This window comes from Psammomys obesus, unplaced genomic scaffold (genome assembly GCF_907164565.1).
Source record: "Psammomys obesus unplaced genomic scaffold, mPsaObe1.curated_primary_1811, whole genome shotgun sequence".
NCBI lineage: Eukaryota > Metazoa > Chordata > Mammalia > Rodentia > Muridae > Psammomys > Psammomys obesus.
The window spans coordinates 30,243,343-30,309,690 of record NW_026596073.1 but is presented as its reverse complement, the minus strand read 5'-3'; the positions used below and the strand labels follow the sequence as shown (position 1 = coordinate 30,309,690).

General features: G+C 38.4%; 3 protein-coding genes and 1 pseudogene across 10 annotated transcripts in view; 1 reads left to right on the top strand and 3 right to left on the bottom strand.

Annotated features, from left to right (window-relative positions):
• Positions 1 to 7,068: 7,068 nt before the first annotated feature.
• Positions 7,069 to 11,672, top strand: Il2 (interleukin 2). The gene is made up of 4 exons (XM_055626171.1): positions 7,069 to 7,215; positions 7,304 to 7,363; positions 9,685 to 9,831; positions 11,559 to 11,672. The coding sequence occupies exons 1-4, from the start codon at positions 7,069 to 7,071 to the stop codon at positions 11,670 to 11,672; spliced, it is 468 nt and encodes a 155-aa protein (XP_055482146.1).
• Positions 11,673 to 14,660: 2,988 nt separating this feature from the next.
• Positions 14,661 to 16,755, bottom strand: LOC129690521 (NADH-ubiquinone oxidoreductase chain 5-like; annotated as a pseudogene).
• A 1,532-nt stretch (positions 16,756 to 18,287) lies between these two features.
• On the bottom strand, positions 18,288 to 51,262 carry Adad1 (adenosine deaminase domain containing 1). 2 transcript variants are annotated; one of them, XM_055626138.1, is made up of 11 exons: positions 51,106 to 51,262; positions 49,964 to 50,152; positions 48,380 to 48,547; positions 46,739 to 46,807; positions 43,105 to 43,230; positions 38,892 to 39,015; positions 36,644 to 36,781; positions 35,296 to 35,525; positions 29,150 to 29,387; positions 23,683 to 23,815; positions 18,288 to 18,401 (listed from the first exon to the last, which is right to left on the bottom strand). In XM_055626138.1, the coding sequence occupies exons 1-11, from the start codon at positions 51,221 to 51,223 to the stop codon at positions 18,288 to 18,290; spliced, it is 1,647 nt and encodes a 548-aa protein (XP_055482113.1). In that variant the 5' UTR covers positions 51,224 to 51,262. The 2 variants fall into 2 exon arrangements, with proteins under 2 accessions (XP_055482113.1, XP_055482112.1); XM_055626137.1 differs by having other exon boundaries at positions 36,644 to 36,814; positions 51,106 to 51,238.
• Positions 51,263 to 60,198: 8,936 nt separating this feature from the next.
• Bltp1 (bridge-like lipid transfer protein family member 1) overlaps positions 60,199 to 66,348 on the bottom strand; it is a 210,274-nt gene continuing 204,124 nt past the window's right edge. For all 7 annotated transcript variants that reach the window (XM_055626230.1, XM_055626234.1, XM_055626233.1 and 4 more), the window contains 2 exons: positions 66,242 to 66,348; positions 60,199 to 60,895 (listed from right to left, as the gene is read on the bottom strand). The exon at positions 66,242 to 66,348 is cut by the window's right edge and continues 59 nt beyond it. In XM_055626230.1, coding sequence (XP_055482205.1) covers positions 60,679 to 60,895; positions 66,242 to 66,348 — 324 coding nt within the window. In that variant the 3' untranslated portion in view covers positions 60,199 to 60,678. The remainder of the gene's footprint in view (positions 60,896 to 66,241) is intronic.

Below are 66,348 nucleotides of genomic sequence, written 5' to 3'. Positions count from 1 at the left end.
TCTATCTATCTATCTATCTATCTATCTATCTATCTATCTATCTATCTTTTTAATTGGATTACTTGATTTGTTGCTGTTTAACTTCTTGGGTTCTTTATATATTCTGGATATTAGCCCTCTGTCAGGTGAGGATCCTTTCCCAGTCTGTAGGCTGTTGTTTTTTTCTGATGACAGTGTCCTTTGCTTTACAGAAGCTTGAAAGACTCTAGCCAGCAGAGTATATCAAAGCAGATGTTGAGACTCATAACCAAACTTTGGGCAGAGTGCAGGGAATCTTATGAAAGAAGGGGAAGATAGAAAGACTTGGAGGGGGCAGGAGCTCCACAATGAGAGCAACAGAACCAAAAAATCTGGGCACAGGGGTCTTTTCTGAGACTGATACTCCAACCAAGGACCATTCATGGATATTACTTAGAACACCTGCTCAGATGTAGCCCATGGCAGCTCAGTGCCCAAGTGGGTTCCGTAGTAATGGGAACAGGGGCTGTCTCTGACATGAACTCAGTGGCTGGCTCTTTGATCACCTCCCCCTGATGGGGAAGCAGCCTTATCAGGCCACAGAGGAAGACAATGCAGCCAGTCCTGATGAGACCTGATAGGCTAGGGTAAGATGGAAAGGGAGGAGGACCTCCCCTATCAGTGGACTAGGGAAGGGGCAAGGGAGGAGAAGAGGGAGGTAGGGTTGGGTTGGGAGGGAACAAAGGAGGGAGCAATAGCTGGGATACAAAGTGAATAAAGTGTAGTTAATTAAAAATTAATAAAAATAAAAAATATTAAAAAATTTGTTTTCTACATAGTAAAAATCTAGAAGTATACTAAAGATCAAAAAATGAGAATAAAATATTGTTATTCTTTAAACATTTATTTCTCTTATAAAAGTACTTACTATATTTGTATTGATAAATAATAATAGTACTTAAAAGAAATTTTAAGTCTAGCCCTTACCTCAACCTGCCTCCATTTGCAAATTCACAAGCCTGGTTCCAGACCCGGAGCTGGAAAGTACTCTGTGTCTAATCCATCTTCCTTGGATGTAGACACTACCCCTCAAAGAAGCACCACAACTGGACACAATGCAGAGATCAGGAGAACATGAAAGCCCACCCACAATGAATTAGTCTACACCACACCCCAGTATCTATGGCTCAGGGAACATCACAGAAGAGGGTCAGAAAGCTGAAAAGCAATAAACCAAGTAATCCACTTAAAAAATGGGGAACAGAGCTAAAGAGAGAATTCTCTGTAGAGGAATATCGAATGGCAGAGAAGCACTTAAAGAAATGTTCAACCTCATTAGCCATTAGGGAAATGCAAATCAAAACAACCCTGAGATTTCACCTTACACCCATCAGAATGGCCAAGATGAAAAACTCAAGGGACAACACATGCTGGAGAGGTTGTGGAGAAAGGGGAACCCTTCTCCATTGCTGGTGGGAATGTAAACTGGTACAACCACTCTGGAAATCAATCTGGCGCTTTCTCAGACAACTAGGAATAGCGCTTCTTCAAGATCCATCCATACCACTCCTAGGCATATACCCAAAAGAGGCACAAGTACACAAAAAGGACATTTGCTCAACCATGTTTGTAGCAGCTTTATTTGTAATAGCTAGAAGCTGGAAACAACCCAGATGCCCCTCAACTGAAGAATAGATGCAGAAACTGTGGTAAATCTATACAATGGAGTATTACTCAGCAATGAAAAATAAGGAAATCATGAAATTTGCAGGTAAATGGTGGGACCTGGAAAGGATCATCCTGAGTGAGTTGTCCCAGAAGCAAAAAGACACACATGGGATATACTCACTCATATAAACATACAATATAGAATAAACCCACTAAAATCTATACATCCAAACAAACTAAGCAAAAGAGAGGACCCTAACTAAAATGTTCAATCCCCATCCTGAAAGGCAAAGAGGATGGACATCAGAAGAAAAAGAAAATAGGAAACAACCTCAGAACCTGCTACAGAGGGCCTCTGAAAGCCAGAAGAAAACAGGAAACAACCTTGAAACCTGCCACAGAGGGCCTCTGAAAGCTTCTCCAGTATAGACTGTCAAAGCATGATGGCCAACTGATGGGCAGAGTGAATGGAATTCTATGTAAGAAGTGGGAAATAGTAAGAGCTGGAGGGGACGGGAACTCCACAAGGAGAGCAACAGAACAAGATAATTTGAACACAGGGAACTTCCCAGAGACTCATACTCCAACCAAGGACTATTCGTGGAGAAGACCTGGAACCCCTGCACAGGTGTAGCCCATGGCAGTTCAGTGTCCAAGTGGGTTACATAGTAATGGGAAGAGGGACTGCCTCTGACATAATCTGATTGGCCTGCTCGTTGATCACTTCCCCCTGAGGGGGGAGCAGCCTTACCAGGCCACAGTAGAGGACAATACAGCCACTTTTGATGAGAACTGATAGACTAAGATCAGAAAGAAGAGGAGAACCTCCCCTATCAGTGGACTTGGGGAGTGGCATGCATGCAGAAAGGGGAGGGAGGGTGGGATCAGGAGGGGAGGAGGGAGGGGCTTATGGGGGATACAAAATGAATAAAGTGTAATTAATAAAAAATTTAAAAAAACTAAAATATAAAAAAATAAATAAATAAATGCAAAAAAAGAAATTTCAAGTTAATTTAACACTAAATTATTAATAATATCAGTCCTTAGATAATGTAATTATTTTCTTATATTACTTTGATTATCATAAAATGAACTATCTTAAAATATTTTTTAAGCTCATTTTATTCTCTAACTTAAATCTAGCAGCAGAGTCAGGGTTTGATCTTATGACCCTATTTATTAGATTCTTCTTTACCTAATGTTGCAGGAAATGTTCCTGATCTGTCAGCTAAGCACCAACTCTTGGTAAAATGTATACTGATTAAAAAAGAAAAGAAAAATGACTAATCTCATTTAATTCCTACTTAGATGGAATTGTATTAGGCACTCTTTATCAGTAGTCAACAAGGAACAGAGCCCTAGCCTCTGAAACTTAAAACTTTAAAGAAGGCATACATTAAATGACTAAGCACAGACAAATATTTTATTTTCAAATTATCAAATGCTCACCTGCAGACTCCTGATCTAGTTATACCTGCAGAATCAATCTGCATATTCGCTCACCTGTGGAATCAGGCTATCAGTAAACTCAAAGGCCCTGCTGGGCAGCCGACAGGTGGTCTGTGGTGCTGGGCTGACGGCAGTATGTATCAGCCTGATTGCCAAGATTGGCTTGTTAGCTGACTGGTCAGGCAGTTTTCCTGGTAACTCTAGTCTCAAAAAAACTTTTTAAATAGTCACTGCATCTTTAAATGTATAGCCATCAAAGTAAGGTTACTATGATCACAAAGAATCTGGGAAACATGTCACCATAAAGGAACAAAATGAAACTGCAACCAACCCAAAAGGAGAGCCATGAACTACCTGAAGGGTTAGAGAAGATAACCCACACAAGTGGTAATCAAAAGGGAGAAGGAGACACTTGCATGCATCATATAAAACTAGCTGTAGCCAAAAGGAGAACAAGGAAGCTATTACATAATAGCTTGTGATCAAGCTAGTGATCAAGCAAAAGGATGTGACAATTACTAATAAATATATGTATCCAATATCAGAACACTTATAAGTACAAAATAAACATTAAGAAAGGAGATAGGAAGACAATGATGGTAGAAATTTATATCCACCTATGATATTGAATAGAATGTCCAGAAAGTGAGGAAAACATAAGAAAATATTAGATTTGAACCACACCAGTCACCAAGTGGATCTATCAAACAAAGAACAGAGGCAGAGCATATGGTCCTCTCACTGACCATGGAGATTTGCATGTATGTGTCTTCTGGAATTTAAAATGCTAGAGCTTGTTGCTCCGTGTGGCACTGAGGTGGTGAAACCTCTCAGTGGGTCGGGTAGAAGGCCGCTGGGCTGTGGGGACTTCACTGAGGGGTGAAGTAGTGGTGTTGCTAGAGTGAGGCAGACCGATAGGACTGGATCAGTTCCTGTGACACATCAGGCCTGGCCCACCTCCTTATCCATTAAATGTGACTTGGTGAGATGATAAATTTGAAAACTTTTAAAAATTACAAGTACCAAGGAAATGAAAAAAAAATCCATACTGAAGGTCATAAACATCATTAAAAATTGCCTGGTGAAGACCAAGTTGGAGCACCAGCCTGAGGAAATGTGGATTTCACAGATGAACAAACGGTATGCCCTACTTTCAAAGGGAAAGGATAGGGTCTGGACTAAAAGCCAAATTTTAAGGAAACCATTACTAGATGAATTTACACTGGCTTCTTGCCAGACCAGACTGAAGCTGAAAACCCATGAGAGACCAGGAAAAAGAAACTCTCGTGGGAGGTGCAGTCCTCAGAAGTAGTTTGCAAGAGTGGACCATGTGTGCAACAGGCTGCGGCCTCCCTGGTCAGCAGCAATGGGGCCTGGGCCTGCCTTTACTTCTAGGAGCAACTGAAACAGCGAATGTCGAGCAGCAGAGCTCTGTGGGTTATGACACATGCTGTAGTCAGGCTGCTACTGATTATATCACCGCTTCAGCCAGAAAACCCAGCTGCTGTGTCAAGCATGTTAAAAATGGAAAGTGTATCACCATTGTAGGTAGCTTTCTCCCCAGGCATTTCAAAAACCTGTGAGGCCAACTTCTGTAATGATGCCTATTATGCAATGGTAGATAGGGGTAAAGTATGGCCCCAGGAACTCAATTGTCTATAGGCTTTTAGAAATGCAGCCATGTAAATTTTTCTAATGGAAACAGCTGGAGAAATAGAGATATTGAGCCCATGAGGACATCAAAGGCCTCATTGTGGGGAAAAGCCCCACACAGGAAAATGTGTGGGCCTCATTCCTTCCATTCTGGAAGGGGGAAGACCTGAGTTGCTTGAGCTGGGATGAGAGACTGAAGATCTGAGAAGTGAGACAAGAGCATTAAAGCTGGCAGGTCATCAGGTAGCTTTCCCTCACAATGACATGCTTTAAGTCTGAAAGGCACAGGAAGACTTCTGAGTTTTTATGTGACAAAGACCAGGAGACCTGTTCCTGTCTTGCCTCCCTTCAATCATGTCACCCATGCATGCCATCATGATGCCAGGAGCTGTTATGCTTACTGCAAGATACATGCAGAGTTTTGCTTTGTTTTCCAGAATATTGCCCAATGCTTGGAGAACTGTCCCAGAACCATTCTCTGTTCTTTGTGAGACTACAAGCCAATCTTCCTTACAATGCTTAATCTTCCTGCCTCCACTATCCCCCAGTGTCAACACTCAGCTTAAGTACTTGTTTGATTTTCAAATGCTTTATATCACTCAACATCCACCATTTACTCAGGATCTCATTTGTCTACATGCAAGCATCGGGTCGACAGGAACACGATGGTAAGAGAGTAGATTTCAGAGTCAGAACATTCTTGTTTCAAATCTTCACCCTACCCTTTACTGGCAATAAGGGCTGAGCAACCTCAAAGACTTTTCTTTTTTTAGAAATAAATTGTATCTGTTATTATTTCCTATGTGTATTCATGGTGTGTGTGTGGGATCATGTATCTAAAGTGTGCATGTAGCAGTCAGAAGATAACTTTGCAGAGTCAGCTCTCTCCTTCCACTTTTATGTGAATTCAGGGATCAGGAAGCAATGTTTGCCCAGTAAGCACCTTGTATGTCTGAGCCATCTCATCAGCCTTGATCCTCAGTTTTCTAATCTACAAAACGGGATCATGTCACGGGTGTGCGGTAAGGCTTAAGTTAATCTGTGTACTTATTTTTTGTCCCTTTCTATGTACCCCAGGGTGGTTTAGATGCTAGATTAATGTCTACATAAAGACTAGACAAGTACGAGGCATTAAAAATGGAGATGTTACAGGCAACCTCTTTGAGAAAGATGATCTCTCTACCAGCTGAACTGGAAGTGTGTTACTATTCCCTCACTCAGCCAGTGTACTGCACGGAGGAATCCAATGAATGCTATTCAGTCTAGCCACTGAGAACTTGTGGTAATATTCCCTAGCTATTACTCTCAGAGTGCCCCAGGTACTTTTTAGGATAAATCCAAATCTATTAAAGAAGAAAAAACAAGGTTGGCTAGATGGCTAAGTGGTAGAGCATTTGCACACAGACCAGATGACTTGAGTTCAGATTCCTGGGTCACACATGGTGACAGGAGAGAACTTACTAGCAACAGTTAGTCTCTGACCTTCACAGGTGCACTGTGACACACACACACACACACACACACACACACACACACACACACGAAAAATTTCAAAGAATGAAAGTGCAACTAGAAACATAAAAATAGCACTAACATCCTTAGATGCTAACCTTCCTGAGAATGTGACATCATACTCTTTCTAAAAAGCTTAATAAACAGTAAGAGATTTGGACACAAAACGTGTTAAATTTAAAACAAAATAAAATAGAATCTCAAACTCTACAAGCATTTGAAGTGTCCTCATCTTACTATTTCTCTGGCTAACTGTAGGAAGCCACCTATCACCTTGTGTGCAATTAGCTCACCGTGTAGATAAGAAGGTAAAACCATCCTGAGACAGGAAACCAATATTCTTCCTGTCTAATCAACAAATCTAAAAGATTTATCCTTTTCATCTCTCTCCTCTTGCGCTTGTCCACCACAGCAGGCTGCTTACAGGCTCAGAATGATTTTGAAAAAAGAGTATTTTCATAAGTTACTTTTGTATCTCCACCCCCTTAAAGAAAGGAGGAAAATTTGTTTCATACAGAAGGCGTTCATTGTATGAATTAAAACTGCCACCTAAGTGTGGGCTAACTCAACCAAGAGGGATTTTACCTACATCCATTCAGTCAGTTTATGGGGGTTTAAAGAAATTCCAGAGAGTCATCAGAAGAGGAAAAACAAAGGTAATGCTTTCTGCCACACAGGTAGAGTCTTTGAAAATATGTGTAATATGTAAAACATTCTGACACCCCCGTATTATTTTCCAGCATTAACAGTATAAATTGCCTCCCGTGCTGGAGAGCTGCCTATCACCCTTAGTAATCACTACTCACAGTGACCTCAAGCCCTGCAGGCATGTACAGCATGCAGCTCGCAGCCTGTGTCGCACTGACGCTAGTACTCCTTGTCAACAGTGCACCCACTTCAAGCCCTACCAAAGAGGCACAGCCGTACCTGGAGCAGTTGCTGCTGGACTTACAGCAGCTTCTGAGAGGGATCAAGGTAAGTGTGCGTCCTTCCCATCTATAAGGATTACCTGTGGTTTTCTTGCCAAAGCCTGTGTTTTAATAATTGTGTTCTGCTTTCTCAGAATTACAAGAATCCGAAACTGCCCATGCTGCTCACGTTTAAATTTTACATGCCGAGGAAGGTGAGTTTCTATGTTCAACCGGTGCTTTAATGAAGTGTGTGTACACTGATCAGATGAATAGTACCTCATCTGAAGAAAAAAGTTACTTCAATATCTCTGTGTAAAAAAAAATCCTATTTGATAATAGCACTTCTTTTAAATGATTTTGTCTAAATTTTTCATATGTATTTGAGGGTTGGAAAAGAGGGAATGAGGAGAAAACATGATAATTGCATTTTGATGCTGGGGTAATTTAAAGACTGTCAATTTCTCTTTTATGCTTACAGACATATTTGAATGAGATGCATTATTTCAGCTTGTAAAATGTCATAATGGACTTCAGATGGGCTCATTTTATAAGTGCTTTGCTGTTTTAAGAAAGATTCCTATAACTCCAGTTTTGAGGGACAGTATAAGCAGTGTTTACAGATTCTAGGGAAGATGATGAGGTGAAGTTCCAGTCCTGTGAGGTTCTAGCTCTTATGGTCTTGGGAAGCTGCCTGTGTTTATTCACCTACTTACATAAACAATAATTGCTCTGCTTATAGGCCTCAGAGCGGTATCTAGCCAACATCACATTAACATGTTTTTAGTGCTAGTGTAGAAAAATTCTGAGACATAGAAAACAATTTTGGATTTACACAGTATTTTTTTTTTTAACCAGTAGAACTAGAGAGCTGTAATATTACTATATGACTATCTCCCAATATGGAAAGTTTTGTTTGGGTTTGGATACAGACTGTTGTATGATAAGCAAAAGCTTACCCAAGTTCCTAGAACTGCAGCAAGGGTAGAAATTTGCTCCAGTCCTGACAGTCGAAAGAGGATGAATAACTTTGGTGCTAGAAAGGGCTTGTCCAAGGATAAATCCAAGCCTGGAGCAGATTGAGATCTAAGGGGCCAAGGAGGTACTGTTGGCCACTTCCATTAGTCAGGGGATTCTGCTTCTAGCTGTTCTACTGAAGATGAAAAGAGGTCCCCTAGTGCTCTTCCAGCTTAATTAGAATCGCATAACTTTCAACTCCAACAATAAAAAACTAGATAGTTCTGTGAGGGCAAAAGCTCCACACTGAACATGCAGAAGTCCTCATAACAAGTGAGAAGGGCGACAGGTAATCTGGAAATATGTGTTGTCTGGCCAGGCCTTTTTTCCTGTATGCATTGTTAGACAACAAAGATCATGTTAATTTAGAGAGTGGTGGAATTCCTAGAAATCTGTTTTTAAATAACTATTGGAAACAAGGGTAATGTTATATATTCTGTCAACTTTTCATTTAACCTCCATTCAGTATGTATGTAAGATTTGAAAAATAGAAGCATGTAATTCAAAGGGTGAAGTTAATAATGAGTGACGCAGGTTTTGAGATTTAGTAAAATAGAGATAAGCCAGTTCACTGCCTGCTTCTTCTAAAAGGATCTGCAGACTTAAAAGTGGCTGACTTTTGTGGAAATCATAGTGTGCTATAGAACTAGATAATATCCTTTCCCTTTGTATATGTGTATAAATATGATGTGTATGTATTTATATGTTCTTTCAGAAATGTATCAGAAAAAGTCTCCAAATGTTCTGTCCAAATATTGTGACTTTGTATTACATTGGGACAAATAGATTTTCAATTAACTAATTAATTAATAAGTGTATTGTGTGGAGGTGCATGTGTACTCCAGTGTACCTGTAGAGGTCAGAGGACAAATGTGAGAGTTGGGTCACTCCTTCCACAATATGGATTACTACAATTGAACTCAGTTCATGAAGTTTGGTAGTGTCTTTACCTGTAGAACCATCTTTCTAGTCTTGACAAATTGGTTTTTAAAAATTTATCTTTAGTACTTGCAGAGAAGTAAAAATTTAAGAAATATTAAATGTGTCTTCCTATATATCTTGACACTCATGATTCAGGCCCATCATAACCTAATCTATAAGATTTGGGTTTGTGACAGCTGGCATCCAAGGACTTCTGTCCCTTATCATTCTGTGATACACAGCCCTGGGATTATTAGATATTGGAGTGTTGAATGTGAACCTTGAAGATTTTTTTGCAGATTGGAAAAATGGACTATAACTGTGACAGACATCATGACAGGAAACAGACTTTTACAAAGACTAATGAAGCTAGAAATAAGGACTCAATAGAGTACCCTAACAGTCAGTGTGAACTATACAGTTTTGAGCTCTTGCTCTTCTAGATTTACGGTATCAACTACTTCAGTCCCTCTTTACACTGAAAACAGGAAGTGAGTAAAAGCTCTGTGCTGTCCACTCTGGATTAAATAAACTGCAGATTAACTTCTGGTTCTTTAGCAAATGGTGAATTGAGCTGATAGGCTTCTTAATTCTCTAGGCCACAGAACTGAAGCATCTTCAGTGCTTGGAAGAAGAACTTGGACCTCTGCATGATGTGCTAAATTTGGTTCAAAGTAAAAACCTTTACTTGGAAGATGCTGGGAATTTCATCAGCAATATCAGAGTAACTGTTATGAAACTAAAGGTAAGATGTTGCTTTACTTGCTAAGCTTGAAGTGAAGTAGAATATTCCATTTTAAGGTTGCATGACATTTCTGGTCTTTGTCAGGTTCCATGCATTTAATCAAATTTTAAAGCATGAATCCTTTCATCTCAGGATGGTGCTTGAGTTCCCACCCACCATCACCTGCAAGGGAATTCCAGGAGCATGAATAGTCTGCTTCCTCTCACACTAACACTGAACTGGAAGTGAGGGAAAGTACTGAGTAGAAGTCCACAAGAATCAGGCAGCCTTCAGATATTTATCAGACCAGGACCAACAATCTGAAAGGCTTTTCCAGAGAAGTTGTGCTGGCATTGGTGGAAAACCATAAGAGATTTGTCTCCAAAAACAGCAGCCATTAAAATGGACAGAGGAGGATGGGAAGAGTCCACTTCAGGGCTTTATTCTTTTGTTTTTCAAGACAGGATTTCTCTATGTAGTCTTGACTGTCCTGGAACTGCTTTGTAGACCAGTTGGACTCAAACTAACAGAGATCTGCCTGCATCTGCCTTCCTGAGTGCTGGGATTAAAGGTGTGCGCTAGGGATTTTAAGTGCACAAGAATCATGGACTCTGGTGAGACAAAGAAGAATCATAGCTCTCTTTTGTCAGTCCATCTGCCAAACAAAATTCCCAAGTTGACAGGTATCCTGAGGAAGAAGCATCATTTTGGTTTCTGCAGTAGCAGCAAGCCTTCAAAAGGTTGTGAGGCTAGTCCTTTCCAAACAAGTCACATTTGCAGTGCATTACTCCTATTTGAGGTTCTTAAAACAGGCTGAGACCCATGTCATCTAGATGTTGAAGGGCTTGGGTCCTTATCTGTGCAAAGAAGTATGCTCTAAAATCTCTGGCCAACACCAGAAAGTTCACCCCAAATGAATGGTATAAAGTTTAGAGGTATGTGAAAACTAGGAAAGCATGTTTCCAGAGCTACATACTTCCAAAAATTAAAAATCCAAGATATTAGAACATTCAAGTAGCTATGTAAAGACGGTATATAAGACCACAGCAGTTTACTTGAAAAGGAACATTTATTTAAAGGAAATACCCTGCTTCATTTGACTTACAAGGAATTAGTCAGATTTGGAAAAGGCACCCCATAAATTTGTCAAAACATTTCCTTCTTAGCTTGTCACCTAGAAACAGAATTGAAATATCTCCTTCAGCAAAAGAGGTTAGCATTAAAGCCAATCCAAAGAACAAATTTGTGATATTTATACCTGTATGTACTGGATGAAATCATCTGCACTGATACCAGAGTAGGTGTACCTATTTATGATGTTCTTCTCCAAATCTTCCCCAATAGATGCTTGTCCTAGCCTACACTGGGTTGCTCCTAGTCTGACTTGGGGAAATAAGAGAAAAGTAAAACCTTAAGGTTTAGATAGGAACATATAACCAGTATTATTTCATTATCCCTAAAACCTAAACTGACGCATACTAAACTGTGCACACTTACCAGAGGAAAAGAGGTCAAACAACTGCATTCTAGAGAAGTTTTCAATTTTTCATTCAGATGTTCCTTTGTGCTCAACTCTAGAAAACTTTATTTTAGGCATCATAATAAAACATAACCAATAATTTTGAGCATTCAAGAAATGTGAATGGTTAATATACTTAAAGATTGTTAAAATAAATGCCTATAGAACTTCAGTGAAGAATACTGTATGTAAAGTTTACCTTAGCCTAAAACTCTATGTTCCTTTTCAGGGCTCAGAAAACACACTCAAGTGCGAATTTGATGATGAAACAGTGACTGTGGTGGAATTCCTGAGCAGATGGATAACCTTCTGTCAAAGTGCCATCTCAACAATGACTCAATAACCACGTGCCTCCTGCTTACAACACACAAGGCTTTCTATTTATTTAAATATTTAACATTATATTTATTTTTGGATGTATTGTTTACTATCTTTTGTTACTACTAGTATTCAGACGATAAATATGGATCTCTAGAGATTCTTTTTTGTAAGCCCCAAGGGCTCTAAAATGTTTTAAATTATTTATCTGAAATTATTTATTATATTGACTTGTTAAATATCATGTCTATATAGATTCATTAATAAAAATATTCAGAACTATAAATAAGCTCAGATGTCTGTCACTTTTAAGATAGCATAGACTAAGCACTAAAATGTTTCTTAGTTAATTCATGAGAACTCTATGATGGTAAGTATGTTTAGAAGAATAACTTTTCTCCTGGAGAAGTATGTAAAATAAGACAAGGACTTCTCAAAAGTATTGATTAGATCTTTAGTTCTGATATAGAAAAGCTTATCAGGCTATAGTATTTTCCCTTCCTTTAAACAGGCTTCTCTTTGTCATAACCTGCTTTGTGTTGTAACAAAACTCCTGCGTCTTGATATTTTATACAGAGAAATTTAGTTCACAGTTTTGGATGTTCAAAACTGTGAGGGTCTCATGGCAAGGTGGCACCACAATAGTGGGTGTACATGCAAGTGATGGGGTGTGTGTGTGAGAGAGAGAGAGATAACAACCCATTCTTGCAGTAAATAGTCCAGTCCCGCACAATCTGACCCATTTTCCTAAAGCAGCATTTATTTACATATGAAATCATCTTTGGGCCAGGTAATATAACTACCTTTCACCAATACTACCATTTCCTACCTCTTTCACACCAGTTTTTCATCTCATGAACCTTTGGGGGACAAATCATAGCACATCTCAGATAATGTGCCCTCTTTGCAATTAAAAGCCTCAGCTGGTTAAGTCAAAAGTCCTCTTCTTTTCCTTGTGTGCTGACAACGGAGAGTATTGGTGGGAGGTCTAAGGTGCAGAGAAAGACCCCCTGCCTTTGACTGTGTCTCTTAGCCAAACAACCCACCTTCGCTCGAGGTGGGTTTATGGGTATATTTTCTTTCTGGGTTTTTAAAAAAATTTTGTAATTTTTTATATATTAATTACAGTTTTTATTCATTTTGTATTCCAGCTGTAGCTCCTTCATTCCTCTCCATCCCACCGTCTGCCCCTCCTATCCTTTCACATATTCTTTCAAGCTGAGGGTACTGTTTTAGTTGTTGCCAGCTCTAGGGTACCTGTGCTATACTCCACGGACTCCTTGTATCTTGACCAAAACTTAATAAATTGTCCCTTTATCCCTTCCTTCTTGGAAATGCCACTGTTTTCTGCTAGGAGTCAAATGTAGTAACTGTATCAGAAATAACACCAGGAAATACACCCTGGAATAGGGCTCTGGAACTGCACTGATCATATATGGAATGAACACAGCAACAGCATCACATGGCATGTCCTGATTTCATGGTATGCAATATATAACTACTCACATGTCTGCTCTTTACTTAAAATACATTAAATAGAAGGGTAGATGCTTGAGTAGGAAATAGCATGTACCACACAAATCTTAGTCCTGAACAGCTACAACGAAGCTGAACATAGACTACAGGTAGCCAGAGCAGACCTTAAAGCAAGAAGAGCAAAGAGAAATGCACAATTGTATGATGATCAGCAAGTTCATTCAACAAAAACACACCATGGTTCTAAGTTTGATCTATCTAATCGGAGCACAGCTTGCAAGTACACAGACAAAGGCTTCTGCATCCAGGCTTGATAGAACATGGTACTAGAGCAGCCCTCTTATGACTACCCATGAAAATGGGACTCTGAACCACAGGCAGGACATGTGACACAAGAAATGACACAGCTGAGCCACCCCCACAACACACACAAAAGCAATGCAGTTTTGCTGACTTAAAGAAACAGAGGTTAGAGTTGAGATTTACTAAAGCAACCTGGTAGGAATGTGTAAACCACAATAACAAAAAGAAGGCAACTATAAAAGGTGGCTACAGAATATTAATAAAATCTGATTTTTATTTTCTGGGCAACAAACATTTGTAGGTATTAGAATTTACAACTCTAAATGAATAACAGTCAGGGAAAGGAGGTGCACTAGAACACAATAACCTCAAAAACTAATGATACTCAAAGAAGACTGGAAAACATCCAGGTTCAATAGATCAGAATGAAGAAACCCTTAGCCACCCTGGGGATGTGCTATAACCAAGAAGAGTATGCCTTAGAAGTAAGAGCAATCTAGCCCTAACAACCTGGAGTGGGCACAGTCTAATCTCTGAGTAGAGACTACTCCAGCAGCCAGCAAGATAGCTCAGCAGGAAAGGCAACTGCTACCAAGCCTAATGACCTGGTGAAAGGAGAGAACAGACTCATGCAGGCTGTCCTATCATGTGCACACATGGGTATCATGTGTAGCGAGACAGTGTCATTATGTAGCTTACCCCGGCTTTATACTCATGTCTCTCCTGCTTCTTGCTCTTGAGTGCTGGGTTACAAGTATGTACCACCACGCTGGTTTCAGCAACATTTTTTTTGCACAGTGGTATAACATGGGTTTAAACAAGAGTGGCGAATAGGAGAAAGACAGGAAAGGATCAAAAGGAATATGTTAAATTGTTACTCACAGATGTATAAAGGAAAGATCTGGCATGAATAATACTAGGATTAGTGGATGAGCTTAATAGATTATTAGTGATATGGTTAATATACATATGGGCTCAATTTTATTTTGTCAGTATCTCAGAGAATGTATTTAAAACAATACTATTTAACATAGAACTGAAAACATTAGCCATTTGGGAAGAATTGTAATAAATATATTCCTGTTAAAATATTTAGACATCCAGAGCTAAATAGAAGGTTATAAATAAATAAATCTGTAATTCTAAAGATTAATTATAAGATTTGATATCTTAAGATGTTAATTCTAAATCTATAAAATTAATGAAATTACACTGTTTTCAGTCAATTTTATTTTTAAGTATATGACAAAGAAAACTGAGGGCTCAGGCATTGGTATTGGATGTTAGTGGCTTCCATGATTAGGTCTTTTGAGTAACACCCAATAAGGAAAGGTATTCCCATTAAAGCAAAGCTATCGATAATTAGACAAGATGACGTAAATAGATTAGATTATTTTCCGAATGTCTTGTTCATCATTAAAGATGTGAATAATCATATACAAATATATAGCACTGAAGAATTAACGCATATAAAAAAACACATAGCTTTGAAGAATGTGTGTGTACAGATGTGAAGGAAAGCTACATAGGGTTGATTTACACCTACAGTTACTATTATAAGGCCTAGTTGGCTGGCTGTACAAAATGCTGCAATTTTAAATACCTTTTTAGTAACTGCATAGAGGGCTGTGAATGGTGTGGTTAATGAACCAAGACATAAGTGTTACAATAGTACAATTATTTGCAGTAGGTAAAATCAGATTAAAAAGATTCCTGCATCAACTATAGCACTTGAGTGAACGGAGTGCTGGGACTGGGGCAGGGCCCTCTATGGCTGAAGGGAGTCAGGGGTGGTGGTCAAATTGTGCTGATTTTCCTGGGGCTGCAATTAGCAGGCCTAGAAGACCATTCCCTCCCCATTCTGTTGACTCATTGCCATAAACCAATTGCCTTCTCTTTATTCCTTATAGGGTTTCTCCTAGGACAACATCTACACAGACTCTGCTTCCCTAAACCAAACTCCTATGTGTAGAAATAGTACCTGGACACATTCAATGACTAGGTTCTGGATAAAAAGTTCTCTGCGGGCTGATAGATGGCTCAGCAGTTATAAGTATAGATGGGTCTTACAGAAGAGAGGAAATTGATCCCCAGAACCCACATCAAGCAGCTAGCTCACAATCACTTGTAACTCCAGCTCCAGGGAGTCTGACACTCTCTTCTAGACTCTATGGGTTCCTGCACTCTCTGTGCACATGGCCCTGCCCTAACAATGAAAATAAAATGTTTAACTTAAAAAATAGTTCTGTCTGTAAAACAACCGGGTTATAATTGTCTTATTTCCCCCTCAAAACTGCAAATTTGAAAAGATCCTATTTTGCTGATTGCCATTGCAGGACAGAATTAGGATCCTTGACTAGGCAGATTTCAGAGACTAATCATCTGCTTTCCCAGATGTTATAAATGTGAGGGGCCAAGAGAAGGTGATGCATTTTGAGTTTCAAAGGCAATTTAACTACTAAGCAGAAAACTTTTTAAAAAAAAGTTAAAATGTTTCATGAAAGAAAGCAGCTTATATGAAAAAGATTAAAAAATATTTACAAATAAAGCTGCTATGAACAAGGCTGAGCAAGTGTCCTTACAGTATGATGGAGCGTCTTTTGTGTGTATGCCCAGGGCTAGTATAGCTGTGTCTTGAGGTATATCTATTCCCAATTTTCTGAGAAACCTCCAGATTGATTTCCATAAAAGTTGTACAAGTTCACATTCCCACCAGCAATGGAGGAGTGTTCCCCTTTCTCCACATCCTCTCCAGCATGTGCTGTCACTTCAGTTTTTGTTTCTTAGCCATTCTGACAGGTATAAGAGTCATTTTTGTTTGCATTTCCCTGATTACTAACATTTCTTTAAGTGCTTCTCTGCCATTTAAAGATGGCTCTATTGAGAATTCTCTGTTTAGCTTTGTACCCCATTTTTAAATTAGGCTATTTGGTTTGTTGGTGTTTAACTTCTTTTTATACCTCCTTAGTCAGGTGGGACTCCCAGTGGAGGGAGGGGAACACCAGCCCACCCGTAAAACCTTCGACCTAAAATTTGCCTTTCCTACAAGAAGTGTAGGGGTAAAGTTGGGGCAGAAATTGAGGGAATGGCAAACCAATGCTGACCCAAAGTGAGACCTACCCCATGGGAAAGAACCAACCCCTGTCACTATTAATGATATTCTGCTATGCTTACAGACAGGAGCCTAGCATAACTGTCTTCTGAGAGGCTTCATCTAGCAGCTTATGGAAACAGATACAGAGACCCATAGCCAAAGAATAGGCCAAGTTCAGAGAGGAGTAGGAGGAACAGAAGGACGCGGAGGGGTCAAAGTCATCACAAGAAGACATACAGAATCAACTAACCTGGGCCCATGGGGGCTCACAGAGGCTGAACCACCAACCAAAGAGCATGCATGGGCTGGCCCTAGACCTCCTACACATATGTAGCAGTTGTGCAGCTTGATCATCATGAGGGTCCCCTAACAATGGGAGCAGGGGCTGTCTCTGACTCTGTTGCTTGCCACTGGATCCCTTTCCCCTAGCTGGACTGCCTTGCCAGGCCCCAGTGAGAGAGGATGCACTTAGTCCTGCTGCAACTTAAAGTGCCAGGGTGGGTTGGTACCCCTTCAGGGCCTTCCCTTTTCTGAGAAGGAAAGTGAGGAATAGGAGGAGGGGAGTGTGAGAGTTGGACTGGGAGGAGAGGAGTGAGGGGGGCTCGGATCAGGCTGTAAAGTGATTAAACAAATAAATAAATTGAGAAAAAAGTGGCTACAATTTCAAAAATAAAAAATAAATATTTATAAGAAAACGTCAACTAGAAAAATAAGCAAAAAATCAATAACTATCATAAAACTGTCTAAGATGTAATTTGCTAATATATTTACATTGATCTATAAGAAACTACCCATAGTTTAATCATTTGTATCCTATAAAAATGCAGTTCCCCATGACTCAACCTAGTAAGTAGAGTCTAAAGCATCCAAAGACATCAGTGTCTTTACAGATTGGTTTCAGCACACATTTAGAGTAGAACAATGTCATCAGAGACAAGAGCTTGTGTAGGGTGAGTAGGACAAGGGGCAAATTTGAGAACCAATAATGCTTGATAAAGCCCTGATGGAAAAATAAAGAAAAATACTAAGTGATTAAGCTGTCTCTTTTATCTAACTACTGTATAAACAAAGATGTATTTCTCTCAACAATACTTTATTTCCCTAATTTATCTACTAATCTAATTATAAAAAAGTAAATTACATATGTTATAAGTCCTAAAGGCTGCTTAAAATGGGAACTCTTTTTAAAGAATATCATTAATCATAATGATTTACCAGACTCTTTCCTTTCGTGATTAAGTCAGTATTTGTATGTGGAGTTTATTCATGAACTCCTGAATCACCAAGCAGGGTGAGTGGTATAAATCATACACTCAGATGCCTGCTAAACTTGTCAGTTAGTATTATTTTTATTCTTGTCTTTCACTTTTAATTATAAAAACCTATAATGGTATACCAGATACAGCGTTGGATATTACATGTGAATAGAGAAATTTAAAGTAAAGAGAAAGGAATATGAATTCTCTTTTATAGCCATTAAAAGGTTAATGGCTGCTTAAACTTTGTAAGGGTTGCAATAGCTTTATGTCTATAAAAATAATGGAAAATGTCTACATGTTTAGTCAGGTAATTCTTTTTATAAAAGGCAAAGGAGCATAATGTTTCAATGCAAGGTGACACGAGTATTTACACATTTTTAGCAATACCTGGACATTGTTGTTGCAAAACTTCCACTGTGAAGGCTAAAGTCCCTATATTTTAAAACATTTTTCCCAGTCAAACACACCAAAAATAAAAGATTTTTAATATGACAACATGTTGTCTAATTCACATACTAAATTGCTCTATACAGGGAGACTTCACAATCCAGGAGCCATAACCGTGCTGCTGCAAGTAGGCCTTCAATAGTGCTTTAGCTTCTTGATAGGGTCCAGACATGCACTAGAGAGAGGAAAAGCTGAATTGTATCAACTCGGCTTACAAAGTAATAACCCCATACTGCTTAACTCTACATTTTAAAAAATGTAATGAAAAAACTCTGAATTTCTGTGCTAACTTAAAGCAATTCTTTCCCAACATGCCTAAACAGGCAATTTTGCTTGTTACTTAATGTTTTAATTGAGGGTAAATAAATTCACGACAGAAAAACTTAAACACCGAAACTAAACTACCATTGCTATTTTCATGTGTTCTCATTTTGTATAAATGAACATGTATATTCCTTTAAAAGGCTTCCTTTACTGAAGTCTGATTTAGTACAAAACTTACCCACTGCAATTTGGTCTTTGTTCAAGTTATTGGGATGTGCAAGTGTCACCAAAATCCAGTGGTAATGCAACTTCACCACCTCTAAACCTTCCACTGCGCCCACCTGCAGTCAGTCTGTACCCCCACCTTTGACCCTAGCCCCAGGCAACTACATTTTTTTTCTCTCTAGATTTCTTTTCCTAGAAGTTTCATATAAGTTGATCACTACAGTAAACATTCTGCTACGTTAGGCTAGCACAATATTTTCCAATTCATGCTATTTCATGTCAGGATTGGTTCTTGTTGTCGATTAACACCATTGTATGAGTCTATCACAGCTTATGATCTTGCAATGTTTCCAGTTTTTAATATTAGGAAAATGGAGTTATAAACATTCGTGTAAGTTTTGTTTCTCATAAATAACAATGGCACTGCTGAATCACATGGCAAATATGTTTTACCTGGGGCAGGGCGGGGCAGGGGCAAATTTGTTTTCCAGTGGCTGTACCATTTTTTTGGTTTCACAGTAATGTGTCAGGCTTCATTTATACAAATCATCGGTAGCACTTGGTGAGGTCCATCTTCTGGACTACAGTTGTTCATGAGGTTTAGGGAAAGAGCCTGACTCCATCAAAGTGCAAGGTGAAACAGTTAAGTGCTGATGAAGAAGCTGAAGCAAATTCCTCAGCTCAGAGAACTAGCCAATGTGACTGTATTACACACTGTTCAGTATAGAGAAATCAGCTCTACCTTGAAGAAGATATCATCTATGACTTAAAGGTAAGTCCATGCCTGGCTTAAAGTTTCAAAGAATAACTTGATTGTTGTTAATCAGACACTTGCTAAAAATGAAAGCCAATATTAATTTACTACCCAGAAATTCTTATAGCCATCAAAAGAATCATATTAAATTTATTTTTGTGATTTAGGAATAAAACAATGCAGTCTGGATGGAAGCACATCTGCTTACAGTATGGTTTACTGAAGATGTATATATCTTTATTATTTTGAGACAAAGTCTTTCTATGTAGCTCAGGCTTGTCTCAAATTCACGACCTTCCTTCCTCAACCTCTTATGTACTTAAGATGGGTTCTATTCTGGTAGAGGCTGTGAACGTTGTTGAAATAACAACAAAGAACTTAGAATACAACTTAAATTTACTTGATGAACAGTGGCAAGGTTTGAAAGAAGCTCTACTTGGCTTAAAATGCTATAAAAACATCCTCCACAGAAATCGTGCAAGAAAAAAAAATGATTACTGTAATAAACCTCACTGCTGTCTTGAGAAACTGTAGCCTTTCCAGCACATGGGGAGAAAGCATGATTGCTGACAGTTAGGCTAGCCTGAGCTATATACTGAGAGGCTCTGTTTCTAAACAGCAGCCATCTATATGAACTATCAGTGGAGAAAAGGAGGAGCACAGGTAGACAAGAGGGGAGAAAGAGCATGACTGGGAGGAGACAAGGAACAGGGCCACAGCTGGCATACAAATTGAATAAATTGTAATAAATGATAATAATCAAGGAGAGCAACAGAACCAGAAAATTTGAACACAGGGGTATTTCCAGAGACTACTATTCCAACCAAGTACCACGCATGGAGATAACCTAGAACCCCTGCACAGATGTAGCCCATGGCAGTTCAGTGTCCAAGTGGGTTCCATAGTAATGGGAAGAGGGACTGCCTCTGACATAAACTCAGTGACCTGCTCTTTGTTCACCTCCCCCTGAGGGGGGAGCAGCCTTACCAGGCCACAGATGACAATGCAGCTACTCCTGATGTGTTCTGATAGACTAAGATCAGAAGGAAGGAGAGGAGGACCTCCCATATCAGTGGACTTGGGGAAGGGCATGCATGAAGAAGGGGGAGGGAAGGTGGGATTAGGAGGGGAAGAGGGAGGGGCTTATGGGGGGATACAAAGTGAATAAAGTATAACTATTAAAGTCAAAAAATTTTTCTGCTTTTTTATTGAAATAATTTTTTATTTTTAATTAATTAATTTATTACAAATTTTCACATTATATCCCGGCTGCAGGCCCCTCCCACATCTCCTTCTAGTCCCACCCACCCTCCCTCTTCTCCCCCTATGCCCTTTCCCTAGTCGCCTGATAGGGGAGGACCTCTTCCCCTTCTAGGTGATCCTAGCCTAACAGGTCTTATCAAAGCTGGCTGCAAAATGATGTTGCCTACACACTTACTAGACTACAGTACTACACAAAGGTAACTGTTATACACATGGTCGTAAAACTGTGTGACTCCCTGTATTAAATGGTTTGGAACCAAACCTGCAATTTCCAAGGTGTGTCTACTTTAAATTGTGAAACAGGCAAGTTTTCCAACTTGTTCTTGCTCAGAATTGCTTTGATTTTCTTTAGCTTCTGGATTTTACTGTAAACTTCACAGTTGCACATTCCTACAGAATGTCAGTAGCAATACAGATTTCTACACTGAGGCAGTAGGCAATTTGGAGATATCTGCCATCCTAACAACACTGAGATTTCCAATTCATGGATTTGGTACATCTTCTCATTATTTACACCTTCTTTAATTTCTTTCAGCAGTATTTTATTACTTCTGGTACAAAAGTGTTAATAGCTCTTTTGTTAAATTTATTATTGTGTGTGTTCGTATATTTGCTGTTGTGTGAAATGGCTTTCTAAAATTGACTTTTGGAGTATTCATTCTCAGGATGTAGGTATATAATTTACTTTTCTATATTGTTTTTATACAGGGGCTGGAGAGATGGCTCAGAGTTAACAGTGCTTGCTGCTTTTTCAATGGACTCACTTTTGGTTCCCAGCACTCACATCAGGTGGCTCACAACCTCCTTTAACTCCAGCTCTAGAGGATCTGATGCCCTTTTCTGTTCTCCACAGGTATGCACATATACACAGAATTCATACATAAACACATACATAAAAACAAAAACAAGAGAGTCTTATCTGTGATAATTCTAAATTAACATATGATCTAGCTCTTTTGTTTTGTTTTGTTTTGCTTCTCTGTGTAGCCCTTGATGTCCTGGAACTCACAATGTAGGCCTGGCTAATCATGAACTCACAGATATACCTGCTTCTGCTTACTTAGTGCTGGGATTAAAGGTCTGCTTTGATCTAGCTTTTAAAGAAATTCCAAATGATAAATTTTAGCTACTATTTCAGGTATAGATTTATTATAGTTTTTACTTACCCTAATAAATGGCTAGAATGATGTAATGTTTACATTATATTAGTAACATATCATTTTCTGTTTGAGCTAACTAAGAAGCTGGACCTGGAATTAGAGCTGTCCAAGCATGTCTGTCTCAAAGGTCCCCTTCTCTGTGGCAGAGAAGGAAGAAAAACAACCCAACAGCTGAAGATTAAAATACTGTGCCCTTGCAAACAGCTTAAGGCAAATCATTTCCAATGGATGTTACTATTTGGTACCTAAAGCTGAAAAAAAAAAAAAAACCCTACAAATTGTTATCCTCTGTCCAATATCAAGTTTACTACCTCTGGCAGGAAATCTATGACTTCAGTGGTATTTTCATTCTAGTAAAACTATACTACCTGCCATTCAAACTAGAGAGAGATGAAGACGAGAATGAGAGCAGCTCCAGGAAAGAACATAATTTTCTTATTCTTAAATTTCTAGCATTTTTTCAAAAATATATAATTTTGTTATTTGAATTTTTTTACCTTTAATTAATTTCCAGAGTTATGAGAGGGTGTTTTTTACTATTTTGTTCAGTTTTTATAGTTTTTACAAAAAGACCTATAGCCTTTTTACATCATTGAAAATGGCAATGATCCAGAGAAGCTTATATTTAGTTGTATGTAGGTATGTGTACCAAGGCTTATAGCTGGTATAACTGTATGTGGGAATATGCACATAGATTTACAGTTGATATTACTGCAAAAGGGTATGTGTACACAGGCTCGTAGTTGATTTAACTGTGAGTATGCGTACATAGACTTGTGATTAGTGTAAGTGTATATATAGGCTTGTGTTTGGTATAATATGTGAATATGCACGTAGGCTTGTAATTGATATGGTTTTAAGTGGAACTATATATACAGGCCTGTAGTTGATGTAACTTTTTTTTGTTTTTTTAACACATGAGGATTTTTTTTATTACAAGGTATAGCTTGGGCTCACACTCTCACCACTGCAGGGGCTGAGAGCCTCATGCTCAGGGTGGGCAGGTGATTTGAAGATTCCAGTCCTTCCCAGGGTGCCCAAACCAGGAGAATTCCTGCCTGGCAAGTGTCTATTGGTTGAAACACAAAAGGGGATGTTACATTTTGAACTGATTGGCTATAGGAAGGTCCTCAAACCATTAACTGTCTTGGCTTCCCTTGTTTGGCTGTCCTAGGGAAGAGGGGCTATCTGGGCTGGTTTCCTAGCAACTGTATCTTTGTGGGTAGGAAAAGAATGCAGTAAAGCTGTTTCCTCCCTCCCCGCAGGCGGCTGGAATTCTTTATAGATAAAAAGTATAGTTTGATCATTACAGTGCTGGAAAAATTAAGAGACTTTCAGACAACACTGTATTGTTAAAATCAGAAAAATCCAAATACTAATGGCAACATGGTAGTGTGCATATGACATACCATACTAAATGAAAGTTTAATAAATAAAATTCGGTATGTGCTGTAATTTTAGGTCAGTGAGTCAGTGCTTGCCTTGAACAATCTATCCCTCCTGTCCCCAAAAATGTATTTAGAAAGAAAAAAAAAACTATATTATCTCCTAAATCATGTCCAAATTAGGGCCTGGAATTAAACTTGTCTTGAGGAATATATTATTGTAAGACTTAACATTCTATAGTTAATAATGCCATGCAGAAAAAAGTTTTATTGTTTGTTTCTCTGGATATAACGAAAAGGTGTTAAACAAAATAGGTACTGCAATGTGTTATATTCAAAACTATTTAATAACTTTTGCCGTCTCCATGCATTCACCACATTGCTGTACTTTTGTGATCACTTTACCTTAGCTGCGTGGTATGTCCGAGCTTCAAGTAAATCATCTGTTTTAGCTTCTTTGGCAAGCAGATTAAATCGACTTAACATTGCAGCCTTACAAAGCCGACTTGCCATTGACAAACCACTTTTAAACGGGGAACTAAAGTTGAAAGAAATGAAACATGCAGTGATCAGTTAGTAGTTTATTGGCAACTATAGGGATTAAGTAACAGTTCACAAATATTTGTGATCCTAGTTAGGCAGAAGAATGCATGCAGTGAAGTTTTTTGTTAGATAAGAAACATCCTCAGTACTTCACTGCTGTCAGAAGTTACTTCAACTTGTTACTGTACTACATCAAAAGTTAAAACAGAAAATTTATTTGAAGTAAAATCAATCTACAGTAATACAAATTAAAGCAGTGATTCTCCCATGATTAACTTAAAATGCAGTCTGGAAATACCTTCTGGAGTGATGGTAACCACTGAATTTTGATGATAGTAATAGGCGATATGAATGGATACATGTATCAAGTCTGAAATTATACTGTGAATTCTCAGCGACTTTAATTTAGAAAGCACGACTTCACAATCATCCACACATGTACGCCTGTGTGCATGCACATGCGTGCGCTAATTATTGTCTGTTCTATTAGAACTGCTTCTGCAGAGCACAAAGCTTTGTACAAAGTAACTTTTCCCTTGTTATAATTTATTAGTTGTTCTTGCAACAGATGATCAAAACTGTTAAAACCCCCCATCCTCTAGGTTTCCATGTAGCTTTTCAGAGCTACTCATTTCCTTGAATTTATGCTAGCCTTATGATTTGTTATGGCGAACAAAGAGAAAATATGCCCTATGTTCTCTTGAGACTCCTTCATGTTTAGGCAAGTGGTCTGGGATTAGACTACTAAAGGGCAAAGAACAGATATACCTTTGTGAGATCAACCAAAATGACTTAGTTGACTCACAGCTGACTCCAGATGCCTGATGGAGTTCTAACCAGATCCAGAAGAATCATTCAGCCAATCCAAACATTTATTGAGAAGTAACAATACACTGTTGTTTTAAACCACTGAATTTTGAGGTGGTTTATATGTAGCAAATGTTAGCATGCACTCATGTCTATGATGAAATCTAAAGATCTCTGTACATATATATTAGCAGGTTTTCTGTAAATTTCTTGGGCTTTTCAGCATAACAGGGAGAACAAAGAAGAAGAGAATGTGCCTAGTGTTTGTGAGGTGCTGGGTTCAGCCTTCAAAATCCTCCTAACAGTGGCAGTTTTACCTCCTTTGACCTGATATTTTGTTTCTCACTTTTCTCTAATCCAGCATATTGATGTTAAGCATCCTGACATCGCCAATCACGACAGTATTTTTGAGTCAATAAGGCTGTATTTTGTTCTGCAACAAACCATCTATTATTCTTTTTACTTTTACTCCATAGAAAACCTCTGTTATATGCTCTAGTAGAATAACGATATGACTAAATGGTGATAAGAAATTTATAGTTTGGTGTCACCTCTGTTACCACTCTCAAACTTGTGGAAAAACTTCAATTAGTACTGCTGTATACAACGTCTAACTACTTTAATATGCTGCTGATTTTTTGTTGTTGTTGTTGCAGTTTTGATTTGGAAGCTTTTTTTGTAAATTCTGTGTGTATACTGGGGAGGAAGTAATCTTTCAACATGTTTCAAGTACAACATGAACATTTCATTAAGGATTGGTGGATTCATGACAGGCATGGTGGATCACACCTGTAACCCTAACACTTAACAGGGATACAGGATCACACCTGTAACCCTAATACTTAACAGGCTGAGACAAGATAGCTGAAAAACTAGTCAGGTGTTCTGGTGCACATATTTACTCCCAGAACTTGGGAGGTAGAGGCAGGTGGATTCCTGAAATCTAGGCCAGCCTGGTCTGTAGAGCAAGTTCTAGGATAGCTAGGGCTACACAGAGAAACCCTGTCTTGAAAAACCAAAAAAACAAACCAAACCAAACAAACCTGAGACTAGCCTACATAGGGAGGCTCTGTCTTCACACACATACACACGGATGTCCTGAATTTTTTTTATCTATGTGTGTGTGAATGAATATGCAAATATGCATACATACATGTTATGTATTCTTGGAGTCCAGATAGGCAGTCAAATCCCCTGGAACTAGAGTTACAGGTAATTTTGATCCACCCCATGTGGGTGCTGGGTATCAAACTCCTGTCTTATGCAAGATCAGCAACTGCTCTCAACCATTAAGCCATCTTTGGCACTTAGATGTTTTCTTTCTTTTTTTTTGTTTAATCTTAGTTTTTTGTTGCTTTCTGTTTGCTTGTTTAAAAATCTTTAACTGAAATAAAATGACCTCCCTTTGCTTTCCTCCAGCCTATCCAATGTTGTCATCTCACGTTGACAGCCTCTTTTCCTCATCCTCCTCCTCCTCATGCGTGCGTGCACCTGTGCACACGTGCACCCTAACTATAGCTACCTGATATCTGACTGACAAAGAGGCAAACCACACACTGAAGAAAGAACAGCATCTTCAACAAATGGTGCTGGGGAAACTGGATGTCCACATGCAGAAGACTGAAATTAGACCTTTATTTATCACCCAGGACAAAAATTAGATCTAATTTACTGAGCAGATAGAAAAGTGCAAACTGAAAGAACTTTGCGATCTAACCCCAGGCAGAATGACTAAGATAAAAACAAAGGGCAAGTGCTAGGGAAGCTGTGGAGAAGGAGGAACACTTAAACTTACTAACTTTTGGATGGGAATGCAAATGGGTAGAGCTACTCTGGAAAACAGGAGGGAAAATCCTTAAAAACATCAACAAATTGAGAATTGTTTTTTCAAGGTCTGTAAAGAACTGTTTTGGTATTTGTCGGGAATTGCACTGAGTCTGTAGATTGCTTTTGGCAGAATGGCCATTTTCACTATGTTAATCCTACCAATCCATGAGCATGGGAAATCTTTCCATCTTCTGATATCTTCTTCTAATTCTTTCTTCAGAGACTTGAAGTTTTTTTCATACAGGTCTTTCACTTGCTTGGTTAGTCACACCAAGATACTTTATGTTATTTGTGACTATTGTGAAGGGTGTTGTTTCCCTAATTTCTTTCTCAGCCTTGTTGTCTTTTGTATACAGGAGGGCTACTGATTTTTTTTTTTTAGTTAATTTTGTATGCAGTCATTTTGCTGAAGGTATTTATCAGCTAAAGGAGTTCTCTGGTAGAATTTTTTGGGTCACTCATATATACTACCATATTATCTGCAAACAATGATACTTTGACTTCTTCCCTTCTGCTTTGTATTCCCTTAATTTTCTTTAGATGTCTAATTGCTGTAGAGAGGACTTCACCCCAACCAAGGAACATGCATGGAGAGGATCTAATAATACCCCTGCTCAGATGTAGCCCAAGCCCACAGACTCATTCTCCCAGTGGGTTCCCTAGTAAGGGGAACAGGGACTTTCTTTGGCATGAACTCAGTGACAGGCTCTCTGATCACTTCTCCCTGGGGGATGCAGCCTTGCCAGTTCACAGAGGAAGACATTGCAGCCACTCCTGATGAGACCTGATGGGCTAGGGTCAGACAGAAGGGGAGGAGGACCTCCCCTATCAGTGGTCTAGGGTGGCAGCATAGGGGAAGAAGAGGGAGGGAGGGATTGGGAGGAGACGAGAGGGGTGGCACAGCCAGGATACAAAGGGAATAAATTGTAATAAATAATACATTTTTAAAACTAAAACCATACAGGTAAACAACAACAAAAATTCTTACTTGACCCAGCTATACTATTCCTGGGCATATACCTAAAGAACTTGATAACCTACTCCACAAATATGAGATCAGCCATGTTCATGGGCTGCTCTATATTTATAATAGTCAGGAAATTGAAACAATCTAAACCTAAACACCCCTCAGTAGAAGAAGGGGTAATAAAAATGTGATACATACATAATTCAATAAAAAATTAAGACATTTTTGGGAGGCTTGGTATGGTGGCTTGTGCCTTTAAGCTCAGCAGTTTGTGGAGGCAGTCAGGGGATTGCTGAGCTCCAGTCTAGCCTGGGTTAGACAGGGAGACCCTGGCTTTAATATTTTTTTTCTTTTGATAGAGTCCTTTAGGGCTCAAAATACCTAAAAATCTAACAACAGGAACAGAAACAGCAACAACCACCACCACAACAAAAACCAAGTACCTTTTTGTTAAAAAGCTCAGGCTGGTCTAAACTCAGGACCCTCCCTGTTTTCTCCTCTCTGGTATCAGGATCAGCACCACTAGACTAGGCTTTTTTGCTTTACTGTGAGTCTTTTGGAACTAAAATTCCCATAGCTTAAGAGTTGGACACATCAACTGATTTATTTTCATTATTTGCAAATCCTTAGCCATAATAAAAAATTAAGCCAATTTCACATTAATATATCCCATTTTGTCACACCGTTATTATCTGAGTTTTAAAATATTTTCAAATTGTTTGATTTTGTAAAGTTGAATCTATACAATCCAAAGCCCAGGCAATGCATTAACTCTGCTAAGAGTAGTCTGTGGTATTCTTGGCTTTATCTGGAGTATTATGCTTGATGATATTCATGCCAAGAAATAGTAGTATTGGTCTTGATTAAATGTTGTTCCAAAAGGAAAACATAAAAAGCACAGAAACACACACACACACACACACACACACACACACACACATACACACACACTGGCTTGGCCTGCTCAGGGCTGCTTGTGTGTGCATGGGGACAGGGTCATATACTGCATCTAGATAACTTATCATGGCTATAGGCCTGAGGAAAAAACACTTCTCCTCCCTTGGGCACTGAGCTTTTAACATGACTCACTGCTCATTTAAAAAGTACATACATAAGTACTAGAAGGTTTTATTTTTATTCAATAATAAACTGCAGGAATATTACAAAGAAATATCTGGAAGTCATAGAACAGTATGGTTGGAAACAATGTCTTTGGAAATGTCTAGATTAGAATTCCAGTTTGTAATCCTAACTACAGGAGTGATTAGATAAAATATTGGAAAAATCATATGCGATTAACATAGCTATCATAATAGAAGGCAATATAACATGTTATAATAGTTTTTACACTTATGTGTCCATATTATTTGGGATAGAATGTTAAAAAATACAGATTTCTAATCTTAGATACAGAAATTCATATTTAGTAGAACAAATTCTATGATTCTGATAAAAGATGACGTTTTAACACACACAGGGTCTAGAGCCAGACTCCTTTGGTTTAAAGGCTGGCTTCATCATTTCTTATATAACTTCTCTAAGCTTATATTACTTAAAAAAAAAAGGAATTTATAGTGAATATGATGTCAGCAACCTCTCCACTCCCAATAAAAATTGTTCAGAATTTAATAAATAATGTATAGAATTGTTATTTTTTTATTTCAATAAAATACCTTCTTTTGCTTAATATATGATTTTTTATTTTAAAGAGAAAGTAGTAATTCTAACCTTTCAGTGATCTTCCCACTTAGGCCATCCACAATCTCCAAAGAATTGTCCCCTTGTGCCCAGTTCAAACTGAGTGATTTGTGGTCCAAGTTTATTTGCAGTGGATATGCAGTGGGCACTAAGCTAATGTGAGGTCTGTTGACCAAGTAAAACATGGGCAGTTTTGAAGTGAGTGCATCATCAACACGTTGATTTATTGCAATTTCTAAGCCTCTAGTGTCATTGCAATTCCCATCACCTAGAAAGCAAAAACAAAACAATTCAGCAAATTTCAGATCAAAAGAAAAGATAGTGTTAAAAAACAAAAGATATTATGGGGGGGATACAAAGTGAATAAAGTATAATTAATAAAAATAAAAATAAAAAACTCAAAAGATAAATGGGAATGGGTTAACTGTAAACAATCCAAAGCTCACTTTTCTTTTAATTTTCTCTATCCTACATCTATCCTCTTAACTGCTATTTCCATATATTTTACCAGAGACAAGGTAATGACAGAATTTTCATTTAAAAAGGCTCAAAAAAAAAAATGAAGTAATACTAGTGAATAAAAGCAGAGAACCAGGGGCTGGAGAAATGGTTCAGGGTAAAGAACACTGTCTGTTCTTCTAGATGACCAGTTTGATTTCCAGCAAATACACAGTGCTTCACAACCTTCTCTAACTTCAGTACCAGAGGGTCTGATGACCTCTTTTGGCTTCCTCAGAAACAGCAAGTCCATGGCACATAGACACACATGCAGGCAAAATATCCACATACATAAAATTGAAAACAACTTAAAAAAGTAAACAAAGTAATGACCCACAAAGAAATGGTACTTTTTAGAGTGATGCCAGAAACTTTGCCAAAAGTTTTCTCCTCGTTCTGTCTTGATTTTCTGGCTTCACAGCAGGACATTTGCATTGGAACATCAAACAAATCTGATTGTTGGAAAAAGTCACTTAATTTTCTATACCTAACCACATATTAACTGTTAGAGGACCACAATGTTCCGGTTTCAGAACACAAAGTAATTCAAAGAATGAGCATTTTTGGCTAATACTATGAACAGTACCAAAAGCTTTGTATTCTCACAATGTTGTTGAGGACAGTAAAGGTGTTCACAAGAGACACTAGTGCTACTCACTTTGGCCATCAAACTACTAAAAGAATGAATCCCAAGAAATAGGAAAAGACTAGAATCCTGATGGCAGGCAGGCAAGGGTGGGGGTTGTCTCCTCAGACAATCCTGCAGGAGAAACAGCTGAGACAATGGTGAGTGGGACCAGACTGTAAAGGGAATGGTTAATTATGCATGCTTCTTGCCCTTTGTTTAAACCTAAGCCTCCTACCAAAGACCCTGAAAACCTTTTCAAAACTACAATGAAGTGTTACATACACTGTCCTTTGCATTCATATTCTTCTAAGTTAACATAGGCGTGGAAGAATCAATATAAAGAACTGCTTTACAGAAGCTTTTCAGTTTCATGAGGTCCCATTTATTGATTAGAGCCTGTGCTGTTGGTGTTCTGTTCAGGAAGTTGTCTCCTGTGCCAATGAGGTCAAGGCTCTTCCCCACTTTTTCTTTGAACAGGTTTAGTGTCTCTGGTTTTATGTTGAGGTCTTTGATCCACTTAGACCTTAGTTTTGTGAAAGGTGATAAATATGGATCTATTTGCATTTTTCTACATGTAACATCCAGTTAGAACAGCACCAAAAGGACACTGTCGTCAAAACCAAACAACAGACTATAGATTGGGAAAGAATCTTCACCAACCCTAGTGACAGATGGCTAATATCCAGAATATATAAAGAACTAAAGGAATTAAACACCAACAAACCAAGTAATCCAATTAAAAAATGGGGAACAGAGCTAAACAGAGAATTCTCAATAGAGGAATATCAAATGGCAGAGAAACACTTAAAAGAAATGTTCAATGTCCTTAGTCATCAGGGAAATGCAAATCAAAATGACCCTGAGATTTCAGTTTACACCCATCAGAATGGCTAAGATCAAAAACTCAAGTGACAACACATACTGGAGAGGATGTGGAGAAAGGGGAACCCTCCTCCATTGCTGGTGGGAATGTAAACTGTACAACCACTTTGGAAATCAATCTGGCACTTTTCTCAGACAATTAGGAATAGTGCTACCTCAAGATCCAGCTATACCACTCCTGGGCATATGTCCAAAATATGCCCAACTATACAACAAGGACATTTGCTCAACCATGTTCACAGCAGCTTTATCTGTAATAGCCAGAAACTGGAAGCAATTTAGATGTCCCTCACTGTAGGAATGGATACAGAAATTGTGGTACATTTACACAACGGAATACTGCTCAACTATTAAAAACAAGAAAATCATGAGATTTGCAGGCAAATGGTGGGTACTAGAAAAGATCATCTTAAGTGAGGTAACCCAGAAGCAGAAAGACACACATGGTATATATTCACTCATAAGTGGATATTAGACATATAATATAGGATAAACATACTAAAATCTATACTCCTAAAGAAGCTAAACAAGGAAGACCCTAGCAAAGATGCTCAATCCTCACTCAGAAGGGCAAACCGGATAGACAACAGAAGTAGGAGAAGACAGGGAAAGGACAGGTGCCTACCACAGACAGCCTCTGCAAGACTCTACTGATTGAGGTTTTGAAGCAGAGGCTGAGACTCATAGCCAAACTTTGGGCAGAGTGCTGGGAACTTACGAAATAAGGGGGAGATAGAAAGAGCTGGAGGGGACAGGAACTCCAAAAGGAGACCAACTTAGCCATAAAACCTGAGCCCTGAGGGCTCTCTGAGCACCTCCCCCCCCCCTAAGGAGGTGCGGTACAGCCTTGCCAGGCCACAGAGAAAGACAATGTAACCAGTCCTGATGAGACCTGATAGGCTAAAGTCAAATAGAAGAGGAGGACCTCCTCTATTAGTGGACTAGGGAAGGGGAATAGGGGGAGGAAAGGAAGGTAGGATGGGATTGCCTGTATATTCCCAGCCACCTGAGCTGGTACAAGATGGCTGTCAAATGACCAGATCTAATTTTGCTGTACCTGTTCCAAACCACTAACCAAATATGTAAAAGAATCAATGTCTATCCTCTTATTCAACATTATAACTACAATATGAATTTACATCATGCAAATGATAAAACTTAACAAAAGCTCTGGTCACCAAATCCGTGATTTGTAAAAATACACATACATTTCCTAGATCCCGTACACATTTATTAAGAACAAAGAGAATCTACTACAGAAGATTTAGAAAAATTTGACATGTGTTGAGGAAGAATTCAAATTGACTGAAACTGGATAGTAAGAACATCAGTCAACAATGCAATCTAAAAAAGTATCAAGTCGTAGTTCCCAACGGATTGTAAGAGAGGACGATGACTGAGTGTGAGTAAACAGGTATTCTTGCCCACAGTTAGTGGGGAGGTGAACCAGGGACTATTTAGTAACATTTTAAAATTTGAATTCTAACTTTTACTTCCAGGATTTCATCTTATAAACATACTTCACATGTATGAATAATAAGTATGAAAAGATCATTCACAACATTTTAGTAACTACACAAGATAAGATACAATTCAGAAATTAATCAACTGGCACCTAGTTAAATAAATTATGATATACATTGTAATACAAAAGGAACAATAAAGAAGTTATTTACATAAACATATGTAAAACTTTCCAAGATTTTATTAAATGATAATGCTGATACAGAAAAGTATAAATTGGATGTTCCTGTTGATATTTATTCAAAATATAAAACATAAAAAAAGAATACATACACTTATTCCAATAAAGTAAACTCAACCATCCATAGAAGAAAAAATAAAAAACTAACTATAATATATGCTTTCACAGAAGTAAAATGGGTGCCTAAGGAACTATAGTGGGAGAGAGACTTTTTGCTAAATCTTTTGAATTACAAATCAAATTAATGTATTTCCTCTACACTTAAAACAAAGCTAATATTAGCAAAATAAATGATAACTATTTTCTGTTTCATTACACGCATTATGAAGTGGAACATACACATTGAAAGGCCAGGTGTGGTGTCACATGTCTGTAAGCCTAGCATTTGAGAAGCAGAGGCTGGGAGATCAAGAGTTTAAGGCTAGTCTCAGTTAGATAGGGGGTTTGAGGTCAGCCTGGTCTACATGAGATCCTGTTACAAACAAACAAACAAACAAACAAGCAGAAAATCAGAGAGATCTCAAGCAAGTTAACAATGTCTCTAAAGGTCTTAGAAAACAAAACAAGCTGAACTCAAAAGCAACAAACAGAAAGAAATACTTAAGGATCCTGATGAATTAATGGCATGAATTAAAGAAAATACAAAGAATAGGTTCTTTGAAAATATAAACAAGATTAGTAAATCATTCACCAAAGTAATCAAAAGACTCAATATAATTAAGCGATGAGACCAAATGCTCATTAGGGAATACTCTGAAAGCCTAGATTCCTAAATGCCAGGAAATTTTCAAGAAACAGGAAGTTCCTTGACATATATAATCTACCAAAATTCAATCAAGAGCATATTAACAAGTTAAAAAAAATCTGTAATGAGCAATGAATTTAAACCAGTAATAGTCTCCCAATGAAGAAAGCCCAGAACTAAATGGAGTCACTATAGAAGTCTACTAGAGCTTTTAAGAACTAATACTAGCTAGTCTACAAGACAGAAAGAGATGAAACACTACCAAGATTGCTCTATGATAACAAAGACCAGACAAAGACACAACACCTATATACCGATTGCCTCAAACAACACAGATGTAAACATTCTCAATGGAACACTTGCAAACCAGACTCAATGACACATGCAGGATGTGTACCATGTTCAGTTGGTTTCATTCCAGGCATTTAAAGATGGATGTTTAACATATACAAATGGATGCTTTATAATACAGAACATAAACTTAGGGATAGAAATCATACCATAATCTCAATAGAAACAGGAAAACCCTTTGACAAAGTTGAGTATATCTAAATGAGGAAAGCCCTGAAAAAATCAGGATAGAAGAAACATTCACTATGTGACAGATTTCCAGCCAGAATTATACTAACTAGGGAAAAACCTTAAAGTGTTTCCTCTAAAGTTAGCAATGAAACAAGGATGTCTACCTATGTACACTTACTCAATGTAGTGTAGAATTTGTACAGAATTTCAAATTCTGTAGCTAGAATTTGAAGGCGGGATAAAAATAAGTCAAAATCCCTATTTGCAAACATGTTTCTATAAACAAAAACCCTAAATAGAGCTGGAAATATGTTTCAGCAGTCAAGTGCATTTATTGTTCTTGCAGAGGAGCCAATTTGGTTCTCAGTATCCACACAGTTGCTCACAAACACCTGTAACTCCAATGCCAGGGTATCTGACACCTTCTCCTGGTCTTTGTGCGCACCAAGAACGCACATGATACATATGCAAACATGCAGGCAAACACTCATACACATAAAAATAAAGAAATCATAAAATACATTTAAAAGACTCTAAGTAGTAGATCATAAAACTATTAAATCTGACAAACACTTTTCTCAAGATAAGTTAAAAATCACTACTATTTCTATACACCACTAACAAACTTGCAGAGAAAGAAATCAGGAAAAGAATCCTATTCACAATAGCTTTTTAAAACAGTATTTAAGAATAAATCTACCCAAGCAGATGAAGTATCTTTGTAATGAAAACTTTAAAACAATAAACAAAGAAATTAAGAAAGACAGAATATGGAAAGACCTCTCATATCCATATATAGGTAAAATATATATTACTAAAATGGATATCCAAAACCAATCTACAAAGTTGATGCTATGCCCTTCAAAATACAAAATGGCATTCTTCACAGAATTAGTAAGGACAATCAGATAATTCCTATGAACACAAAGATCCAAAGAACCAAAATTATCATGAGCAGTAAAACAATTCCTGATCTCAAATTATCCAGTAGAACCATCATGAAAAACAGCATAGTTCATGTGCGCATGCAAGCACCCACACCCACACCCCTGACATGTAGACCAAAACAGAACAGAAAACCAGAATTAGCGCATCCTCTAAGAAAGGAATGCAAGTGTATGCAAAAGCTGTATACTAGAATGTCAAATATGGGGATTTTTTTTCATTGAACAGACCCAAAATGTGCTAAAACTCACCAACAAGTATACTGCTGATATAAACTGGTTGTATAAAGTGACTCAGCAATGCTCCCTGTACACCAAGCACCTCCCATCTTGTCAGCTTGTCACTGGAGGACATACTGTTTACTCTATTAACCCCGTCTGCAGAACAGTAAACAGTCAGGTAAATTTTGCCTTCAACAGCCACATGGAGACTCAGCTCTTCATTGGCTTCAAACGCAGAAATAGAATGTGGATTAAGGCGTCTAGAGAGAGAAAAAAGTTTTAAGAAATACAAAATTGTTAAAAGTAAAATGTGCATCCTCTCAAGAACTGTGCTCTAACTGGTTTAATCTACCAGCACACACTTAATTCTAGTAACATGAACAGATGCAAACACAAAGAAAGTAGGAATGAATTTACTACCCCCAAAATTAATGCAAAACAAGTTACCAAACACACTGAGCTTCAGCAGTTTCCTACTATCATCATTCTTTATATCCCTTTCAACAGAATGGTAAGGCCTAGTGTGGTGGCCCACACCTTTAACTCCAGTACTTGGGAGGCAGAAGCAGGCAGATCTCCATGTGTTCAAGGCCAGTCTTGAACTTCACTGCAAGTTCAAGGCCAGCCAGGGCTATTTACTGAGCTGCTGACCCTTGCCAAAAAATTTACGACAAGCCTTGGCTATATAATGGGCTCAAGCCTGGTCTGGAATACATGAGACCCTATTTCAAAAAAACCAATAATAATAAAAATTTTTGTTCTTGTACTTTGAGAACAGGTTTCTTCTATATAAAAATTTTAAAAACAATAAAATAATGAAATGGAAAATATTTTATTAAAAATGCACCTATGGTAAAATGTTAATAAAATCTAAAGTTATTTTTCTTGAATTTTATCTACCCATAGATCTTATTTTCAAAGCAATTCCTAGAATTTTTATAAAAATGCTGCGCATGGCTGTTTCTAGATGGTCAGGCTAAGGGTGGGTTTTTCTTTTTTCACTGTTCTTATCCGTACTGTTCAGAGTTCATTTTATCTGATAATACAGATTCATCAAAGCAATGACATTTTGACCATAGAACAGTTTTTAATCTCCATATTTGAATATGTATACTTCAAGACCCATAATTTCCTAAAGCTTGAAAAATGTTAAAAGAAAAATTCTATTTTTCAAAAGAATAAAAAGTATTCTTTAAAACTGGTCATAGATCAGAGTGAGTGAAGAGGGAGTAGAGGTCTGTTGTGCCCTGAAGCCCATAGATAACAACTTAAGGCTACACAGAGAATATGGATACACACAAGCTGACTGAGAGGGATTCAGAACATGCATACAATGACCATTCTGCTATCTTTTAAAAACAACTTCCATAATACTTACAATTGTGACTTGATCTGGGCTGATCCTTTAGGCAACTGGTTCATGTAGAGGTAAATGTTGATGTTCTGTTTCAGAGTAAGCAGATTAGAAGCTGGTTCTGTACAAAAGATTGACTTTTCCATCATGGCAGGATTTTTGCTATAGAAGAGTAGAAGCTGTCTATAAAAGTACCTAAAATAAATGTTGTAAATTTAAGTAATAAAGTTTATTGCAGATATATCTTAGTGAATATCAGAACTAAGTGTAACATGAAAAATGTCTCTGTATGTCAAAAGCTTTGATATTGATAAGAGTCTTATAACTTTATCTAGTGAGAATTAAGTCCCTCAAGTTCTGGACTTCTTGGGCTGCTCTGTAGCTTATATTCAAGAGTCACTGCTTCCCTACTATTCCACACTGCACATTTCAGTCTCTAACTATCATATCTTGCAAAGGACCCATTTCTCCAGGTTGCCCCTTTCTTCCTGAGATAGTTCTGACGGGTCCACTTTTTCCTATCAAAACAAGTTACTCCTATTTTATTACCATCACCATCATCAACAGTGTTTCTTAGTGGTGCTGAAGAAAAACCCAAAAGCACAGATACAACACAGGGAACATTACAGGTTGTACTATGAAGTGAAGTAGATATCCTGAAAGACAGCAACTTATCGGTGAGGGACCGATATTACTTTACTTAAAAAAACATCATGACTTTAAGGGATACTGTACTTACTCTCATCACCAGAAATATAGGATTAAACACCAATGTGAAACAATGCCAAGCATGAGAGAAACTTCACACTTGAGAGGTAGCATTAAGGTCAGATAATTCCATCAGCATCAAGGAGGAATGGACAACAATGAGTTACAACGTCCTATTGGGCTTCCACAATAATGTGTGCATGTGTGGAGTAAATGTACATAAGAGTGCACATGCAAATACTGGAACAGGGTGATAGGCATATTCCTCAATTGTTCCTCCCCATTGTGTGGGGAAACTGCTTACAGTTTAGGCTGCGTCAGCTGGCCATTGAGCTCTCAGGATCTGGCTGTCTCCACTCCCTAAGGCTAAAGTCACAGGAACATGCAGCCATGTTCAGATCTGTATTCACATTCTGAAGATTGCAAGTGGGCCTAAAATCTTGCAGAGCAAGCTCACTTCCCCATCTTCCCACCACACTTCTCTAACAACTTTTAAGATTGTACAACTCTTTCCTTATGAAAGATTCCTACTTGCATTGTTTTTCATGTAAAACAGGTCTAAAATTTGTTTTTAAATATTTCAGCAAGAAAAAAAAGAACAACAGTGAAAATACAGAAATTAAACAAACGCAGCAGAATGCCAATAACTGTTCAGTCTGCTTACTTCAACTTGGATTTGATATTTACTATAATGGAAATTTGTCAAGTTTAATGGCTTAAGAGAATAAAAAGTTGGTGTATATTTTGGAAGTAACACTCAATTCCCACTGTTCATGTTTTTATATACAGAAACATCATTTTTGAATCACCTGCTATTCCTTCCTCTTGTAAGGAGCAGAATGATTGATCTGGGGGTGGAGAAGAGGAATCTACTTCAGCCCTTTTCCTTCTCTTGCTTTATCAGTCTAAAGCCGTGGTTCTCAACCTTCCTAATGCTGCAACCTTTACTGCCCTCATGTTGTGGTGACCCCCAAACCATAAAACTATTTTGTTGCTACTTCCTAACTGTAATTTTGCTACTGATATGAACTGTCATATAAATATCTGATATTCAAGATATCTGATCTATAACCCCTGTGAAGGGGTCATCCAACCCCAAATGGGTCACAACCCACATGAGAACGGCTAGTCTAAAGGATACATTGTTTATACCCTGCCATTAAATTGAAGTAGAGTAAGTGAAGAATCTGCAACTGGAAGCCTGTTATTTTTTGGTGCTGCCTTTGGATAAGTATATATAATTTAGAAGTGAAATAAAATCAAACTTACTTTGTGCAAACCTAAAGTTTCACTTTCCAATAACTTTAATCATTCAAAGATGGCATTTCTAACTTAAAAAAAATCTTGTAGGACTCTTAAAACTTAGTTCACAAAGAAGTCATCAAAATCTAGAGAAGACATTGTAATTACCATGGTGCGGTTACCACAACATAAAAATATCAGATGATTTGGATTACAGGTTGTTAAATTCTTTGCTCTCCTATGAGTAAAGCTCCACTTTTAAACAGGGAAACTTCTATGTCATTAATTTGGTCTGAGAATATTAACATAACCTTTACCTTACCTAAGGAGAGACCTTCTTGCTGTAACAACTGCATGAGTATCATGCAGCACCCTTCCATTCGGCTTGATACACTGGCTGTAGTTGTATTCACCTGTGCCTACAGCCACAACCTCATGATGTCCAGCTGAAAACAACAGCAAGTTGTTATTTAACCTCCCTCCTACGTTCAAATTCTACCTTTATCCTCATTTTTTTAATTTTAATTTTTTATTATTAGTTATATTTTATTAACTCTATATCCCACTCCCTTATTCTCTCCCAATCCCACCCTTCCTCCCTCATCTCTTCCCTGCCCCTTTCCAAGTCCACTGATTGGGGAGGACTTCCTCCCCTTTCATCTGACCCTGTTTTATCAGGTATCTTCAGGACTGGCTGCAAAGTCCTTCTCTAGTGGGACTACTCCTCTCTTGGGGTGTGGGGAGGTCAAAGAGCCTGCCATTGAATTCCTGTCAGAAATAGTCCCTGTTCCCCTTACTATGGGAAACCAACTGGTTACTGAGCTACCACGGGCTACATCCGAGCAGAGGTTCTAGGTTATACCCATACATGGTCCTTGGTGGAGTGTCAGTCTCAGAAAAGACCCCTGTGCCCAGATATATTTGGTCCTTGTGGAGCTCCTATCCTTTCCATGTCATACTAACTCCCCTTCTTTTATATAATTCCCTGAACTCTGCCGAAGGTTTGGTTATGAGTCTTAGTATCTGCTTTGAAACACTGCTAGGTAGAGTCTTTCAAAGGCCTTCTGTGGTAGACTCCTATCATATGTCCAATGCAAATCCTATTTGTCTTTCTAAGTGAGGATTGATCATCTTACCCTGTGTCCATTTTCTTGTTTATCTTCTTTAGGTATATAGATTTCATTATGTTTATCATATTTTGTAGGTCTATATAAGTGAGAATATACCATGTTTATCCTCATTTTTAAAAGTTTATTTTTTATTTATGTGTATGCATACATCTGTTTTCATGCCACATGTATGCCAGTGCCCAAAGAGGCCAGAAGGTGTTGGAGCCCTTAAAACTGGAGTTTCAGGTAGCTATGAGTTGTCGCCCAAAGTGGGTGCTGGGAAACAAACTCAAGTCCTCTGCAAAAGCAGTAGTGCTCTTAACTACTGAGCTATATCTCCAGTCCCTATAGCCATTTTTCAATCAGATAATAACAAGAAAAGTAGTTCCAGGGGTCTTAGAGTGTTTTCAGAAATGAAATTTAAAAAGTAGTTAGCTCAATATAAATGGCAACTGTCTTATGTCATAGTACATCATGTATTTTTAATACAAGCAACATAATTACCAAATAACCTTAACTTTCACTATGTATACAGCTAACAAGGCTCTTCTGTCCTGAACACTCTCTGTGATAGCTCTGATTTTCATCAATCTACTCAAACTCTCTATAAACTAAATTATTTTTTTTTCTGTTCTATTGCACTGGTTTATTTTAAATAAAGTAAACACCTATGTATTTCTCAGTAGTTTTTTTCCATTCACATTTTACTTTGCTCACACCTGAAATTCCATACTTTAAAAATGTGCAATTCAAACTGGCAGTCTTTTCTCCTCTCACATCCCGATCATGGATCCTTTTAAGAGCCTAGTGGGCAGCTCATTGCTTTTCCTCCAAAAATAACAACAAAATTCTAAATATCTTTCTCTTTCGAACTTTTGCTTCCATGTTGATGATTTCAGATAATCTCTAGTCTCAGCCTTTCAAACAAAGTTCAATTTACATTTGCAATCTGAAGGACTTAATAATTCAACAGAAATTAGAAACATCCCAGTGTGTACCAGGTCTGAATAGATGCTAGTTAGGTTCAATGTTGAAAAAAACATACTTCTACTAAGCAAGGGGGTAGGGAGGCTAAACACACCCCAAACTGTAATCTGTGCTTTGAAGGAAACAATTATGGAGCTGATGTGAAAAATAAGAGGCCATCATGTAAGGTAGGTGCTGAGTTAAAGCTGCAACCTAAGGGGGTAAAGGGCATTCACCTCAGAAGAAATCATGCAAGTTATCACCCTGAGGAAACAGGCTGTCAGCAGAGCTGCCCTAGAAATTGTGTGTAGGTGTGCAAGCTGCATGTGTGTGCATGTACAGAAGCCAGAAGAGGATGTCCAGACTGCTCTTCATTGCTCTCTGCCTGTTCCTCTGATGCAGGGTCTCTTCCTGAACCTGGGGCTTACCTCTCGGCTAGGCTGGAAGCCAGCAAGCCTCAGCAATCCTCTTGTTTCCACCCTGCCTGGAACTGGGGTTACAGAAATTTAAAGGGAACACCTAGCTTGTTGTATGGTGTTGGGGTTCAAATTCTGGTCCTCATGATTGCTTTTAGCTGCTGAGACATTTCCCCAGCCCATTTCATTGTGAAATGTGTTCAGAACTGACATCAATGGTGAGCCCTGTGGTACATAACTGACAAAAGCCTATCTACATGAATAGCATGCCAAAGTCAGAAAATATTTTCTCATTTTTTATTATGGTATTTTTCAAACAAATTTTGCTTTTGATTTTCCTCCTTCAGTCCACTTCTCTATGTTACTGCTTTCCACCTCAGTAGGTTGCTTTCTGCTTTTATGTCACACGTATCCTTTTGCCCCCTACTCCTCTTCCTTAATACTTTTGTTTCCTCTTGTGGTCTCCTATCTAGTTTCAGAACCTATACCCACTCCCACTTATTTACACACATACAAGCACTAAAGTTAAAATCTGCATGTGGGCCTTTATCAGCTCACTTAATAAGTACTTTCCAGATCCATCCATTTTCCTGTTAGCTTCTTACAACCCAACTAAAATAACAGGTGAGTAAGGTATTGAAGTCTCAGAGTACAAATGAGTTATTGCAGGAATGTTCACTTGATGTCCCTCAGATTTTACCAGCCCACATACACACTTGTACTTCCTAAAACATTTTTATTCTTTCTTACATTCTTCATATAGCTTCTTGTCACTTTCAAGAATTTCTGTGCACCTGGAGACACTATTCTACCATGTGAACTTGAAGTGATGGTTTTTATTGATCCTGTTATATTATTTCTACCTTCAGATTATCAATTTAAATATGGATTTTCTCTTTTTGCTCATGTTCCCAGTTCTTCCAGAGGAATTCCAATGTAACAGCTTCAACTGTGATTATCCAAAATCTAAATATCTTTTGCATTATCAATCTTATTAAATCTAATTTTTTTTACTAGCTTTTAAGTCACCTTGTAGTCTAATACCATATCTTATCAATCTAAATATCAATCTTATCAATCTAAATAAAATATTTTATTTTACTCCTGTACATATACAACCATATATTATCAATAAATTCACCTCCTTGTTGTCCCAATAAATATTTTCCACCACTCTTTTTTCTCATACCTTCCTATGTCTAAAATATTTCCTTTCCTCTACTCAGGGAAACCTCACTAGCATTTAAAGTCTCAGCTTACATCTTGCCTGTTGCAGATTATCTATTCAGTTACTTCTATCTATAAATTCTTATAACTTGTTTTTAAAGATATAGCCTAACTATGTAATTCCAGGCAGACCCTGACGTTATGAACCTCCTGTCTCAGACTTCTGAGTTCTGGGATTACAAAAGGGTGTAGCACATCCAGCTTCTCACGCATGCTTGCATGATTAAGCACAGTTTTTTGTTGTTGTTGTTAAATTTTTTTCACCATCTTAAACTAATATATATATATATATATATATATATATATATATATATATATATATGACATATATAATGTATCTTATAGCAAAAATTGTTTCATCAACATCTTGAATACAAAATTCAAACTCTAAACATTAAAAGGCAGGATAAAGTTAAAATAGAACTGTAACATCAAAATGTCCACAGGAACATACTCTTGAATATTTTGATATTTTCTTACTTGAAAATAAACATGCTAATTTTTATAGCTCTCTCTTAAGTGTCTGCTATAATGAGGGTTGCTATGGAGACGATCTTGCTTCTGATTGGGAAAGGTTTAATTGTTAGGCCTTTCATTATTCTGCAGCTCTCTATTGGTTTCTATTCAGTCCATTTAGGCTCCACCTTTAAGAAGCTTTGCATTTAATGACTCTCCTACAGAAAAGATCACTTCAAATCAATGTAAAATCACTGTCTACAGAAGCAACGATAATTAACCAAATATTATGAAGTGCAGTTCAAATCATTAAGGTATTAATTTTTCTGAAAAGTAATATATAACAAATACATGGACTTACCTCTTTCAATAATGAAAGCAGCCAATGAACTGCTACATTTCAGATATTGTGAGTGACTAGAAATTAGTTGACCAAATGTTTCTTTAACAAGTTGTGAAATCTTTGCATACTGGACTTGTCTCCCTTCTAGAAAAAAATAAAAAGCAGTACAAATTTCAAGAGCACTACTATTTTTCTAAGAGATGTCTTATTTTGCAGTTACATTTGTTTGTTAGTAATTTATAGAGATATGTAGACAAATTTACACTTTTTGTCATGGTTATTAAGAAGATAAATTACAGCACTTTGTGAATAACTTCTTATGAATGATGCCAGTATTAACCTTACTACCTGAGCATTACAGCTAAGTCCATTCTTTGTATTAACTTAGCCTTGAACACTGAAGGTTGCTGTTTATTGGTTTTAATTCTCTTTAATGATTCCAAAAATGAAAATACATATGGTTTGCAATTACTTTATGTCTTATTTTATGATATAAAAGGAACACTGAGTCAGGCAATGGTGGCACATGCCTTTAATCCCAGAACTAAGGGGAACAAGCAGGATAGCTTGGTCTACAGGACAGCCAGAGCTGTCTTGAAAAACCAAAAGGAAAAAAAAAAAAAGAAACAACAAACAAACAAAAAACCCACTGAAAATTAGTACCAACAGAATACAAATTATGAATGTGGCAAGAAAATGTTTTGCAGCATATTAAAAATATCATAAAGAGCATTTGAGGCTCATCAGTGTGTAATAGAAGATGAAAATATAGCTCAGTGGTAAAGTGCTTAAAATATTTTCCTGGGTTCAATCCTGAACACCACAAAAAACAAAACAAAACAAAAAAAAAAAACCCTCAATATACTAAAACAGCTCTTCATCTTAATTTAAAGATTTATACATAGGCCTGTTTTTCTGTATGTGTGTGGGGGGGGGGCATGGGGACAAGAAGAGGGTGTGAGATCCCCTGGAGCTGGAATTACAGGCAGTTGTGAGACACCCAATGTGTGTGCTGGGAATAAGGGAACCCTTCTCCACTGCTGGTGGGAATGTAAACTTGTACAACCACTCTGGAAATCAATCTGGCGCTTTCTCAGACAACTAGGAATAGCGCTTCCTCAAGATCCAGCCATACCACTCCTAGGCATATACCCAAAAGAGGCTCAAGTACACAAAAAGGACATTTGCTCAACCATGTTTGTAGCAGCTTTATTTGTAATAGCCAGAAGCTGGAAACAGCCCAGATGCCCCTCAACTGAAGAATGGATGCAGAAACTGTGGTACATCTATACAATGGAGTATTACTCAGCAATGAAAAATAAGGAAATCATGAAATTTTCAGGTAAATGGTGGGACCTGGAAAGGATCATCCTGAGTGAGTTGTCCCAGAAGCAAAAAGACACGCATGGGATATACTCACTCATACAAACATACAACATAGAATAAGCCCACTAAAATCTGTACATCCAAACAAACTAAGCAAAAGAGAGGACCCTAACTAAAATGTTCAATCCCCATCCTGAAAGGCAAAGAGGATGGACATCAGAAGAAAAAGAAAATAGGAAACAACCTCAGAACCTGCTACAGAGGGCCTCTGAAAGCCAGAAGAAAACAGGAAACAACCTTGAAACCTGCCACAGAGGGCCTCTGAAAGCTTCTCCAGTATAGACTGTCAAAGCAGATGCTGAGCCTGATGGCCAACTGATGGGCAGAGTGAATGGAATTCTATGTAAGAAGTGGGAAATAGTAAGAGCTGGAGGGGACGGGAACTCTACAAGGAGAGCAACAGAACAAGATAATTTGAACACAGGGAACTTCCCAGAAAATCATACTCCAACCAAGGACTATTTGTGGAGATGACCTGGAACCCCTGCACAGGTGTAGCCCATGGCAGTTCAGTGTCCAAGTGGGTTACATAGTAATGGGAAGAGGGACTGCCTCTGACATAATCTGATTGTCCTGCTTGTTGATCACCTCCCCCTGAGGGGGGAGCAGCCTTACCAGGCCACGGTAGAGGACAATGCAGCCACTTATGATGAGAACTGATAGACTAAGATCAGAAAGGAGAGGAGAACCTCCTCTATCAGTGGACTTGGGGAGTGGCATGCATGCAGAAAGGGGAGGGAGGGTGGGATAGGGAGGGAAGGAAGGAGGGGCTTATGGGGCAATACAAAATGAATAAAGTGTAATTAATAATAAAATAATAAAAAAATTGGAAAAAGAACTCAAGTCGTCTACAAAAGCAGAAAGTGTTTTTACTGCTGATCCATCTCTCCACCTACCTTTTTCTTACATTTGGCTCCAAAACTTAAGCTCCCAAGCTGGACTCTACTTCTACATTATTTTAAAAACTATATCCTTTCTGACTCATCTACTATGACCTGTTTTCCCAGGGTAATGTGATCTAGGTTATTTATTGTTTGCAATCTATCCCCTTGGTAATTAAAAATGTTTACAAGGGATAATAGGAATGGCAAAACCTCTTCCAACATTATGCAACCATTCTTGTGGTCTGAGCCCTCAAGGCTGTTCATGAAGACTTGCACTTTGAGGTCAAGTGTCTATACCCATCCATCTCTTGGTGGACTTCTGTCTTTTGCCTTTTGAATGTGCTTATTTTACCTGTTCTGTTCATGAAAACACATGGGCATTTGAGACTTCTTTGTCTTAGAAAGATGAACAGAATAACAATGCTGAGAGGAAAAAAAAAGCCTAATTAAAAAGAAAAAAAACATGAAAAAATTTCATTTTACAAGTACCTTAAAGTCTGAAGTCTCTTTCAGATATCATAAGTATAGAAATTAAGAAGAATGCCCTGTTTTCAAGGAGACAATAGTCTGCCAGCCAAGGACACAACTGCTATATAATACTGAGTGACAGTGTCACAATGAAAGAACAGAGGTTCTAATTTAATAAATACTTTCTGTGTGCCAGGTACTCATTATTTTATGCCTATCAACTCAATCCTCACAATAATTTGATGAGGTAATTGCTGTAATGAGAATTTTTAAAATGAAGAAATTAAAAGTACAATGAAAATTAATTAGTCCTTGATCACATGAATAGTAACTTCAACTGAAGATGTATATACACACATATATATATATACAGATAAATGTGTATGTATATGATTTTTAAAGATTTGTTTTTATGTTTTGTCAGCATGTACATATGTGTACCATGTACGTGTCTTATTAATATACTTCCTTATTAAAAGGACCCATCCCCGGTTATTTGTGTGGTTCTGACAAGTGAGCCAAACTTCTCACACCATGTAGGTTAGTACTGTACCACCATGCTATGCCCAAGACCCCTCTTACATTTTTAGACAAGTCTCATTAAACTGCCAGGCTGTTTGGTGGAGTGGCCAGCTTTGAGTTTGCTATTCTCCTGCCTCAGCTCCCAGAACAGCTAGAGTTACATATGGCTAAACCATCAGAACTGGATCAAATCCATTTTTAAATATTTCCTCATTTCCTCCAACCTCATTTCTTTCACTACAAGTAATTTTTAAAGGAAAAAATACCCTTTTAATAGAAGCATGAAAGGTCTGAATAAAATGTTAAAATATATTTTCATAACTGTGCATTTTAATTTTTCATTGGGTTAATCTTCAAAACACAACACTAAAAAAGAAAAGAACATAGCTTACCATATTGTACTTTAGAAACATATGCTGCTTCAGGTGTAACAACAGGCTCTGCAGGGATAGGAGGCGGTCCTGAAAGCAAAACCAAACAAAAACATAAGGAGACAATAAGGACACCATAATAAAGAGCTGAGAGTTAGCACTTTATTCTGCAGTAATAGTAACCCAAGAATGCAATCCCCCCCCCCCAAATAACCCAGTTCATCCCTAAAACCAAGAAAAGCTCATGGCATACCAGAGGGACATGTAAGGAAAAAAAATCAGAAAAATTTAAATAAAGAGGTTCTGGAAGCTAGGGTTTTTTTTTTTTTTTTTTTTTTAACTTAGATAAAAGAAAGCAGAAAGTACTCCTCTAGACTACTTTTAAGATGAAAAACCAGCTAAAGATATAGAAACAAGCAAGGAAAGGGTAGTGATACAACCTGAGACCTCATACTAGAGAAAATGCTAACTAAAGTTAGATACATTCACCTTGGACTTGAGAAAAGTAAGCTGAAAACTTAGAAGGAAGATTTAAAATCTATTTACTCAAGAGTATTTTGGCTCAAGCAGAAGAAAAACTAAAGACATTAAATTCTGCTTATTATGAACAAATAGTCTAAGTAAAACAAAACTGTACAAGAAAAACTTCATTGTAAAATACCAAGTACAAACAGCTAAACAGTTAAAAAAGTAAAAACCAAAATTAAAATTAGAGAATCCACATGCTCAAATTCAAAACCTATTCCAAAACTATGTAGTGAAAACAAGAGGACACTAATGAAAACAGTGTATTACTGGTATCAGGGCGGACACATAGGCAAGAATGCCCAGAAAGGCGCCCAGAAAGACATAATCCACTTGTTTTTAACAGGGTACGTGCTAAGGGCATTACAAAATACAAATGCTCCTGGCAAAACTACTATTCACAAGCCAAAGAATGACATTGGACACTAACATCGTATACAAAACTAAAATTTATCAAAGCTCTTAAATGTAATAGCTAAAACTATAAATCTCTAAAAAGAAACCACAGTGAGAAAACTTTATGACACTGGATTTGGTGGTAATTTCTTGGGTATGACACCAAAGATATAGACAACAAAAGAAAAATAGATTTATAAAAACTAAAATGTTTATACATCAAAGGTACTATGAACAAAGTTGTACATCATATATCTTTAAATTTTTTCTTCATTATTTAATTAATCACTTTACAGCCTGATCACAGACCCCTCCGTTCTCACCTCTCAGCCCTACCCCCTCACATACCCAGAATAGTTATAGATTTAAAAGCAGTAACAATAGAATTGAAAATGGAAGAAATGACTTAAACATGATTTGTCTCTCCTCCTTAAAAAGATAATATCAAATGAACACATGAAAAGTTTCTCATCATTACACATCAATAAGAAAATTTAAGTCAAAACCACAGAAGATACTACTCTTACATCCTTTAGTATGACTACTGGCAAAACATAATTATATATTCTGGTGATGAAAATACAGTATCATTGTAGCTATGAAACATTCCAGAAAACAGCAATTGAGAGAAATTATTCAAATTATGTCACTTCATAGTTGTTAAGACTTTTTAAACATAAGTCTTTCACAGACTTCTGAAAAACAACACATAGTCAAACACAAATAGTCAGCTGCACTTACCTGCTGGTTCTAAAGCTCTTGGCTCAGGCTCATCCAGTTGTAAAAGTTCATCAAGAGCTAATTTTGCTGCGTTGGATCTAGATTCCTTTTTATTTTGTCCCAGTCCTGTCTTGTACTGAATACCATCCACCACAGCACAAAAAGCAAAATATGGTCCCATAACATTACCTTGAAAAAGAATCCAGAATGAGTGCTATAATCATTCACAGTATATTCTTATAAGTAATGTCTGAATGTTAGTAAAATATTCCAGTATAAAATTCTGGAAAACTATTTAGTATTAAATGACCTCCTTTATATTTACATGTTATACTAATTGTTTCTAAAACATTCTCTCAACATTTTACTAGGAACTTAAGTCCGTATCTGGCTAATCTTGCTTCCTCCCCTCCCTTACCTAAACATCTCAATTTACCATTTTTCCATGTTTACCTGTTATTTCCAACTAAACTTATTAACCCAAATAACATTTTACATTCTTAGCAAGTAGTTCAAGTGATTCTTATGCATATTACATACATAAAATTTGTTAGAAATGTTCTGTATCAGAATGCTGAGCTTTGAACCTTAATTTGTTTATAACCTAGGTTCACAAACTTACTTAATCAGATTAAGATCACAAAATGAATAGCAGTGGCAATCCTCAGAGCAGTGAAACGTTTTCATTGGGAATTTTTATCTTTCTTACTAATAGCTTACATTTTCCAAGGGTGATCTGAGAATAATGTATGAAAGCTAAAATGTTAAAGACTGAGACCACAGTTTACTTAATGAAAATAATACATTGCACATTTTGTCATGTTAAGTTTACTGGTATTTTGCTCAAAGAAACTTATGAAAAGAATCCTCAGTAAAATTTCCAGAGCTTTAGCCTATGTTGTAGAGATACCATCTTTAAGATAGATACAGGCAAAAGTTGAAAAATACAGAAACAAAATTGTATGTGTGCACCCAAATATTTTAAAGCTGTGATTTTACTATCACATCTCAGTCAATGCTGCTTCTTTTTTTCTTTTCTTTTTCTTTCTTTCTTTTTTTTTGAGACAGGGTTTCTCTGTGTAGCCTTGGCTTTCCTGACTCAATTTGTAGACCAGGCTGGCTTCAGACTCACAAGCACTTATTCTCTTATTTTTCCCAAGTTCCTAATGTTCTCAGAAACTGTCCACAACATGGAGATTAGAAGCCTCTTTCTGCTTGTAACTGATTATACTCCTGTAGCCTTCCACAAGTATAACAGGGTAGTAAGTGTTTCATGTTTAAGGGTTTAAAGGAGAGTGGTAGAAATCACAGACACGATAAGTAGAGGTGCCATCAATCATGCAAGTGACCTTTTCTTATCAAATCCTGGAATTTCAGGGGCCAAACTTGACCATATTTTCCTTAGGTGTCACAATCGCAGATTTCAGGACAAATGCTTAACATCACTGGAAGTGGGTGTTTATTGCACAAATATTTGCACCACAAAACAAAATACCTATTAATCTAACACTGCATGTAATATGTAAATGCAGAACCTGCTTATATGCCCTACTTTTACTGAAAAAAATTTCTATGCTCAGATAAATGACACAACTTTGAACTTGCCTGTTGTTACAGTTTCCTTAAGGTCAAGCTGAACACGCTGCATTTGTGCAAACTGGTGCAAGGCTGACACAGGATTTATCTCTCCACGTTTGTACTTCATTATAAATTCCTTAGGTATTTTTTTTGGAGGAAGGACAGGATTTGAAATAGATGAAAGACCTTTGGAAAGCAATGGCTCTGGAAAATTACCTAAGGACAAATGTTTACACTAGTCAGTTTGGTTTAAAGAAAATGAGCACAAAGTACTAAACCCTTCTAAATAAGCATGTGTTTTTCCTCAAGTTCTTACTAGACAGTCTGGGCACATATATAGGCACAACCTGTTACTGTATATGCCTTTTGGCATACTTGGGACATGTACAGAAATATCACTAATGAGAGAAAAACTAATGGAATTTTAGTGACGTCTTCAGAGATAAGTCATTTTTACAGATGAGATCACTAAGGCCTAGAGTGGAAATTATATAGATCGGGTTTTGTTGGGACTACAATTTAGTTTTGTGTTCCACTCTTATGCCTGTCCCACGGAGGCATTATAAGCTCTCTAATTCCAATTCAACCTAAGTTTTACAGTTTGCTTGCCTCTGCGTTATGTTATACTAAGTGATATGTAGACTATAACATCATTATTAGTTTAGTGCTTTCCCTGACACCTCATGGCGGGGGGAGTGGGTGTAAGTCATACTAAATAATTCAACAGTGAAGGTGGAAATTAATAAATGATCAGCAGGCCAGGCACAATGGCACACACTTGTAATCCCAGCACTCAGGGAGGCAAAGGCAGGTGGATCTCTATGAGTTCAAGGCCAGCCTGGTCTACAAAGTGAGTCCAGGATAGCCAAGGCTACACAGAGAAACACTGACTTGAAAACCTAGATAAAGATAGATAGATAGATAGATAGATAGATAGATAGATAGATAGATAGATAGATAGATAGAGACAGATAGATGAATGGTCTGCAAAAAGAGTTCTACAGCCCTCCTATTATAAGTCATAGCTATTAACTTCAAATGGCACATGACCACACACGATAGACAGATACACATACCTACATACACACACACACACCACTTAGCACTTACTGGCATTCCCAGCGTCTTAACGAACCAATGTACTTCTACAAATAGGAATCAAGTTGTACCTGTCACTTGTGTAACCTTGGATGCCATATTCGACAGGTTGCAACTTTCGGAGGAATATCCGGTGGGCAAAGTTACCGTCTGAGCTGATGACTGAACTGGTAAATTCTTTTTCAGCATCTGAGCAAAGCTAGGGACCCTGGAACTCTGAAACCAGTCATTGTTTCCAGAAGTTTTCTCACCTGTGTGGGATGAAATTGCCAGATGACTAAAAACCTTGGTAAACAAGTTCCTGGAAGAGGAACCCACCAAAACCTTTGATTCCACTGTTTTGTTTTGTTTTCACACACCTATGCTCCCAGTGGCTACAGACACACCCCTCTTTAATTGACCTCAAAGCTGGGGCTGTGTTTTAACAATGAACTTTTCAGAATTCCTTCCCTACGCTCAACTCCAAAGGGGAATTCGTGATCGCGGAGCGGGCGTGAAAAACACCAACACAACCGCGAATCTCCTCAGGGCTGAGGGGTCTCAGTAGCAAAGTCTAGAAAGAGGAGAACATGAGGGGAAGGGAACCAAACCGACGGCCTCCCGGCCAGCGCACCCCCGAGGCTGTCCTTCGCTCCCTCCCGGCCCAGGCTCGCGGGCAGGTGAGCGGCCAGAGGCAGGCCGAGCCTAGGGCCGGGGACCGGGGCTCGTCGGCTGCCGCCCGCGGTCGCCATTGCTGCGCTGCCACCGTCGACCTCTCGCCTCAGGCCTCTGCGAACCACCCGGCCAGTCGCGTCTTTCAAAAGGCCCCTCGCGCTGACCCTGAGGAGCGGGGCCAGCGCCCCCGCGGTGCCCCTCGGCCAATCAGCGAGGGCTTTCGCGCTTGGCCCCGCCCCCCGCCCGTGCCCCCCGTGCGCGAGGGGGTCGAGGTGAATGTTGCACGGGTTCCAGGCCTCCTCTCTGTTGACCCGGTTCTCCTGGTCGTGGTTAGGCTGCATTCTTTCTCTCTGTGGAAGACAGAGCCCCAGGCGTCAGCCTCCATCCCACCCTGCCCCTCTCACCTCCTCACGTGGCTGCTTGTCCTCCTTCCCAGTTGGGGACAATTAGAGAGGACCCCTCCCTCCCCCCACATCCACACATACACAGAGAGCTCTACTTGGCTGCTTGTTCCCGCCTCAGCTGACCTAGGACGACTCATCTGCCTCACAGAGTACCACAATGCTACGTAGCCCCGCCTCACTTGTCTACACTTAGGGTGACCCCAGTCATCACAAAGCATCACATGGTTACTTATCCTGGCCTCGGTTTTCTTTACCTAGAGTGACCCCAGCACTCACAGGGCACCATGAGACGGCTTATGGTCACCCCAGTTGTCTACGCCTAGGTTGCCAGCCCTCACGGAACATCAGGTGTCTTCTTAACTCCACCTCAGCGTCTGTGCCTAGGGGAACCGTCCCCAGGGTACTTGGAGGCAGCCCGGAAAACCTCAGGCTTGTTCCAGAGACAGCCTTCGCTGTATGTCCAGGTAGGATCTGAGAAAGGGCCCAGGGGTGAGGCCTTGACAATCCACTAGTGCAGCCCCAAAGAACAATCAGGAAGTCAGATGGGAGGCTGAAAGCAAATGGCCCTGTTATCTGGGTGACTGACCCCAGCTTCTGAGATTTTTTTCTCATACAAGTCGAAAGAGAACCTAACCAAGTATTAGATGATAGGTAGTTGAAAATATTTTAAATAATAAATTACTAAGTCTTGGCAGACAATCAGAAATTCAAAGTATTGAGTTTTGTTAGCAAGAGATTTTGATGACATCTACTTTTTGATATGGGCAGGTTTTCTCAGGAATTAAAGCTAATTTTAAAAATAAGAAGAGAGAAAAGAATAATAGAACCAATGGCCAGTTAAGTGTAGCAAGAAGCAACATTCCTCTACAAGTGCGTAGTGTAACTGAAGGTAAAACAGTCCCCTTCTTGTAAAGAAAAGACGGCCCTGGCTAAGAGCTGATCAAGACCCACATGACGAGCATAATTCTGCAGTAGTAAGTGACCCTGGTTAACAGCTGCCAAAGAAGAGCTGTGGCTTATTTCACAGAACCGTGGCAATATTTTACTTTGTTAAGTCTTGCAGTTTTCTGTCTCTGTAAGACATACCTAACTGGGGCCATGAACCTAAAGGCAACTCACCTGTATAAGCTATAAAGGCTTTCTCTGCAGGGGCAGGCCCCCTTGGTGTGTTAGCCAGAATTAGTCCTGGGCTACTATTAAAGAAATTTCCCTTTATTAATCCCCAAGTGTGATTTATCAATGGGAAAGCATAATGATGCTGTAACAGAGGCATTACAGAAACAAATACAGTCCTGCATTTACCATCCAAAGAGTTTCACCACCATCAGCTTCCTCTACTGAGGAAGATCCTCCTCCTTTCTTCTGTTAATCACTGGTCTGTTTGTTTTCTTTCTGTTTAAATAGGTTTTTTTTTTTTCCCTTAAGGTCTTGTAATTTTTGTAACATTTGAGTTCTGGCCTTTTTTTTTTTTTTTTTTTTTGAAACAGGGTTTCTCTGTGTAACAGTTCTGGCTGTCCTGAAACTCTGTTTGTAGACCAGGCTGGCCTTGAACTCCATAGAGATCTAGCTATTTCTCCCTCCCTTCCTGAGAGCTGAGATTAAAGATATTTGCCACCACACACAGTCTCTGGCATTTAAAAAATCTAGGTAGATTGAAGATTCACCCATGTTCTTGTGTAGGTCAGTGACTTATTGTAGAGCTGTAATGTATTGCAGAGTATTATGCCCACCACTTGTATGGTCACTTGTTGAGGAATGCCTTCTTTGTTTCCATTTGGCCAGTTAGGAACATACATACATACATACATATATATATATATATATATATATATATATATATATATGCCAAATTTTAATCCCATATATATATATATATATATATATATATATGTTCATGTAAATGTAACTATAACATTCTTTTGAGAATCTGATACCAACACTTGGCTATGTCTCATTCTTTCCTTAAATTTCTAGTAACCCTTGCACTAAAAATTAAAATTATATAGTAATAAACTCACAACTCTCATAATGGCTTGTTCAGAGTCACTCCCTGATATCTTTAAATTTTAATTTGCCATGAGTATATGGTAGCCAGCATTCATGATCAAATGGGATTAAGCCAACACAAGAATCTGCCTATACCTTTGTCTAATGTGAGATCCTTCCTGGCTAGACTTGGAGTTGAGGAGAAGCAACTATTTTAGAGCCTATGCCGCAATCAGAATGTGCTTGTAGATGGAAACAACCTAAAAATCTTAGTGCCTTCCCTCCCACAAAAAGACAATACTATGCTTTTGATATTTCCCGCTGGAGGCTACTTTTTCATCCTCCAGTTTATGGTTAGTCCAGGCTCAAATGCAGAAAAAATATCAGGCTTTTTTTTTTTTAATAGATCTGTGGGTCAAACAAATGATGGGACGCTTATGTATCTGTAGGATCAAAGATGTTTCTTTTGGTTTCTTGTCTTTTCCTTATGAGCAGCCATGAGGAAAAGGCCCTAACCAATGTGGCCCTCCCACCCTATGACTCTGATGAATGTTTCCTATATTTTGTCTGGTTAACTTTAAATTAGTGGTAGAAAAATGTGGAATATATCTCAGGGACAAATCATTGACCTGGGAATCAGCTGCAGCATGCAACACCTTATTCTAGAGTTTCTTTGGCTGTCAAAAGAGACCTAAAACCCAAAAGTTTACAGGGAGTCAGGGTAATTTTGGAGATACCTTTGAGTCTTGCAAAGAAAGCAGATGTTATGAGACCTCTCTAAAACCCTCACTAATTTAATACACCACCCCCCAGCACTGATGTAATTATGTTTCGTTTTTTCTTTAAAAAACACTGTACACACGGGCCTGAAGAGACTTTTCAGAGTCATGAGCCCAGTCTTGGTCTGTTCATTAATAAAGCAGGACTCAGATTTTTTTAATTGGCTTAATCATCATGGGCATCAGTTAACTATCTCACCTGGATCATTACACAAGGATAGCATGGGCTGAGATATCTTTGACATTCTGTGTTGGCAGGCATTTTAATCCCTTAGAAACCAAATTGTTAGAAAGTTAAACCCAATTTAAAGTTTCAACAGCCTTGTGTGTACATTACCCACTTAGATTATCAACTGCAGAGGGACCACAATATTTAAGATCTAATTGCTGATATTACAGGGAGCCCACGAGAGACCACTCACACACAGTATTATACAGTCTTTATTGTAGCCATCTGCACTACACTCAGGTATTTAGGACTCAAGTGTAGCCCCAAGTGTTTAGGATAATGGTGTTTTTAAAGGCAAAAAACCCATATCCTGGTATCTTGTTTGGCAGCTGCAAGGGAAGGTTTTGGGCAAGTAAGCAGTTTAACAGAAGCTAAGATAAGCGGGGGAGGGTGTGTTCCACAAGCAGTAAGTTTAACAGAAGCTAAATAAGTTAGCTAGGCCATCTTGACCTTGGGTTCCTAGAGAGTTGGGTAATTTTCCACAGGATTCTCCATCAAGATCAAATTTCAGTTACACCTAAATGACCTGATCAAGATATAAGATGAAAGAACTTGTGCCTTGTCACACTGGCACCATCTATTTTGGTCAGGTACCTGTAGGCTAAGCAAGCTAAGATCCTAACCAAGCTCTCCTTTCTTCCCCTAAACATGATTTTCCAAGTTTTTTTTCTTTTCTTTTCTTTCTTTCTTTTTTTTTCTTCTTCTCAGAATTGAGAGAATAGCAGTGGTGAATGAATGAAGTGGGAGTCCAGAATCTTGGAATATACTCACCTGTTCCGTCCTCAAAGCTTTAAGATTCTATCTGGAGCTGGGCATGGTAGCACATGCCTGTAATCCTAGCACTTGGCAGAGGGGCAGAGGTATGTGGATCTCTGTGAGTTCGAGGCCACCCTGGTCTACAAAGCGAGTCCAGGACAGCCAAGACTACACAGAGAAACCCCGTCTCAAAAAAACCAACACCCAAACCAAAAACCCAACCAACCAAATAAAGATTCCATCTGGGTTGCCATGTTACAGGAAACTTTGGGAAAATCCAATGTTGGAAGATAGATATTATTAGGGAAACTGGGGTTCTCTTTCATAGGTTCTTAGTTTGTTAATTGAAAAAAGTTAAAAGTGGAATCAGAAGTAAGTTTGGGGACAATTTTAGTAGTTTTAGAAAAACAGGGAATGGAGGTCAGCAAGCAGACACATGACAAATAGCAGTTGTGTGACATGGCAGAAAAAGGAGAGCATTGTTTGCTTCAGAAAAGAGTGAGAAATCCCACTGTCCAAGAAAGCATTCTATTCAGTATTTAAAAAAAAGGGAAACTTATACTTCTGGAATAATTCTGAAAACAGGCAGGATTAACAGAGTTAGAGACAGTTCTGGAATCAACTGTGTGACAGCAGTTTCTGGGTAGTAAAGTATTTTTATCTTGTTAGACAATTATTCTTCCCATGTCCGTCCCACAAATTCAGGTGAATCAGGATATAGGGGTGGTCTCCTGAAGGTGATAGGTACAGCTGAAGTAACTTTAAAAATGGTTTTTGAGAATTTCATATGTGAATACTGTATTTACATAATTTGCCACCTCCCTCACTTTCCTCCAACTCTTCATCTGTGTCCCTCATTTTTAATTCATGCCTCTTATTAGTTAGACATATATACATACAAATTTATAAATACAACCTGCTGAGTTCATTTGGCTTTGCTCATGTATATGTGTGCTTAAGTGTTGCACATGTATGTTTTTAGGGCTGATTGCTTGGGATTGCATCACCCATTAAGGGGCTCATCCTTGGAACAGACTGAGCCTCCCTTGCTCAGTAGTCATTAATTACTCATAACTCTCAAAAAAATGTGTGTAAGGTCCTAAGAGGAGACAATAGTATGTAATGTTCTAATCTTTGGAGCAGATCAGAATGCAAGTCTCCACCTAAGGAAAGAGGTAGATTCCATTCTTTTGATAAGGAGGAAATAACTTTCCTTTAATGGGTCAGTCACTGCAGATCCCTCATAGCTATTCTCAATGGCTTCCAAGACTACTGTAACAGTGTGGCCAAGAATCTTGTTTTTGTCAGAGTTTAGTTCCTTAACGGGTGAGGGTACACTTTTAAGATCCAGCTGACAGCATGGAGTCTCTATTTCGGTCATCACTGACAATATATTTATAATCTATGAACCTTGATACCAATAACAATGAAAATCTTACACAAAACATAGAAGAAAGATATATATTAGTAGAACCAAGTACATAGAAATGAATGTTGTTTGGCACACTGCTCAGAACTGTAACCAGGGTCGCTGCCAGGAAAGAACAGCATTCCATTTAGAACCTGCGTTTATTCTGAGCGCAGACTTTATAGTTGCCACTTAGTAGCACTGTTTCTGCAGAGGTACAGGTGTTGTCCCTACTGACAGCAGTTGTACTTCTGGGTGTTTTTCAATAGCACTTTCCTAAAAGAACATCTTGCAACATCTGGGAGTTCTATGTGGACTTTCTTATCCCAAAGATATTTGTGACCCTCCACCCCCAATCAGACTGTTGAAACAAGGCACCCAGGAAATTGGAATTTCCCCTAGGAATCTCATGCTAGGAGACAGAAGAAATTGGAAAGGGACTGGGATTTCAGTACCAGGTTAACTTGTCATATTATCTTGCAGGAAAGACTCGAACCAAGTTGGTTGAGTCAGTGGTAAGTGGGACTACATTTTGACCAGAACTTCTTAGCTAGGCATAACTCTTGCCCTCTATTTAAGCCTAAACCATATGTCAGTACCTAAAATGGATTCAAGTAGGGAACTAATTAGTTGATCTTTGTTTTGTTTAGTAACTAACTTTCTGGTGGTGTTATCTTAGCCAAAATAAAAATAAAAATAGGTACCTAACTTGCTTCTCTGGTAAGCTTGAATAATGAAATTAATTTTGTTAGATATCTCTAGGGAACAGTTGTTGGCTGAGCTAGAGAGGATTCAGCGGTTGACATATGACAGATTATTACTGGACTTAGTGTCATAACCTGTGCCCCAACAAGCCAGGTTTGACTACTTGTCCTTGATAAGCCAATTCAAAGATCCAAACCAGCAGTGAAAGGCAAGAAAAGGATTTTCTTCAGTGTAGGCACTGAGGGAAGAGTGACAGGGATGCAATGAGAACCCTACGTGCATCTTGTGGGTCCTGAAATGGGTTAAGGTTTAAGTCAAGGGATAGAGTTACACATATTTAAACAGTCCCGGACCCATCATTGTTTTGGTTTTATTTCTGCAAGGTGATCTGTCAAGTTGAAAACGTCTTTCCAAGAGAAAAGTTTGCTTTCTGGCTGGCTCAGGCTTTAGGTGTTCTCCCTACATGAGATGTTTTGAAGACATTTCAATTCCCAGAGGCCTATCTTTTCAATCGTCAGATAGCCAAGTGGAGGGGCACAAGTATCACTTCAGAATATCTTCATTTCTGTCGAACCAGTAACAGAAGGCAGAAGGATACAGAATTAATGTCAGATATCAGCAGTTAGCTCCCCTTTTATCACTGTATACTGGACATAGTTTTGTGACTGAGCTGGTGGCTTTTCTAGAGGATTGTTTTATTATTTAATACTAATTTCTATGCAAAGGTGTACCAGAAGTTTCCTTGAGCTGTTTTTCAGCTCTGGTGTCTTCAGTTCTGTTGTATGTCCAGTCTTTAGACTGGTCTGCCCTGGCAGAATTTCCACCCTGAGTTATCAACAATAAATCTACTTTTGAATATTTATTCATGTACACGGAGAACTGGATTATTTTAGAAACTGCAATTCTCTCAGTACGCTTACACATGTACTAGTGTTTTTCACACATACATTATACACACATGTCTATTATACAACATTTATACCATATGACTTCGTAAGCATAAAGGGATACATATATACCTTTAAGGATTAAATACAGTATAATGATACAAATAAGCATCTCTGTACTCACTACAGAAAAAATAATACCTAATGGCTCTAAAACCTCTGGTGACCTTTTCCCTGGAACTATTTTTATTAAGTACTTTTATGCATTTAAATTTTTTAAAATTTTATTTTTTATTAATTATAGTTTATTTACTTTGTATCCCAACTGTAGGCCCCTGCCTCATCCCCTCCCAATCCTATCCTCCCTCCTCCTTCTCCACCCCTGCCTCTTCCCCAGTCCACTGATAGGGGAGGTCCTCCTCCCCTTCCATCTGATCCTAGTCTATCAGGTCTCATCAGGAGTGGCTGCATTTTCTTCCTCTGTGGCGTGGTAAGGCTGCTCCCCCAACAGAGGGAGGTGATCAAAGAGCAAGCCCCTGAGTTCATGTCAGAGTCCCTGTTCCCATTACTAGGAAAGCCTCTTGGACACTGAGTTGCTATGGGCTACATTTGTGCAGGGGTTCTAGGTTATCTCCATGCATGGTCCTTGGTTGGATTATCAGTCTCAGAAAATATCCCTGGGCCCAGATTTTTTTTTTTTTCTTCTCTCCTTGTGGAGCTCCTGTCCTCTCCAGGTCCTTCTATCTCCCCCTTCTTGCATAAGATTCCCTGTACTCTGCCCAAAGTTTGGCTATGAGTCTCAGTATCTGCTTTGATATCCCGCATGGTAGAGTCTTTCAGAGGCCCTCTGTGGTAGGCTGCTGTCCTGTTCCCTGTTTTCTTCCTCTTCTGATGTCCATGTCTTTCTAAGTGAGGATTGAGCATCTTACCCAGGGTCCTCCTTCTTGCTTAGCTTCTTTAGGTGTAATGATTTTAGTATGACTATCCTATATTATATGTCTAATATCCATTTAGATATTAGATATAGATGTGTGTGTGTCTGCTTCTGGGATACCTCATTTAGGATGATCTTTTCTAGTTCTCACTATTTGCCTGCAAATTTCATGGTTTTCTTGTTTTTAATTGCTGAGTAGTATTCCATTGTGTAAATGTAGCACAATTTCTGTATTCCATTCCTCAGCTGAGAGACATCTGGGTTTTTTCCAGTTTCTGGCTATTATGAATAAAGCTGCTATGAACTGGCTGAGCATTTATACTTCTTACAAGCACCTCTATGAAAACATAAGGTTACTGTGAAACAGAGTGAACATCTACTAACAAATTAGGAGAAAAGATATGAAACAACCAATCATAGACTGAAGCCATTATTGTGACTTTATTACAATAGTTACAAACAATATTTTTGTGGTATACAATCATCACAATTACTCAAATTATATACAAATAGATCTTTATCCAAGTCTACATTTAAAAAAAAATGACCCCCAATCACATTATCAACAAGATTTTTTCTAAAATTATGGCCAATAACAAAAAATTCACAGTTACTCTGCAAATATTTTAAATGCAGTAATCATATTGCACATAAAACAATCTTTAAACTTTAATGAGCAGATGTGTATATTTTAATTTAGTTTTTCTACAAAATTTACATTCTCATGCAATACTTTACTATATACAGAATGGTAGTGCTAGAATAAACAGATTAACCTATAAAGTGTTAAAATAATGGCCATAAAATTAGAGTTATTTTAAATTAATATGCTGAAAAAAATTTCAGTGTAATAAAACTTAACGGACACAATTTTTTTTTTTTTCACAGATCAAGTCACTATTCTAGTGCTCTTCTTTGTCTTTTCCTTTCCTTTCCTTTTCATCCTGCAGTGCAGTGCCAAGTTTTTTGATGAGAACAGACAGCACCTTATCCAGTGGATCCATCACTCCTCTCTGAAGCCATTTGGGAATAGTAGTCCTGGCATGGTGAAAGCCTAGTTTTTGAAGAATATAATCAACGCCTACTGGATCAATTTTTCTTCCAGTCCAAGAAATTAATCTAAAATAGTAATTAGAAGTGGTCATTATCAAGGCGTATGATGCACGAACATTACTTAATATCTCTGGGTAAAATATATTGGCAGATATATTTGAATACTTATGTTTAAAAGCCTTAGATTCATTGTAATAGCTTTTTAAAATAATTTATGTGTGCTGACAAGTCTTTTGACATACTATATACATCAATAATACTGATGGACTTCCAATGTGCTTAATTTATTTCAGGCCTGTTACATAGTTATCTTAAATATTTAAAAGGACAACTGGTTCAAGATTTTATAAACATGTGGCTGTAATAAAGGAAAAGCTAAAATGTACTGAGTGCTATGTGCTGAACATGTTTGAAAGGAGAACCATTTTCTCCTTGATCTTGATACTTCCTTTTACATGTGGAGGACAGGCTACTGGTGACTCATTTCCTGGTCTTTCAGTCTATACTGAAGATTTATCTCACTAGCAAAGTTAACAGAAGAACTGAGTTGTATGTTAAGTACTTCCTGAGTTGATTTTTTCTGGGGGGGAGGGGACTACTTTGGTTGTTGCCTATGGCTAAGTGGGTACACAGAAGAGCTGAAGCCCAAGAGTTCTATATAACTGGAGCTTTTTTACAGGTAAGTCTAAACACAAACTGTGCAGTAGAAAGCCACTGCTGGTAAAACTGCCCTCAAACTGCCCTTCTCATTTCCAGATGCTTCTTTCCAATTTCCTTATATGGTCCTGACTTCAATTAGAAGTTATTAAGAGAAGGGGATGAGATCTCCCCTATCTGTGGACTTGGAAAGGGCAGGGAGGAGATGGGGAAGGGAGGGTGGAATAGGAGGGAATGAGGGAGCGGGCTACAGCTGGGATACAAAGTTAATAAACTGTAACTAATATTTAAAAAATAAAATTTTAAAAAAATTATTAAACACTGATCTCCAGAAATTCAATTGTAGTATTCTGCTTGTCTAAACAACAACCCCTCCTCCAAACTAACCAAAAACCCCCAACCCCTTCCTCCCCAAAAGAACCCAAACTATTTTGCATCAGCTAACTCATTTAACAACCTTACAATGTAGACATCACTGTTTTGTTTTTTTGTTTTTTTTAAATTTCATGAGGAAGCTAGAGAAAGGGAAGGAGAAGGAAGTCTTTTGGCCTTGCTAATTGAACTACTCTGTGACAAAGCCAGGCTTGGAGGTGGTACTGCTAACAATATTCTTTAGCACTCTACACTACTCATCAATTTGAGTTTGCTAACAAAGGAATATAGTAACTTCTTTATATTCACTTAAGACTTCATTCATATTCAATTTAAATATCCTCCAAAGATACTCAGTTCCACTTACAAATTTAGACTTACAAATCGAAAACATATCTTCCAAATATTTGCATTTATACCTTTGAAGAATACACTGGCCCAAAGTAATAGCAATGTTAAAACTCAAAACAAAGTGTTCTCTTAATTTGGGTATGGCAAATTTTATCAAATATATATGAAAAATAAACCATAACTATTCAATGTAGAATTTTGTTGTTTTAGAGTTATTTTGTGACACAAATATGTCTGAATAATAAATTAAAAATATTATCATGCTGAATGTTGGGCTGTGTCTGTTCTAGATACCATCCAAGGATTTGGAAAGTTATAATTTGAATAATAAAGTGGATAGGAAGCAACAGAAAGGATGTTAATCACAACACACAAAGCAGGTACCACTAATTATAGCAACTGTTATAATTAAAATTAGAAAATACTTTCGAATATTTGGTATGAAAAAATGGTATTATCATGACTGGAAAATATGACCCACTTTAAAAAACTATTATCTGATAGCAATAGAGTCAGCATTATATAGGCATGGTTTTATATTATTCAATATGCAAAAGGAAGACATTGTGGCACTGTGGCGCTGTCATAACATACTCAGTAAGAAACTCTGATGGCTCCTTATTAATGATGCATGACTACTGAGTTTTGTTACTGTGGCTGTCTAAAACTTAAAAGTAAGGTTTTTGCCAGAAGGTGAAGAAAAACAACAGCTTAAGGAATTGCTCTGATCTTGCAGTGACTGACCAAGAAGTGACAATGCTGGAAGTTCACTGCAGCTGAGCTGCTCTCAATGCTTTCTTGTATTTGTTTTGCTTCACCTAAGGGAACTCTCAAAAGCAAGAAAGAAGTGCAGAAATAGTAGCCAAAGATGAAGAGATTACATGTGACTGACTTGTAAGTTTACTTTAGGTAACCAGTGTTAACCTATATAAGATTCTCCTGACTTCTTTCTCAGTATCTGTTGTGATGTGAATGTGAATGTTCCCCACAGGCTCATGTGTTTCAACATTCTGTCACCAGATGGTGGCAGTTTTGGGGAGATTATGAAACCTTTAGGAGTGGAGCCTGGAATGTGGGGGTAGGGGCAGGCTTGTATTTCCTGTTCTTTGCTTCCTGGCTACAGATGCCTCATGATCTTCTTAGGCCTTCCCTCTCCTACCTAAGCTGCTGCTTGTTGGGTATTAGGCCACAACAATGGGAAAATGGCTACTATCTAAAGTTAGTACTGAGAATGGGGCTGTTGCTGTGATGAACTTGACCATCTGGTTCTTAGGCATTAGGAACTGGTTGACTAGAGGATGTGGTTGAGTTGGGAACTTGGGTCTGAGAAAAGCCCTTAAATATTATGGGTGGAAATATAGAAGTTAACGATACAAAAAGATATGTGGACAGTGGTGGTCCAGCTCAGGAGGGGGATAAGGACTCTGTTGGGAACTGGGCTAGAACCTTCTCTTCCTATATTCTGGCAAAGAATTTGGAATATTCTGTAGAATATACTGAGAACTTGAGTGAGATTGAATTAAAAAATAATGTAATAATCTGTTTGGTAAAAGAACTATAGCAGAATAGCATTCAGGCTATGCTTATCCAGGTCTAAGTAAGAGTAAGCAACAAATGGAAAAGATAAGTATAGTGAGAAATTTGAAAAAAAATTTTTGTTGCTTTTTTTAAAAAATAGTTTTATAAATTACAGTTTATTCACTTTGTATCCCACCTGTAGCCCCCTCCGTCAGCCCCTCCCAATCACATCCATCTCCTCCCATGTCCCTCCCCAACTCCACTGATAGGGGAGGTCCTCCTCCCCTTCCATCTGACCTTAGCCTATCAGGTCTCATCAGGACTGGTTGCATTGTCTTCCTCTATGGACTGGTAAGGCTGATCCCCCATCAGGGGTAGGTGATCAAAGAGCCAGCCACTGAGTTCATGTCAAAGACAGTCCCTGTTCCCCTTACTAAGGAACCCACTTGGAGACTGTGATGCCATGGGCTACAACTATGCAGGGGTTCTAGGTTATCACCATGGTCCTTGGTTGGAGTATCAGTCTCAGAAAAGACCCCTGTGCCCAGATCTTTGGTTCTGTTGTTCTCCTTGTGGAGCTCCTGTCCTCTCTAGGTCTTTCTATCTCCCTCTTCTTTCATAAGATTCCCTGCACTCTGCCCAAAGTTTGGCTATGACTCTTAGCATATGCTTTGATATCTTGCCAGGTAGAGTCTTTCAAAGGCCCTCTGTGGTAGGCTCTTGGTTTTTTTTTTTAAAAACCACAGAAATATAAGAATGTGCTTTTGTTTTAATTCCAGGTATAGGGATTTGTGGGGCTGCTTTGGGCTGCATGCTTCCACAGCAGCTGACTATGATTTGCCTCGTGCTCTAGCAGAAGAGTGGTTTTGCCAGCTGCAGTTAATTTCTGCAATTGTGTGACATTTGGAATTCTGGGAACTTTTCAGAGGGTATATAAATGTGAGGGCCCTGAGAGGTGGGGCTAGTGGTTGTTGGTCATTTAAGGAGGTTGGTTGTAGTTTCTTAGTAGCCATTGTCAAAGAAGTGACAAAAGAAAAAAAAAATAGATTCAGGAATTTTCCTAATTCCTCTCTCTCTTCTATCCTTGTTCTCTCCTGTGTAATGTTAGAGGATGAAACTGGGGTTAGGAGGAATAAATGGTGGGAAAAGGAAGAACCCACAAAGTAGCAAAGACCAGCTATAGATAAGCGATATCTGTAGTATGGTAGAAAAAAAAAAGTAAGTTTAAAACTGTAGATAAGACTAGTGTTAAGAAAGTAGTTGTTAAAGGACATTAACACTATTAAAGAGACACTTTTTTGATCTGCACTGGAGCAACAGGAAAGGTGCCCTTAAGACTTCATTCATCATAAAGTCCATCTTGTGAAAATGCAAATTCATTAGAAAGTAGAAAGCCTCAACTGAGAATGTTGAGGAAGGGGTTCCCTAGTGGGAGAACAGCTCCTTAGGAAGTGTTTCCAAGGACCAGTATATAGAAGCTGATTCCACTGTTGTCCAACAGGGCAGGCTACATCTTCAGCCAGGATCAGAATTTGGCAGCACTGTCTACATGGTTCTGGTTTTATAGGCAAGAATAATACAAGGGTAGAGGGATCACAGAGGCTTGTGGCAAAGTTCCTGAAGCCACTGAAGCCAGACACTGTATAGCGCAGTATCAGAGACTCTGCAATGAAGTGCCAAGAGCCTACTGCTTGAAGCTGTGAAAATGAAGTCTAAGCAGTAGCGAGAAAGCATAGAAAGATGGAGATACCAGGATCAAGGATGTCTCCTGAGAAAAGCTGGCCCAAGAGAAGAGGGTATATATGTTTCAGGAGGCAGAGCTGAAAGTGGAGCTAATGAAGACCTTTGGAGCCTTGGTTTCTACCCTGTTGGGCTTCAGTACTCCCTTGGCCCAATCTTTCCTTGCTATGCCCCCATTCCTCCTTATGTAATGAGGAAGGTTTATTCTGTGCCACTGTATGTTAGAAAGATTAACTTGTTCTTTGACTGTATAGTGGTTCACAGTTAAGAGATTGCCTTAAGTCTCAAAAGAGATTTTGGAGTTTTAAATACAGTTGGGGGACTATGAAAACTTTTGAAGGTGAACGAATGCATTTTTCATTATGAGATAGCGATAGCCTGCATGGGATGCAGTAGGTATTGTGGTTTGAACATAAACTATGACCTGCACTGAACAATTTGGTCCTCAGCTGATGGTGCTGTTGAAGGTTGTACAGGTTGTGGAACCTTCAGGAGGTGAGGCTTTACTGCAGGAAGTACAGGTCACTAGGGGAAGGCTTTGAGGTGTTATAGCCTGGCTCCACTTCCTGTCACATTTCTAGTTCTGATTGTGGATACACTGTGACCAGCTGCCTCATGCTGTGCCACCAGGATGGACTGTATTCCCTCTTCAACTGTGAGCCAAGATAAGCCCTCCCTCTTTTCAGCTTCTGGTCAAGCATTTAGTCACAGCAATGGGAGAAACAACCACTCCAGTACCTTAGACATGCTGTGGTGCGCACACACACTTCTTACCTGAGAGTAGGCTCCAGATGCCATGTGTTGCACATAAAGTCTCGCCAGTCCACAGTAGTGTAAGTGATACTGTCTTCTCTGTCTCTGTCAGAGGAATTATCATCATG

Bases quoted from the DNA above. Each gene is read 5' to 3' on its own strand.
- Il2 (XM_055626171.1), top strand. From the start codon at position 7,069: ATGTACAGCATGCAGCTCGCAGCCTGTGTCGCACTGACGCTAGTACTC. The intron at 7,364-9,684 runs GTGAGTTTCTAT...TTAATTCTCTAG, and splicing joins AATTTTACATGCCGAGGAAG to GCCACAGAACTGAAGCATCT. The intron at 9,832-11,558 runs GTAAGATGTTGC...GTTCCTTTTCAG, and splicing joins TAACTGTTATGAAACTAAAG to GGCTCAGAAAACACACTCAA.
- Adad1 (XM_055626137.1), bottom strand. From the start codon at position 51,223: ATGCTGAAAAAGAATTTACCAGTTCAGTCATCAGCTCAGACGGTAACT. The intron at 50,153-51,105 runs GTACAACTTGAT...ATTTGTCCTTAG, and splicing joins CAAGGTTACACAAGTGACAG to GTAATTTTCCAGAGCCATTG. The intron at 29,388-35,295 runs GTGAGTTTTAGC...TTTGCTTTCTAG, and splicing joins TATCAGCAGTATACTTGTTG to GTGATGGGAATTGCAATGAC.